Here is a 71,269-nt window from a genome sequence, read left to right as displayed (position 1 = left end):
AATGCCCACATGGTGTGTGTCTAATAAACTTCTCCCTGAAAAACATATCTGTTGCGTGGCGGTACAGGTGTACGATGAAGGTGTCAGAAAGAGCACAGGCACAGAGGCGGGCTGAGTGAACTGGGGCAGTAACAAACCCATTACGAATGGGATGGTTGGGCAGACGGCCGGAAAATGTTGCGCCGGCGTGGAGCGGGACGTTAAAAGTCTCCCCGCCCATGGAAAATGCATGGACACAGAGGTGTCTCTGTCGGATGGGAGATTAGGGGCAATAACTAACCCATTATGAAAGAGATGGGATGGCAGAAGGCCGGAAAAAATGTTGCAAAAGATGGTGACCTATGCCCGAGCAGGGCGAACCCAGAGGAAACTCTGGTGGAGGCCCGCAGCGGTCCTGTCGTTGTACCGCTAGTAACGAGCTTTATAGGCAAACGTGATGCCCACAGGGTATGTGTCTGATAAACTTCTCCCTGAAAAAGAGATCTGTTGCGTGGCGGTACAGGTGTCCGATGAAGGTGTCAGGAAGTTCACGGACACAAAGGCGTCTCTGTGGGCTGAGTGAACTGGGGCAGTAACAAACCCATTACGAATGGGATGGTTTGGCAGACGGCCGGAAAATGTTGCGCCGGCGTGGAGCGGGACGTTAAAAATCTCCCCGCCCATGGAAAATGCATGGACACAGAGCTGTCTCTGTGCGATGGGAGATTTGGGGCAATAACTAACCCATTATGAATGGGATGGGATGGCAGATGGCCGGAAAATGTTGCAAAAGATGGTGAACTATGCCCGAGCAGGGCAAACCCAGAGGAAACTCTGGTGGAGGCCCGCAGCGGTCCTGTCGTTGTACCGCTGGTAACGAGCTTTATCGGCCAACGTGGTGTCCACAGGGTGTGTGTCTAATAAACTTCTCCCTGAAAAAGAGATCTGTTGCGTGGCGGTACAGGTGTCCGATGAAGGTGTCAGAAAGTGCACGGACACAGAGGCGTGCTGGTAATGAGCTTGATCGGCCAATGTGATGCCCACAGGGTGTGTGTCTAATAACCTTCTCCCTGAAAAAGAGATCTGTTGCGTAGCGGTACAGTTGTCTGATGAAGGTGTCAGAAAGTGCACGGACACAGAGGCGTCTCTGTGGGCTGAGTGAACTGGGGCAATAACTAACCCATTATGAATGAGATGGGATGGCAGAAGGCCGGAAAATGTTGCAAAAGATGGTGAACTATGCCCGAGTAGGGGCGAACCCAGAGGAAACTCTGGTGGAGGCCCGCAGCGGTCCTGTAGTTGTACCGCTGGTAACAAGCTTGATCGGCCAACGTGATGCCCACAGGGTGTGTGTCTAATCAACCTCTCCCTGAAAAAGAGATCTGTTGCGTGGCGGTACAGGTGTCCGATGAAGGTTTCAGAAAGTGCACGGACACAGAGGCCTCTCTGTGGGCTGAGTGAACTGGGGCAATAACTAACCCATTATGAATGAGATGGGATGGCAGAAGGCTGGAAAATGTTGCAAAAGATGGTGAACTATGCCCGAGTAGGGCGAACCCAGAGGAAACTCTGGTGGAGGCCCGCAGCGGTCCTGTCGTTGTACCGCTGGTAACAAGCTTGATCGGCCAACGTGATGCCCACAGGGTGTGTGTCTAATCAACCTCTCCCTGAAAAAGAGATCTGTTGCGTGGCGGTACAGGTGTCCGATGCAGGTGTCAGAAAGTGCACGGACACAGAGGCGTCTCTGTGGGCTGAGTGAACTGGGGCAGTAACAAACCCATTACGAATGGGATGGTTTGGCAGACGGCCGGAAAATGTTGCGCCGGCGTGGAGCGGGACGTTAAAAGTCTCCCCGCCCATGGAAAATGCATGGACACAGAGGTGTCTCTGTGGGATGGGAGATTTGGGGTAATAACTAACCCATTATGAATGAGATGGGATGGCAGAAGGCCGGAAAATGTTGCAAAAGATGGTGAACTATGCCCGAGCAGGGCGAACCCAGAGGAAACTCTGGTGGAGGCCCGCAGCGGTCCTGTCGTTGTACCGCTGGTAACGAGCTTGATCGGCCAACGTGATGCCCATAGGGTGTGTGTCTAATCAACCTCTGCCTGAAAAAGAGATCTGTTGCGTGGCGGTACAGGTGTCCGATGAAGGTGTCAGAAAGTGCACGGACACAGAGGCGGGCTGAGTGAACTGGGGCAGTAACAAACCCATTACGAATGGGATGGTTTGGCAGACGGCCGGAAAATGTTGCGCCGGCGTGGAGCGGGACGTTAAAAGTCTCCCCGCCCATGGAAAATGCATGGACACAGAGGTGTCTCTGTGGGATGGGAGATTTGGGGTAATAACTAACCCATTATGAATGAGATGGGATGGCAGAAGGCCGGAAAATGTTGCAAAAGATGGTGAACTATTCCCGAGCAGGGCAAACCCAGAGGAATCTCTGGTTGGGCCCGCAGCGGACCTGTCGTTGTACCGCTGGTAACGAGCTTTATCGGCCAACGTGATGTCCACAGGGTGTGTGTCCAATAAACTTCTCCCTGAAAAAGAGATCTGTTGCGTGGCGGTACAGGTGTCCGATGAAGGTGTCAGAAAGTGCACGGACACAGAGGCGGGCTGAGTGAACTGGGGCAGTAACAAACCCATTACGAATGGGATGGTTTGGCAGACGGCCGGAAAATGTTGCGCCGGCGTGGAGCGGAACGTTAAAAGTCTCCCCGCCCATGGAAAATGCATGGACACAGAGGTGTCTCTGTGGGCTGAGTGAACTGGGGCAATAACTAACCCATTATGAATGAGAGGGGATGGCAGAAGGCTGGAAAATGTTGCAAAAGATGGTGAACTATGCCCGAGTAGGGCGAACCCAGAGGAAACTCTGGTGGAGTCCCGCAGTGGTCCTGTCGTTGTACCGCTGGTAACAAGCTTGATCGGCCAACGTGATGCCCACAGGGTGTGCGTCTAATCAACCTCTCCCTGAAAAAGAGATCTGTTGCGTGGCGGTACAGGTGTCCGATGAAGGTGTCAGAAAGTGCACGGACACAGAGGCGTCTCTGTGGGCTGAGTGAACTGGGGCAATAACAAACCCATTACGAATGGGATGGTTTGGCTGACGGCCGGAAAATGTTGCGCCGGCGTGGAGCGGGACGTTAAGTCTCCCCGCCCATGGAAAATGCATGGACACAGAGGCGTCTCTGTGGGATGGGAGATTTGGGGCAAGAACTAACCCATTATGAATGAGATGGGATGGCAGAAGGCCAGAAAATGTTGCAAAAGATGGTGAACTATGCCCGAGCAGGGCGAACCCAGAGGAAACTCTGGTGGAGGCCCACAGCGGTCCTGTCGTTGTACCGCTGGTAATGAGCTTTATCGGCAAACGTGATGCCCACAGCGTGTGTGTCTAATAAATCTCTCCCAGAAAAAGAGATCTGTTGCGTGGCGGTACAGGTGTCCGATGAAGGTGTCAGAAAGTGCACGGACACAGAGGCGGGCTGAGTGAACTGGGGCAGTAACAAACCCATTACGAATGGGATGGTTTGGCAGACTGCCGGAAAATGTTGCGCCGGCGTGGAGCGGGACATTAAAAATCTCCCCGCCCATGGAAAATGCATGGACACAGAGGTGTCTCTGTGGGATGGGAGATTTGGGGCATTAACTAACCCATTATGAATGAGATGGGATGGCAGAAGGCCGGAAAATGTTGCAAAAGATGGTGAACTATGCCCGAGTAGGGCGAACCCAGAGGAAACTCTGGTGGAGGCCCGCAGCGGTCCTGTCGTTGTACCGCTGTTAACAAGCTTGATCGGCCAACGTGATGCCCACAGGGTGTGTGTCTAATCAACCTCTCCCTGAAAAAGAGATCTGTTGCGTGGCGGTACAGGTGTCCGATTAAGGTGTCAGAAAGTGCACGGACACAGAGGCGGGCTGAGTGAACTGGGGCAGTAACAAACCCATTACGAATGGGATGGTTTGGCAGACGGCCGGAAAATGTTGCGCCGGCGTGGAGCGGGACGTTAAAAGTCTCCCCGCCCATGGAAAATGCATGGACACAGAGGTGTCTCTGTGGGATGGGAGATTTGGGGTAATAACTAACCCATTATGAATGAGATGGGATGGCAGAAGGCCGGAAAATGTTGCAAAAGATGGTGAACTATTCCCGAGCAGGGCAAACCCAGAGGAATCTCTGGTGGAGGCCCGCAGCGGACCTGTCGTTGTACCGCTGGTAACGAGCTTTATCGGCCAACGTGATGTCCACAGGGTGTGTGTCTAATAAACTTCTCCCTGAAAAAGAGATCTGTTGCGTGGCGGTACAGGTGTCCGATGAAGGTGTCAGAAAGTGCACGGACACAGAGGCGTGCTGAGTGAACTGGGGCAGTAACAAACCCATTACGAATGGGATGGTTTGGCAGACGGCCGGAAAATGTTGCGCCGGCGTGGAGCGGGACGTTAAAAGTCTCCCCGCCCATGGAAAATGCAAGGACACAGAGGTGTCTCTGTGGGATGGGAGATTTGGGGTAATAACTAACCCATTATGAATGAGATGGGATGGCAGAAGGCCGGAAAATGTTGCAAAAGATGGTGAACTATTCCCGAGCAGGGCAAACCCAGAGGAATCTCTGGTTGGGCCCGCAGCGGACCTGTCGTTGTACCGCTGGTAACGAGCTTTATCGGCCAACGTGATGTCCACAGGGTGTGTGTCTAATAAACTTCTCCCTGAAAAAGAGATCTGTTGCGTGGCGGTACAGGTGTCCGATGAAGGTGTCAGAAAGTGCACGGACACAGAGGCGGGCTGAGTGAACTGGGGCAGTAACAAACCCATTACGAATGGGATGGTTTGGCAGACGGCCGGAAAATGTTGCGCCGGCGTGGAGCGGAACGTTAAAAGTCTCCCCGCCCATGGAAAATGCATGGACACAGAGGTGTCTCTGTGGGCTGAGTGAACTGGGGCAATAACTAACCCATTATGAATGAGATGGGATGGCAGAAGGCTGGAAAATGTTGCAAAAGATGGTGAACTATGCCCGAGGAGGGCGAACCCAGAGGAAACTCTGGTGGAGGCCCGCAGTGGTCCTGTCGTTGTACCGCTGGTAACAAGCTTGATCGGCCAACGTGATGCCCACAGGGTGTGCGTCTAATCAACCTCTCCCTGAAAAAGAGATCTGTTGCGTGGCGGTACAGGTGTCCGATGAAGGTGTCAGAAAGTGCACGGACACAGAGGCGTCTCTGTGGGCTGAGTGAACTGGGGCAATAACAAACCCATTACGAATGGGATGGTTTGGCTGACGGCCGGATAATGTTGCGCCGGCGTGGAGCGGGACGTTAAGTCTCCCCGCCCATGGAAAATGCATGGACACAGAGGCGTCTCTGTGGGATGGGAGATTTGGGGCAAGAACTAACCCATTATGAATGAGATGGGATGGCAGAAGGCCAGAAAATGTTGCAAAAGATGGTGAACTATGCCCGAGCAGGGCGAACCCAGAGGAAACTCTGGTGGAGGCCCACAGCGGTCCTGTCGTTGTACCGCTGGTAACGAGCTTTATCGGCAAAAGTGATGCCCACAGCGTGTGTGTCTAATCAATCTCTCCCAGAAAAAGAGATCTGTTGCGTGGCGGTACAGGTGTCCGATGAAGGTGTCAGAAAGTGCACGGACACAGAGGCGGGCTGAGTGAACTGGGGCAGTAACAAACCCATTACGAATGGGATGGTTTGGCAGACGGCCGGAAAATGTTGCGCCGGCGTGGAGCGGGACATTAAAAGTCTCCCCGCCCATGGAAAATGCTTGGACACAGAGGTGTCTCTGTTGGATGGGAGTTTTGGGGCATTAACTAACCCATTAGGAATGAGATGGGATGGCAGAAGGCCGGAAAATGTTGCAAAAGATGGTGAACTATGCCCGAGTAGGGCGAACCCAGAGGAAACTCTGGTGGAGGCCCGCAGCGGTCCTGTCGTTGTACCGCTGGTAACAAGCTTGATCGGCCAACGTGATGCCCACAGGGTGTGTGTCTAATCAACCTCTCCCTGAAAAAGAGATCTGTTGCGTGGCGGTACAGGTGTCCGATGAAGGTGTCAGAAAGTGCACGGACACAGAGGCGGGCTGAGTGAACTGGGGCAGTAACAAACCCATTACGAATGGGATGGTTTGGCAGACGGCCGGAAAATGTTGCGCCGGCGTGGAGCGGGACGTTAAAAGTCTCCCCGCCCATGGAAAATGCATGGACACAGAGGTGTCTCTGTGGGATGGGAGATTTGGGGTAATAACTAACCGATTATGAATGAGATGGGATGGCAGAAGGCCGGAAAATGTTGCAAAAGATGGTGAACTATTCCCGAGCAGGGCAAACCCAGAGGAATCTCTGGTGGAGGCCCGCAGCGGACCTGTCGTTGTACCGCTGGTAACGAGCTTTATCGGCCAACGTGATGTCCACAGGGTGTGTGTCTAATAAACTTCTCCCTGAAAAAGAGATCTGTTGCGTGGCGGTACAGGTGTCCGATGAAGGTGTCAGAAAGTGCACGGACACAGAGGCGTGCTGAGTGAACTGGGGCAGTAACAAACCCATTACGAATGGGATGGTTTGGCAGACGGCCGGAAAATGTTGCGCCGGCGTGGAGCGGGACATTAAAAGTCTCCCCGCCCATGGAAAATGCAAGGACACAGAGGTGTCTCTGTGGGATGGGAGATTTGGGGTAATAACTAACCCATTATGAATGAGATGGGATGGCAGAAGGCCGGAAATTGTTGCAAAAGATGGTGAACTATTCCCGAGCAGGGCAAACCCAGAGGAATCTCTGGTGGAGGCCCGCAGCGGTCCTGTCGTTGTACCGCTGGTAACGAGCTTTATCGGCCAACGTGGTGTCCACAGGGTGTGTGTCGAATAAACTTCTCCCTGAAAAAGAGATCTGTTGCGTGGCGGTACAGGTGTCTGATGAAGGTGTCAGAAAGTGCACGGACACAGAGGCGGGCTGAGTGAACTGGGGCAGTAACAAACCCATTACGAATGGGATGGTTTGGCAGACGGCCGGAAAATGTTGCGCCGGCGTGGAGCGGGACATTAAAAGTCTCCCCGCCCATGGAAAATGCATGGACACAGAGGTGTCTCTGTGGGATGGGAGATTTGGGGCAATAACTAACCCATTATGAATGAGATGGGATGGCAGAAGGCCGGAAAATTTTGCAAAAGATGGTGAACTATGCCCGAGCAGGGCGAACCCAGAGGAAACTCTGGTGGAGGCCCGCAGCGGTCCTGTCGTTGTACCGCTGGTAACGAGCTTGATTGGCCAACGTGATGGCCACAGGGTGTGTGTCTAATAAACTTCTCCCTGAAAAAGATATCTGTTGCGTGGCGGTACAGGTGTACGATGAAGGTGTCAGAAAGAGCACGGACACAGAGGCGTCTCTGTAGGCTGAGTGAACTGGGGCAGTAACAAACCCATTACGAATGGGATGGTTTGGCATACGGCCGGAAAATGTTGCGCCGGCGTGGAGCGGGACGTTAAAAGTCTCCTTGCCCATGGAAAATGCATGGACACAGAGGCGTCTCTGTGGGCTGGGAGATTTGGGGCAATAACTAACCCATTATGAATGGGATGGGATGGCAGAAGGCCGGAAAATTTTGCAAAAGATGGTGAACTATGCCCGAGCAGGGCGAACCCAGAGGAAATTCTGGTGGAGGCCCGCAGTGGTCCTGTCGTTGTACCACTGGTAACGAGCTTGATCGGCCAACGTGATGCCCACAGGGTGTGTTTCTAATAAACTTCTCCCTGAAAAAGAGATCTGTTGCGTGGCGGTACAGGTGTCCGATGAAGGTGTCAGAAAGTGCACGGACACAGAGGCGTCTCTGTGGGCTGAGTGAACTGGGGCAGTAACAAACCCATTACGAATGGGATGGTTTGGCAGACGGCCGGAAAATGTTGCGCCGGCGTGTGGAGCGGGACGTTAAAAGTCTCCCCGACCATGGAAAATGCATGGACACAGAGGTGTCTCTGTAAGATGGGAGATTTGGGGCAATAACTAACCCATTGTGAATGAGATGGGATGGCAGAAGGCCGGAAAATGTTGCAAAAGATGGTGAACTATGCCCGAGCAGGGCGAACCCAGAAGAAACTCTGGTGGAGGCCCGCAGCGGTCCTGTCGTACCGCTGGTAACGAGCTTGATCGGCCAACGTGATGCTTACAGGGTGTGTGTCTAATAACCTTCTCCCTGAAAAAAAGATCTGTTGCGTGACGGTACAGGTGTCCGATGAAGGTGTCAGAAAGTGCACGGACACAGAGGCGTCTCTGTGGGCTGAGTGAACTGGGGCAGTAACAAACCCATTACGAATGGGATGGTTTGGCAGACGGCCGGAAAATGTTGCGCCGGCGTGGAGCGGGACGTTAAAAGTCTCCCCGCCCATGGAAAATGCATGGACACAGAGGTGTCTCTGTGGGATGGGAGATTTGGGGCAATAACTAACCCATTATGAATGAGATGGGATGGCAGAAGGCCGGAAAATTTTGCAAAAGATGGTGAACTATGCCCGAGCAGGGCGAACCCAGAGGAAACTCTGGTGGAGGCCCGCAGCGGTCCTGTCGTTGTACCGCTGGTAACGAGCTTGATTGGCCAACGTGATGGCCACAGGGTGTGTGTCTAATAAACTTCTCCCTGAAAAAGATATCTGTTGCGTGGCGGTACAGGTGTCCGATGAAGGTGTCAGAAAGTGCACGGACACAGAGGCGTCTCTGTGGGCTGAGTGAACTGGGGCAGTAACAAACCCATTACGAATGGGATGGTTTGGCAGACGGCCGGAAAATGTTGCGCCGGCGTGGAGCGGGACGTTAAAAGTCTCCCCGCCCATGGAAAATGCATGGACACAGAGGTGTCTATGTGGGATGGGAGATTTGGGGCAATAACTAACCCATTATGAATGAGATGGGATGGCAGAAGGCCGGAAAATTTTGCAAAAGATGGTGAACTATGCCCGAGCAGGGCGAACCCAGAGGAAACTCTGGTGGAGGCCCGCAGCGGTCCTGTCGTTGTACCGCTGGTAACGAGCTTGATTGGCCAACGTGATGGCCACAGGGTGTGTGTCTAATAAACTTCTCCCTGAAAAAGATATCTGTTGCGTGGCGGTACAGGTGTACGATGAAGGTGTCAGAAAGAGCACGGACACAGAGGCGTCTCTGTAGGCTGAGTGAACTGGGGCAGTAACAAACCCATTACGAATGGGATGGTTTGGCAGACGGCCGGAAAATGTTGCGCCGGCGTGGAGCGGGACGTTAAAAGTCTCCCCGCCCATGGAAAATGCATGGACACAGAGGCGTCTCTGTGGGCTGGGAGATTTGGGGAAATAACGAACCCATTATGAATGGGATGGGATGGCAGAAGGCCGGAAAATGTTGCAAAAGATGGTGACCTATGCCCGAGCAGGGCGAACCCAGAGGAAACTCTGGTGGAGGCCCGCAGCGGTCCTGTCGTTGTACCGCTTGTAACAAGCTTGATCGGCCAACGTGATGCCCACAGGGTGTGTGTCTAATAAACTTCTCCCTGAAAAAGATATCTGTTGCGTGGCGGTACAGGTGTCCGATGAAGGTGTCAGAAAGTGCACGGACACAGAGGCGTCTCTGTGGGCTGAGTGAACTGGGGCAGTAACAAACCCATTACGAATGGGATGGTTTGGCAGACGGCCGGAAAATGTTGCGCCGGCGTGGAGCGGGACGTTAAAAGTCTCCCCGCCCATGGAAAATGCATGGACACAGAGGTGTCTATGTGGGATGGGAGATTTGGGGCAATAACTAACTCATTATGAATGAGATGGGATGGAAGAAGGCCGGAAAATTTTGCAAAAGATGGTGAACTATGCCCGAGCAGGGCGAACCCAGAGGAAACTCTGGTGGAGGCCCGCAGCGGTCCTGTCGTTGTACCGCTGGTAACGAGCTTGATTGGCCAACGTGATGGCCACAGGGTGTGTGTCTAATAAACTTCTCCCTGAAAAAGATATCTGTTGCGTGGCGGTACAGGTGTACGATGAAGGTGTCAGAAAGAGCACGGACACAGAGGCGTCTCTGTAGGCTGAGTGAACTGGGGCAGTAACAAACCCATTACGAATGGGATGGTTTGGCAGACGGCCGGAAAATGTTGCGCCGGCGTGGAGCGGGACGTTAAAAGTCTCCCCGCCCATGGAAAATGCATGGACACAGAGGCGTCTCTGTGGGCTGGGAGATTTGGGGCAATAACTAACCCATTATGAATGGGCTTGGATGGCAGAAGCCTGGAAAATATGGTGCCGGCGTGATGCTGGGCATTTAGTCTCCCTGCCCTCAGAAAGTGCCCAGACGCAGAGTAGTCTCTGCGGGCTGACAGATTTGGGACAGTACTTGTCTATGTTGGCTGCAAGAACTGGGGCGGTTACTAACCCATTACGAATGGGATGGTATGACAGAAGGTCGGAAAACTTTGCAAAAGATGGTGAACTATGCCCGAGCAGGGCGAACCCAGAGGAAACTCTGGTGGAGGCCCGCAGCGGTCCTGTCGTTGTACCGCTTGTAACGAGCTTGATCGGCCAACGTGATGCCCACAGGGTGTGTGTCTAATAAACTTCTCCCTGAAAAAGATATCTGTTGCGTGGCGGTACAGGTGTCCGATGCAGGTGTCAGAAAGTGCACGGACACAGAGGCGTCTCTGTAGGCTGAGTGAACTGGGGCAGTAACAAACCCATTACGAATGGGATGGTTTGGCATACGGCCGGAAAATGTTGCGCCGGCGTGGAGCGGGACGTTAAAAGTCTCCTTGCTCTTGGAAAATGCATGGACACAGAGGCGTCTCTGTGGGCTGGGAGATTTGGGGCAATAACTAACCCATTATGAATGGGATGGGATGGCAGAAGGCCGGAAAATGTTGCAAAAGATGGTGAACTATGCCCGAGCAGGGCGAACCCAGAGGAAATTCTGGTGGAGGCCCGCAGTGGTCCTGTCGTTGTACCACTGGTAACGAGCTTGATCGGCCAACGTGATGCCCACAGGGTGTGTTTCTAATAAACTTCTCCCTGAAAAAGAGATCTGTTGCGTGGCGGTACAGGTGTCCGATGAAGGTGTCAGAAAGTGCACGGACACAGAGGCGTCTCTGTGGGCTGAGTGAACTGGGGCAGTAACAAACCCATTACGAATGGGATGGTTTGGCAGACGGCCGGAAAATGTTGCGCCGGCGTGGAGCGGGACGTTAAAAGTCTCCCCGCCCATGGAAAATGCATGGACACAGAGGTGTCTATGTGGGATGGGAGATTTGGGGCAATAACTAACCCATTATGAATGAGATGGGATGGCAGAAGGCCGGAAAACTTTGCAAAAGATGGTGAACTATGCCCGATCAGGGCGAACCCAGAGGAAACTCTGGTGGAGGCCCGCAGCGGTCCTGTCGTTGTACCGCTGGTAACGAGCTTTATCGGCCAACGTGATGCCCACATGGTGTGTGTCTAATAAACTTCTCCCTGAAAAAGAGATCTGTTGCGTGGCGGTACAGGTGTCCGATGAAGGTGTCAGAAAGTGCAAAGACACAGAGGCGTCTCTGTGGGCTGATTGAACTGGGTCAGTAACAAACCCATTACGAATGGGATGGTTTGGTCGACGGCCGGAAAATGTTGCGCCGGCTTAGAGCGGGACGTTAAAAGTCTCCCTGCCCATGGAAAATGCAAGGACACAGAGACATTTCTGTGGGCTGGGAGATTTGGGGCAATAACTAACCTATTATGATTGGGATGGGATGGCAGAAGGCCGGAAATGTTGCAAAAGACGGTGAACTATGCCCACGCAGGGCGAACCCAGAGGAAACTCTGGTGGAGAGGCCCGCAGCGGTCCTGTCGTTGTACCGCTGGTAACGAGCTTGATCGGCCAACGTGATGCCCACAGGGTGTGTGTCTCATCAACCTCTCCCTGAAAAAGAGATCTGTTGCGTGGCGGTACAGGTGTCCGATGAAGGTGTCAGAAAGTGCACGGACACAGAGGCGGTCTGAGTGAACTGGGGCAGTAACAAACCCATTACTAATGGGATGGTTTGGCAAACGGCCGGAAAATGTTGCGCCGGCGTGGAGCGGGACGTTAAAAGTCTCCCCACCCATGGAAAATGCATGGACACAGAGGTGTCTCTGTGAGATGGGAGATTAGGGGCAATAACTAACCCATTATGAAAGAGATGGGATGGCAGAAGGCCGGAAAATGTTGCAAAAGATGGTGAACTATTCCCGAGCAGGGCAAACCCAGAGGAATCTCTGGTGGAGGCCCGCAGCGGTCCTGTCGTTGTACCGCTGGTAACGAGCTTTATCGGCCAACGTGGTGTCCACAGGGTGTGTGTCGAATAAACTTCTCCCTGAAAAAGAGATCTGTTGCGTGGCGGTACAGGTGTCTGATGAAGGTGTCAGAAAGTGCACGGACACAGAGGCCTCTCTGTGGGCTGAGTGAACCTGGGCAATAACTAACCCATTATGAATGAGATGGGATGGCAGAAGGCTGGAAAATGTTGCAAAAGATGGTGAACTATGCCCGAGTAGGGCGAACCCAGAGGAAACTCTGGTGGAGGCCCGCAGCGGTCCTGTCGTTTTACCGCTGGTAACAAGCTTGATCGGCCAACGTGATGCCCACAGGGTGTGTGTCTAATCAACCTCTCCCTGAAAAAGAGATCTGTTGCGTGGCGGTACAGGTGTCCGATGAAGGTGTCAGAAAGTGCACGGACACAGAGGCGGGCTGAGTGAACTGGGGCAGTAACAAACCCATTACGAATGGGATGGTTTGGCAGACGGCCGGAAAATGTTGCGCCGGCGTGGAGCGGGACGTTAAGTCTCCCCGCCCATGGAAAATGCATGGACACAGAGGTGTCTCTGTGGGATGGGAGATTTGGGGTAATAACTAACCCATTATGAATGAGATGGGATGGCGGAAGGCCGGAAAATCTTGCAAAAGATGGTGAACTATGCCCGAGCAGGGCGAACCCAGAGGAAACTCTGGTGGAGGCCCGCAGCGGTCCTGTCGTTGTACCGCTGGTAACGAGCTTAATCGGCCAACGTGATGCCCACAGGGTGTGTGTCTAATCAACCTCTCCCTGAAAAAGAGATCTGTTGCGTGGCGGTACAGGTGTCCGATGAAGGTGTCAGAAAGTGCACGGACACAGAGGCGGGCTGAGTGAACTGGGGCAGTAACAAACCCATTACGAATGGGATGGTTTGGCAGACGGCCGGAAAATGTTGCGCCGGCGTGGAGCGGGACGTTAAGTCTCCCCGCCCATGGAAAATGCATGGACACAGAGGTGTCTCTGTGGGATGGGAGATTTGGGGCAAGAACTAACCCATTATGAATGAGATGGGATGGCAGAAGGCCGGAAAATGTTGCAAAAGATGGTGAACTATGCCCGAGCAGGGCGAACCCAGAGGAAACTCTGGTGGAGGCCCGCAGCGGTCCTGTCGTTGTACCGCTGGTAACGAGCTTTATCGGCAAACGTGATGCCCACAGGGTGTGTTTCTGATAAACTTCTCCCTGAAAAAGAGATCTGTTGCGTGGCGGTACAGGTGTCTGATGAAGGTGTCAGAAAGTGCACGGACACAGAGGCGTGCTGGTAATGAGCTTGATCGGCCAACGTGATGCCCACAGGGTGTGTGTCTAATAAGCTTCTCCCTGAAAAAGAGATCTGTTGCGTGGCGGTACAGGTGTCTGATGAAGGTGTCAGAAAGTGCACGGACACAGAGGCGTCTCTGTGGGCTGAGTTAACTGGGGCAGTAACAAACCCATTACGAATGGGATGGTTTGGCAGACGGACGGAAAATGTTGCGCCGCCGTGGAGCGGGACGTTAAAAGTCTCCCCGCCCATGGAAAATGCATGGACACACAGGCGTCTCTGTGGACTGGGAGATTTGGGGCAATAACTAACCCATTATGAATGAGATGGGATGGCAGAAGGCCGGAAAATGTTGCAAAAGATGGTGAACTATGCCCGAGCAGGGCGAACCCAGAGGAAATTCTGGTGGAGGATCGCAGTGGTCCTGTCGTTGTACCGCTGGTAACGAGCTTGATCGGCCAACGTGATGCCCACAGGAAGTGTTTCTAATAAACTTCTCCCTGAAAAAGAGATCTGTTGCGTGGCGGTACAGGTGTCCGATGAAGGTGTCACAAAGTGCACGGACACAGAGGCGGGCTGAGTGAACTGGGGCAGTAACAAACCCATTACGAATGGGATGGTTTGGCAGACGGCCGGAAAATGTTGCGCCGGCGTGGAGCGGGACGTTAAGTCTCCCCTGCCCATGGAAAATGCATGGACACATAGGCGTCTCTGTGGGCTGGGAGATTTGGGCCAATAACTAACCCATTATGAATGGGATGGGATGGCAGAAGGCCGGAAAATGTTGCAAAAGATGGTGAACTATGCCCGAGCAGGGCGAACACAGAGGAAACTCTGGTGGAGGCCCGCAGCGGTCCTGTCGTTGTACCGCTGGTAACGAGCTTGACCGGCCAACGTGATGCCCACAGGGTGTGTGTCTAATAAACCTCTCCCTGAAAAAGAGATCTGTTGCATGGCGGTACAGGTGTCCGATGAAGGTGTCAGAAAGTGCACGGACACAGAGGCGTCTTTTTGGGCTGAGTGAACTGGGGCAGTAACAAACCCATTACCAATGGGATGGTTTGGCAGACGGCCCGAAAATGTTGCGCCGGCGTGGAGCTGGACGTTAAAAGTCTCCCCGCCCATGGAAAATGCATGGACACAGAGGTGTCTCTGTGGGATGGGAGATTTGGGGCAATAACTAACCCATTATGAATGGGATGGGATGGCAGAAGGCCGGAAAATGTTGCAAAAGATGGTGACCTATGCCCGAGCAGGGCGCACCCAGAGGAAATTCTGGTGGAGGCCCGCAGCGGTCCTGTCGTTGTACCGCTTGTAACGAGCTTTATCGGCCAACGTGATGCCCACAGGGTGTGTGTCTAATAAACTTCTCCCTGAAAAAGAGATCTGTTGCGTAGCAGTACAGGTCTCCGATGAAGGTGTCAGAAAGTGCACGGACACAGAGGCGTCGTTTTGGGCAGAGTGAACTGGGGCAGTAACAAACCCATTACGAATGGGATGGTTTGGCAGACGGCCGGAAAATGTTGCGCCGGCGTGGAGCGGGACGTTAAGTCTTCCCGCCCATGGAAAATACATGGACACAGAGGCGTCTCTGTGGGCTGGGAGATTTGGGGCAATATACTAACCCATTATGAATGGGATGGGATGGAAGAAGGCCGGAAAATTTTGCAAACGACGGTGAACTATGCCCGCTCAGGGCGAACCCAGAGGAAACTCTGGTGGAGGCCTGCAGCGGTCCTGTCGTACCACTGGTAACGAGCTTGATCGGCCTAACGTGATGCCCACAGGGTGTGTGTCTAATCAACCTCTCCCTGAAAAAGAGATCTGTTGCGTGGCGGTACAGGTGTCCGATGAAGGTGTCAGAAAGTGCAAGGACACAGAGGCGGGCTGAGTGAACTGGGGCAGTAACAAACCCATTACGAATGGGATGGTTTGGCAGACGGTCGGAAAATGTTGCGCCGGCGTGGAGCGGGACGTTAAAAGTCTCTCCGCCCATGAAAAATGCATGGACACAGAGTTGTCTCTGTGGGATGGGAGATTTGGGGCAATAACTAACCCATTATGAATTAGATGGGATGGCAGAAGGCCGGAAAATGTTGCAAAAGATGGTGACCTATGCCCGAGCAGGGCGAACCCAGAGGAAATTCTGGTGGAGGCCCGCAGTGGTCCTGTCGTTGTACCGCTGGTAACGAGCTTGATCGGCCAACGTGATGCCCACAGGGTGTGTTTCTAATAAACTTCTCCCTGAAAAAGAGATCTGTTGCGTGGCGGTACAGGTGTCCGATGAAGGTGTCAGAAAATGCACGGACACAGAGGCGGGCTGAGTGAACTGGGGCAGTAACAAACCCATTACGAATGGGATGGTTTGGCAGACGGCCGGAAAATGTTGCGCCGGCGTGGAGCGGGACGTTAAGTCTCCCCTGCCCATGGAAAATGCATGGACACATAGGCGTCTCTGTGGGCTGGGAGATTTGGGCCAATAACTAACCCATTATGAATGGGAAGGGATGGCAGAAGGCCGGAAAATGTTGCAAAAGATGGTGAACTATGCCCGAGCAGGGCGAACCCAGAGGAAACTCTAATGGAGGCCCGCAGCGGTCCTGTCGTTTTACCGCTGGTAACGAGCTTGATCGGCCAATGTGATGCCCACGGGGTGTGCGTCTAATAAACCTCTCCCTGAAAAAGAGATCTGTTGCGTGGCGGTACAGGGGTCCGATAAAGGTGTCCGAAAGTGCACGGACACAGAGGCGTCTCTGTGGGCTGAGTGAACTGGGGCAGTAACAATCCCAGTACGAATGGGATGGTTTGGCAGACGGCCGGAAAATGTTGCGCCGGCGTTGAGCGGGACGTTAAAAGTCTCCCCGCCCGTGGAAAATGCATGGACACAGAGGCGTCTCTGTGGGCTGGGAGATTTGGGGCAATAACTAACCCATTATGAATGGGCTTGGATGGCAGAAGCCTGGAAAATATGGTGCCGGCGTGATGCTGGGCATTTAGTCTCCCTGCCCTCAGAAAGTGCCCAGACGCAGAGTAGTCTCTGCGGGCTGACAGATTTGGGACAGTACTTGTCTATGTTGGCTGCAAGAACTGGGGCGGTTACTAACCCATTACGAATGGGATGGTATGACAGAAGGTCGGAAAACTTTGCAAAAGATGGTGAACTATGCCCGAGCAGGGCGAACCCAGAGGAAACTCTGGTGGAGGCCCGCAGCGGTCCTGTCGTTGTACCGCTTGTAACGAGCTTGATCGGCCAACGTGATGCCCACAGGGTGTGTGTCTAATAAACTTCTCCCTGAAAAAGATATCTGTTGCGTGGCGGTACAGGTGTCCGATGCAGGTGTCAGAAAGTGCACGGACACAGAGGCGTCTCTGTAGGCTGAGTGAACTGGGGCAGTAACAAACCCATTACGAATGGGATGGTTTGGCATACGGCCGGAAAATGTTGCGCCGGCGTGGAGCGGGACGTTAAAAGTCTCCTTGCTCTTGGAAAATGCATGGACACAGAGGCGTCTCTGTGGGCTGGGAGATTTGGGGCAATAACTAACCCATTATGAATGGGATGGGATGGCAGAAGGCCGGAAAATGTTGCAAAAGATGGTGAACTATGCCCGAGCAGGGCGAACCCAGAGGAAATTCTGGTGGAGGCCCGCAGTGGTCCTGTCGTTGTACCACTGGTAACGAGCTTGATCGGCCAACGTGATGCCCACAGGGTGTGTTTCTAATAAACTTCTCCCTGAAAAAGAGATCTGTTGCGTGGCGGTACAGGTGTCCGATGAAGGTGTCAGAAAGTGCACGGACACAGAGGCGTCTCTGTGGGCTGAGTGAACTGGGGCAGTAACAAACCCATTACGAATGGGATGGTTTGGCAGACGGCCGGAAAATGTTGCGCCGGCGTGGAGCGGGACGTTAAAAGTCTCCCCGCCCATGGAAAATGCATGGACACAGAGGTGTCTATGTGGGATGGGAGATTTGGGGCAATAACTAACCCATTATGAATGAGATGGGATGGCAGAAGGCCGGAAAACTTTGCAAAAGATGGTGAACTATGCCCGATCAGGGCGAACCCAGAGGAAACTCTGGTGGAGGCCCGCAGCGGTCCTGTCGTTGTACCGCTGGTAACGAGCTTTATCGGCCAACGTGATGCCCACATGGTGTGTGTCTAATAAACTTCTCCCTGAAAAAGAGATCTGTTGCGTGGCGGTACAGGTGTCCGATGAAGGTGTCAGAAAGTGCAAAGACACAGAGGCGTCTCTGTGGGCTGATTGAACTGGGTCAGTAACAAACCCATTACGAATGGGATGGTTTGGTCGACGGCCGGAAAATGTTGCGCCGGCTTAGAGCGGGACGTTAAAAGTCTCCCTGCCCATGGAAAATGCAAGGACACAGAGACATTTCTGTGGGCTGGGAGATTTGGGGCAATAACTAACCTATTATGATTGGGATGGGATGGCAGAAGGCCGGAAATGTTGCAAAAGACGGTGAACTATGCCCACGCAGGGCGAACCCAGAGGAAACTCTGGTGGAGAGGCCCGCAGCGGTCCTGTCGTTGTACCGCTGGTAACGAGCTTGATCGGCCAACGTGATGCCCACAGGGTGTGTGTCTAATCAACCTCTCCCTGAAAAAGAGATCTGTTGCGTGGCGGTACAGGTGTCCGATGAAGGTGTCAGAAAGTGCACGGACACAGAGGCGGTCTGAGTGAACTGGGGCAGTAACAAACCCATTACTAATGGGATGGTTTGGCAAACGGCCGGAAAATGTTGCGCCGGCGTGGAGCGGGACGTTAAAAGTCTCCCCACCCATGGAAAATGCATGGACACAGAGGTGTCTCTGTGAGATGGGAGATTAGGGGCAATAACTAACCCATTATGAAAGAGATGGGATGGCAGAAGGCCGGAAAATGTTGCAAAAGATGGTGAACTATTCCCGAGCAGGGCAAACCCAGAGGAATCTCTGGTGGAGGCCCGCAGCGGTCCTGTCGTTGTACCGCTGGTAACGAGCTTTATCGGCCAACGTGGTGTCCACAGGGTGTGTGTCGAATAAACTTCTCCCTGAAAAAGAGATCTGTTGCGTGGCGGTACAGGTGTCTGATGAAGGTGTCAGAAAGTGCACGGACACAGAGGCCTCTCTGTGGGCTGAGTGAACCTGGGCAATAACTAACCCATTATGAATGAGATGGGATGGCAGAAGGCTGGAAAATGTTGCAAAAGATGGTGAACTATGCCCGAGTAGGGCGAACCCAGAGGAAACTCTGGTGGAGGCCCGCAGCGGTCCTGTCGTTTTACCGCTGGTAACAAGCTTGATCGGCCAACGTGATGCCCACAGGGTGTGTGTCTAATCAACCTCTCCCTGAAAAAGAGATCTGTTGCGTGGCGGTACAGGTGTCCGATGAAGGTGTCAGAAAGTGCACGGACACAGAGGCGGGCTGAGTGAACTGGGGCAGTAACAAACCCATTACGAATGGGATGGTTTGGCAGACGGCCGGAAAATGTTGCGCCGGCGTGGAGCGGGACGTTAAGTCTCCCCGCCCATGGAAAATGCATGGACACAGAGGTGTCTCTGTGGGATGGGAGATTTGGGGTAATAACTAACCCATTATGAATGAGATGGGATGGCGGAAGGCCGGAAAATCTTGCAAAAGATGGTGAACTATGCCCGAGCAGGGCGAACCCAGAGGAAACTCTGGTGGAGGCCCGCAGCGGTCCTGTCGTTGTACCGCTGGTAACGAGCTTAATCGGCCAACGTGATGCCCACAGGGTGTGTGTCTAATCAACCTCTCCCTGAAAAAGAGATCTGTTGCGTGGCGGTACAGGTGTCCGATGAAGGTGTCAGAAAGTGCACGGACACAGAGGCGGGCTGAGTGAACTGGGGCAGTAACAAACCCATTACGAATGGGATGGTTTGGCAGACGGCCGGAAAATGTTGCGCCGGCGTGGAGCGGGACGTTAAGTCTCCCCGCCCATGGAAAATGCATGGACACAGAGGTGTCTCTGTGGGATGGGAGATTTGGGGCAAGAACTAACCCATTATGAATGAGATGGGATGGCAGAAGGCCGGAAAATGTTGCAAAAGATGGTGAACTATGCCCGAGCAGGGCGAACCCAGAGGAAACTCTGGTGGAGGCCCGCAGCGGTCCTGTCGTTGTACCGCTGGTAACGAGCTTTATCGGCAAACGTGATGCCCACAGGGTGTGTTTCTGATAAACTTCTCCCTGAAAAAGAGATCTGTTGCGTGGCGGTACAGGTGTCTGATGAAGGTGTCAGAAAGTGCACGGACACAGAGGCGTGCTGGTAATGAGCTTGATCGGCCAACGTGATGCCCACAGGGTGTGTGTCTAATAAGCTTCTCCCTGAAAAAGAGATCTGTTGCGTGGCGGTACAGGTGTCTGATGAAGGTGTCAGAAAGTGCACGGACACAGAGGCGTCTCTGTGGGCTGAGTTAACTGGGGCAGTAACAAACCCATTACGAATGGGATGGTTTGGCAGACGGACGGAAAATGTTGCGCCGCCGTGGAGCGGGACGTTAAAAGTCTCCCCGCCCATGGAAAATGCATGGACACACAGGCGTCTCTGTGGACTGGGAGATTTGGGGCAATAACTAACCCATTATGAATGAGATGGGATGGCAGAAGGCCGGAAAATGTTGCAAAAGATGGTGAACTATGCCCGAGCAGGGCGAACCCAGAGGAAACTCTGGTGGAGGCCCGCAGCGGTCCTGTCGTTGTACCGCTGGTAACGAGCTTGACCGGCCAACGTGATGCCCACAGGGTGTGTGTCTAATAAACCTCTCCCTGAAAAAGAGATCTGTTGCATGGCGGTACAGGTGTCCGATGAAGGTGTCAGAAAGTGCACGGACACAGAGGCGTCTTTTTGGGCTGAGTGAACTGGGGCAGTAACAAACCCATTACCAATGGGATGGTTTGGCAGACGGCCCGAAAATGTTGCGCCGGCGTGGAGCTGGACGTTAAAAGTCTCCCCGCCCATGGAAAATGCATGGACACAGAGGTGTCTCTGTGGGATGGGAGATTTGGGGCAATAACTAACCCATTATGAATGGGATGGGATGGCAGAAGGCCGGAAAATGTTGCAAAAGATGGTGACCTATGCCCGAGCAGGGCGCACCCAGAGGAAATTCTGGTGGAGGCCCGCAGCGGTCCTGTCGTTGTACCGCTTGTAACGAGCTTTATCGGCCAACGTGATGCCCACAGGGTGTGTGTCTAATAAACTTCTCCCTGAAAAAGAGATCTGTTGCGTAGCAGTACAGGTCTCCGATGAAGGTGTCAGAAAGTGCACGGACACAGAGGCGTCGTTTTGGGCAGAGTGAACTGGGGCAGTAACAAACCCATTACGAATGGGATGGTTTGGCAGACGGCCGGAAAATGTTGCGCCGGCGTGGAGCGGGACGTTAAGTCTTCCCGCCCATGGAAAATACATGGACACAGAGGCGTCTCTGTGGGCTGGGAGATTTGGGGCAATATACTAACCCATTATGAATGGGATGGGATGGAAGAAGGCCGGAAAATTTTGCAAACGACGGTGAACTATGCCCGCTCAGGGCGAACCCAGAGGAAACTCTGGTGGAGGCCTGCAGCGGTCCTGTCGTACCACTGGTAACGAGCTTGATCGGCCTAACGTGATGCCCACAGGGTGTGTGTCTAATCAACCTCTCCCTGAAAAAGAGATCTGTTGCGTGGCGGTACAGGTGTCCGATGAAGGTGTCAGAAAGTGCAAGGACACAGAGGCGGGCTGAGTGAACTGGGGCAGTAACAAACCCATTACGAATGGGATGGTTTGGCAGACGGTCGGAAAATGTTGCGCCGGCGTGGAGCGGGACGTTAAAAGTCTCTCCGCCCATGAAAAATGCATGGACACAGAGTTGTCTCTGTGGGATGGGAGATTTGGGGCAATAACTAACCCATTATGAATTAGATGGGATGGCAGAAGGCCGGAAAATGTTGCAAAAGATGGTGACCTATGCCCGAGCAGGGCGAACCCAGAGGAAATTCTGGTGGAGGCCCGCAGTGGTCCTGTCGTTGTACCGCTGGTAACGAGCTTGATCGGCCAACGTGATGCCCACAGGGTGTGTTTCTAATAAACTTCTCCCTGAAAAAGAGATCTGTTGCGTGGCGGTACAGGTGTCCGATGAAGGTGTCAGAAAATGCACGGACACAGAGGCGGGCTGAGTGAACTGGGGCAGTAACAAACCCATTACGAATGGGATGGTTTGGCAGACGGCCGGAAAATGTTGCGCCGGCGTGGAGCGGGACGTTAAGTCTCCCCTGCCCATGGAAAATGCATGGACACATAGGCGTCTCTGTGGGCTGGGAGATTTGGGCCAATAACTAACCCATTATGAATGGGAAGGGATGGCAGAAGGCTGGAAAATGTTGCAAAAGATGGTGAACTATGCCCGAGCAGGGCGAACCCAGAGGAAACTCTAATGGAGGCCCGCAGCGGTCCTGTCGTTTTACCGCTGGTAACGAGCTTGATCGGCCAATGTGATGCCCACGGGGTGTGCGTCTAATAAACCTCTCCCTGAAAAAGAGATCTGTTGCGTGGCGGTACAGGGGTCCGATAAAGGTGTCCGAAAGTGCACGGACACAGAGGCGTCTCTGTGGGCTGAGTGAACTGGGGCAGTAACAATCCCAGTACGAATGGGATGGTTTGGCAGACGGCCGGAAAATGTTGCGCCGGCGTTGAGCGGGACGTTAAAAGTCTCCCCGCCCGTGGAAAATGCATGGACACAGAGGCGTCTCTGTGGGCTGGGAGATTTGGGCCAATAACTAACCCATTATGAATGGGATGGGATGGCAGAAGGCCGGAAAATGTTGCAAAAGATGGTGAACTATGCCCGAGCAGGGCGAACCCAGAGGAAATTCTGGTGGAGGATCGCAGTGGTCCTGTCGTTGTACTGCTGGTAACGAGCTTGATCGGCCAACGTGATGCCCACAGGGTGTGTTTCTAATAAACTTCTCCCTGAAAAAGAGATCTGTTGCGTGGCGGTACAGGTGTCCGATGAAGGTGTCAGAAAGTGCACGGACACAGAGGCGGGCTGAGTGAACTGGGGCAGTAACAAACCCATTACGAATGGGATGGTTTGGCAGACGGCCGGAAAATGCTGCGCCGGCGTGGAGCGGGACGTTAAGTCTCCCCTTCCCATGGAAAATGCATGGACACATAGGCGTCTCTGTGGGCTGGGAGATTTGGGCCAATAACTAACCCATTATGAATAGGATGGGATGGCAGAAGGCCGGAAAATGTTGCAAAAGATGGTGAACTATGCCCGAGCAGGGCGAACACAGAGGAAACTCTGGTGGAGGCCCGCAGCGGTCCTGTCGTTGTACCGCTGGAAACGAGCTTGACCGGCCAACGTGATGCCCACAGGGTGTGTGTCTAATAAACCTCTCCCTGAAAAAGAGATCTGTTGCATGGCGGTACAGGTGTCCGATGAAGGTGTCAGAAAGTGCACGGACACAGAGGCGTCGTTTTGGGCTGAGTGAACTGGGGCAGTAACAAACCCATTACGAATGGGATGGTTTGGCAGACGGCCGGAAAATGTTGCGCCGGCGTGGAGCGGGACGTTAAGTCTTCCCGCCCATGGAAAATACATGGACACAGAGGCGTCTCTGTGGGCTGGGAGATTTGGGGCAATATACTAACCCATTATGAATGGGATGGGATGGAAGAAGGCCGGAAAATTTTGCAAACGACGGTGAACTATGCCCGCTCAGGGCGAACCCAGAGGAAACTCTGGTGGAGGCCTGCAGCGGTCCTGTCGTACCGCTGGTAACGAGCTTGATCGGCCTAACGTGATGCCCACAGGGTGTGTGTCTAATCAACCTCTCCCTGAAAAAGAGATCTGTTGCGTGGCGGTACAGGTGTCCGATGAAGGTGTCAGAAAGTGCAAGGACACAGAGGCGGGCTGAGTGAACTGGGGCAGTAACAAACCCATTACGAATGGGATGGTTTGGCAGACGGCCGGAAAATGTTGCGCCGGCGTTGAGCGGGACGTTAAAAGTCTCCCCGCCCGTGGAAAATGCATGGACACAGAGGCGTCTCTGTGGGCTGGGAGATTTGGGGCAATAACTAACCCATTATGAATGGGATGGGATGGCAGAAGGCCGGAAAATGTTGCAAAAGATGGTGAACTATGCCCGAGCAGGGCGAACCCAGAGGAAATTCTGGTGGAGGATCGCAGTGGTCCTGTCGTTGTACTGCTGGTAACGAGCTTGATCGGCCAACGTGATGCCCACAGGGTGTGTTTCTAATAAACTTCTCCCTGAAAAAGAGATCTGTTGCGTGGCGGTACAGGTGTCCGATGAAGGTGTCAGAAAGTGCACGGACACAGAGGCGGGCTGAGTGAACTGGGGCAGTAACAAACCCATTACGAATGGGATGGTTTGGCAGACGGCCGGAAAATGCTGCGCCGGCGTGGAGCGGGACGTTAAGTCTCCCCTTCCCATGGAAAATGCATGGACACATAGGCGTCTCTGTGGGCTGGGAGATTTGGGCCAATAACTAACCCATTATGAATGGGATGGGATGGCAGAAGGCCGGAAAATGTTGCAAAAGATGGTGAACTATGCCCGAGCAGGGCGAACCCAGAGGAAACTCTGGTGGAGGCCCGCAGTGGTCCTGTCGTTGTACCGCTGGTAACGAGCTTGATCGGCCAACGTGATGCCCACAGGGTGTGTTTCTAATAAACTTCTCCCTGAAAAAGAGATCTGTTGCGTGGCGGTACAGGTGTCCGATGAAGGTGTCAGAAAATGCACGGACACAGAGGCGGGCTGAGTGAACTGGGGCAGTAACAAACCCATTACGAATGGGATGGTTTGGCAGACGGCCGGAAAATGTTGCGCCGGCGTGGAGCGGGACGTTAAGTCTCCCCTGCCCATGGAAAATGCATGGACACATAGGCGTCTCTGTGGGCTGGGAGATTTGGGCCAATAACTAACCCATTATGAATGGGAAGGGATGGCAGAAGGCCGGAAAATGTTGCAAAAGATGGTGAACTATGCCCGAGCAGGGCGAACCCAGAGGAAACTCTAATGGAGGCCCGCAGCGGTCCTGTCGTTTTACCGCTGGTAACGAGCTTGATCGGCCAATGTGATGCCCACGGGGTGTGCGTCTAATAAACCTCTCCCTGAAAAAGAGATCTGTTGCGTGGCGGTACAGGTGTCCGATGAAGGTGTCAGAAAGTGCACAGACACAGAGGCGTCTCTGTGGGCTGAGTGAACTGGGGCAATAACAAACCCATTACGAATGGGATGGTTTGGCAGACGGCCGGAAAATGTTGCGCCGGCGTGGAGCGGGGACGTTAAAAATCTCCCCGCCCATGGAAAATGCATGGACTTAGAGGCGTCTCTGTCGGCTGGGAGATTTGGGGCAATAACTAACCCATTATGAATGAGATGGGATGGCAGAAGGCCGGAAAATGTTGCAAAAGATGGTGAACTATGCCCGAGCAGGGCGAACCCAGAGGAAACTCTGGTGGAGGCCCGCAGCGGTCCTGTCGTTGTACCGCTGGTAACGAGCTTTATCGGCCAACGTGATGCCCACATGGTGTGTGTCTAATAAACTTCTCCCTGAAAAAGAGATCTGTTGCGTGGCGGTACAGGTGTCCGATGAAGGTGTCAGAAAGTGCAAAGACACAGAGGCGTCTCTGTGGGCTGATTGAACTGGGTCAGTAACAAACCCATTACGAATGGGATGGTTTGGTCGACGGCCGGAAAATGTTGCGCCGGCTTGGAGCGGGACGTTAAAAGTCTCCCTGCCCATGGAAAATGCAAGGACACAGACACATTTCTGTGGGCTGGGAGATTTGGGGCAATAACTAACCTATTATGATTGGGATGGGATGGCAGAAGGCCGGAAAATGTTGCAAAAGACGGTGAACTATGCCCACGCAGGGCGAACCCAGAGGAAACTCTGGTGGAGAGGCCCGCAGCGGTCCTGTCGTTGTACCGCTGGTAACGAGCTTGATCGGCCAACGTGATGCCCACAGGGTGTGTTTCTAATAAACTTCTCCCTGAAAAAGAGATCTGTTGCGTGGCGGTACAGGTGTCCGATGAAGGTGTCAGAAAATGCACGGACACAGAGGCGGGCTGAGTGAACTGGGGCAGTAACAAACCCATTACGAATGGGATGGTTTGGCAGACGGCCGGAAAATGTTGCGCCGGCGTGGAGCGGGACGTTAAGTCTCCCCTGCCCATGGAAAATGCATGGACACATAGGCGTCTCTGTGGGCTGGGAGATTTGGGCCAATAACTAACCCATTATGAATGGGAAGGGATGGCAGAAGGCCGGAAAATGTTGCAAAAGATGGTGAACTATGCCCGAGCAGGGCGAACCCAGAGGAAACTCTAATGGAGGCCCGCAGCGGTCCTGTCGTTTTACCGCTGGTAACGAGCTTGATCGGCCAATGTGATGCCCACGGGGTGTGCGTCTAATAAACCTCTCCCTGAAAAAGAGATCTGTTGCGTGGCGGTACAGGGGTCCGATAAAGGTGTCCGAAAGTGCACGGACACAGAGGCGTCTCTGTGGGCTGAGTGAACTGGGGCAGTAACAATCCCAATACGAATGGGATGGTTTGGCAGACGGCCGGAAAATGTTGCGCCGGCGTTGAGCGGGACGTTAAAAGTCTCCCCGCCCGTGGAAAATGCATGGACACAGAGGCGTCTCTGTGGGCTGGGAGATTTGGGGCAATAACTAACCCATTATGAATGGGATGGGATGGCAGAAGGCCGGAAAATGTTGCAAAAGATGGTGAACTATGCCCGAGCAGGGCGAACCCAGAGGAAATTCTGGTGGAGGATCGCAGTGGTCCTGTCGTTGTACTGCTGGTAACGAGCTTGATCGGCCAACGTGATGCCCACAGGGTGTGTTTCTAATAAACTTCTCCCTGAAAAAGAGATCTGTTGCGTGGCGGTACAGGTGTCCGATGAAGGTGTCAGAAAGTGCACGGACACAGAGGCGGGCTGAGTGAACTGGGGCAGTAACAAACCCATTACGAATGGGATGGTTTGGCAGACGGCCGGAAAATGCTGCGCCGGCGTGGAGCGTTACGTTAAGTCTCCCCTTCCCATGGAAAATGCATGGACACATAGGCGTCTCTGTGGGCTGGGAGATTTGGGCCAATAACTAACCCATTATGAATGGGATGGGATGGCAGAAGGCCGGAAAATGTTGCAAAAGATGGTGAACTATGCCCGAGCAGGGCGAACCCAGAGGAAACTCTGGTGGAGGCCCGCAGTGGTCCTGTCGTTGTACCGCTGGTAACGAGCTTGATCGGCCAACGTGATGCCCACAGGGTGTGTTTCTAATAAACTTCTCCCTGAAAAAGAGATCTGTTGCGTGGCGGTACAGGTGTCCGATGAAGGTGTCAGAAAATGCACGGACACAGAGGCGGGCTGAGTGAACTGGGGCAGTAACAAACCCATTACGAATGGGATGGTTTGGCAGACGGCCGGAAAATGTTGCGCCGGCGTGGAGCGGGACGTTAAGTCTCCCCTGCCCATGGAAAATGCATGGACACATAGGCGTCTCTGTGGGCTGGGAGATTTGGGCCAATAACTAACCCATTATGAATGGGAAGGGATGGCAGAAGGCCGGAAAATGTTGCAAAATATGGTGAACTATGCCCGAGCAGGGCGAACCCAGAGGAAACTCTAATGGAGGCCCGCAGCGGTCCTGTCGTTTTACCGCTGGTAACGAGCTTGATCGGCCAATGTGATGCCCACGGGGTGTGCGTCTAATAAACCTCTCCCTGAAAAAGAGATCTGTTGCGTGGCGGTACAGGTGTCCGATGAAGGTGTCAGAAAGTGCACAGACACAGAGGCGTCTCTGTGGGCTGAGTGAACTGGGGCAATAACAAACCCATTACGAATGGGATGGTTTGGCAGACGGCCGGAAAATGTTGCGCCGGCGTGGAGCGGGGACGTTAAAAATCTCCCCGCCCATGGAAAATGCATGGACTTAGAGGCGTCTCTGTCGGCTGGGAGATTTGGGGCAATAACTAACCCATTATGAATGAGATGGGATGGCAGAAGGCCGGAAAATGTTGCAAAAGATGGTGAACTATGCCCGAGCAGGGCGAACCCAGAGGAAACTCTGGTGGAGGCCCGCAGCGGTTCTGTCGTTGTACCGCTGGTAACGAGCTTTATCGGCCAACGTGATGCCCACATGGTGTGTGTCTAATAAACTTCTCCCTGAAAAAGAGATCTGTTGCGTGGCGGTACAGGTGTCCGATGAAGGTGTCAGAAAGTGCAAAGACACAGAGGCGTCTCTGTGGGCTGATTGAACTGGGTCAGTAACAAACCCATTACGAATGGGATGGTTTGGTCGACGGCCGGAAAATGTTGCGCCGGCTTGGAGCGGGACGTTAAAAGTCTCCCTGCCCATGGAAAATGCAAGGACACAGAGACATTTCTGTGGGCTGGGAGATTTGGGGCAATAACTAACCTATTATGATTGGGATGGGATGGCAGAAGGCCGGAAAATGTTGCAAAAGACGGTGAACTATGCCCACGCAGGGCGAACCCAGAGGAAACTCTGGTGGAGAGGCCCGCAGCGGTCCTGTCGTTGTACCGCTGGTAACGAGCTTGATCGGCCAACGTGATGCCCACAGGGTGTGTGTCTCATCAACCTCTCCCTGAAAAAGAGATCTGTTGCGTGGCGGTACAGGTGTCCGATGAAGGTGTCAGAAAGTGCACGGACACAGAGGCGGTCTGAGTGAACTGGGGCAGTAACAAACCCATTACTAATGGGATGGTTTGGCAGACGGCCGGAAAATGTTGCGCCGGCGTGGAGCGGGACGTTAAAAGTCTCCCCACCCATGGAAAATGCATGGACACAGAGGTGTCTCTGTGAGATGGGAGATTAGGGGCAATAACTAACCTATTATGAAAGAGATGGGATGGCAGAAGGCCTGAAAATGTTGCAAAAGATGGTGAACTATTCCCGAGCAGGGCAAACCCAGAGGAATCTCTGGTGGAGGCCCGCAGCGGTCCTGTCGTTGTACCGCTGGTAACGAGCTTTATCGGCCAACGTGGTGTCCACAGGGTGTGTGTCGAATAAACTTCTCCCTGAAAAAGAGATCTGTTGCGTGGCGGTACAGGTGTCTGATGAAGGTGTCAGAAAGTGCACGGACACAGAGGCCTCTCTGTGGGCTGAGTTAACTGGGGCAATAACTAACCCATTATGAATGAGATGGGATGGCAGAAGGCTGGAAAATGTTGCAAAAGATGGTGAACTATGCCCGAGTAGGGCGAACCCAGAGGAAACTCTGGTGGAGGCCCGCAGCGGTCCTGTCGTTGTACTGCTGGTAACAAGCTTGATCGGCCAACGTGATGCCCACAGGGTGTGTGTCTAATCAACCTCTCCCTGAAAAAGAGATCTGTTGCGTGGCGGTACAGGTGTCCGATGAAGGTGTCAGAAAGTGCACGGACACAGAGGCGGGCTGAGTGAACTGGGGCAGTAACAAACCCATTACGAATGGGATGGTTTGGCAGACGGCCGGAAAATGTTGCGCCGGCGTGGAGCGGGACGTTAAAAGTCTCCCCGCCCATGGAAAATGCATGGACACAGAGGTGTCTCTGTGGGATGGGAGATTTGGGGTAATAACTAACCCATTATGAATGAGATGGGATGGCGGAAGGCCGGAAAATCTTGCAAAAGATGGTGAACTATGCCCGAGCAGGGCGAACCCAGAGGAAACTCTGGTGGAGGCCCGCAGCGGTCCTGTCGTTGTACCGCTGGTAACGAGCTTAATCGGCCAACGTGATGCCCACTGGGTGTGTGTCTAATCAACCTCTCCCTGAAAAAGAGATCTGTTGCGTGGCGGTACAGGTGTCCGATGAAGGTGTCAGAAAGTGCACGGACACAGAGGCGGGCTGAGTGAACTGGGGCAGTAACAAACCCATTACGAATGGGATGGTTTGGCAGAAGGCCGGAAAATGTTGCGCCGGCGTGGAGCGGGACGTTAAGTCTCCCCGCCCATGGAAAATGCATGGACACAGAGGTGTCTCTGTGGGATGGGAGATTTGGGGCAAGAACTAACCCATTATGAATGAGATGGGATGGCAGAAGGCCGGAAACTGTTGCAAAAGATGGTGAACTATGCCCGAGCAGGGCGAACCCAGAGGAAACTCTGGTGGAGGCCCGCAGCGGTCCTGTCGTTGTACCGCTGGTAACGAGCTTTATCGGCAAACGTGATGCCCACAGGGTGTGTGTCTGATAAACTTCTCCCTGAAAAAGAGATCTGTTGCGTGGCGGTACAGGTGTCCGATGAAGGTGTCAGAAAGTTCACGGACACAAAGGCGTCTCTGTGGGCTGAGTGAACTGGGGCAGTAACAAACCCATTACGAATGGGATGGTTTGGCAGACGGCCGGAAAATGTTGCGCCGGCGTGGAGCGGGACGTTAAAAATCTCCCCGCCCATGGAAAATGCATGGACACAGAGGTGTCTCTGTGCGATGGGAGATTTGGGGCAATAACTAACCCATTATGAATGGGATGGGATGGCAGAAGGCCGGAAAATGTTGCAAAAGATGGTGAACTATGCCCGAGCAGGGCAAACCCAGAGGAAACTCTGGTGGAGGCCCGCAGCGGTCCTGTCGTTGTACCGCTGGTAACGAGCTTTATCGGCCAACGTGGTGTCCACAGGGTGTGTGTCTAATAAACTTCTCCCTGAAAAAGAGATCTGTTGCGTGGCGGTACAGGTGTCCGATGAAGGTGTCAGAAAGTGCACGGACACAGAGGCGTGCTGGTAATGAGCTTGATCGGCCAACGTGATGCCCACAGGGTGTGTGTCTAATAACCTTCTCCCTGAAAAAGAGATCTGTTGCGTGGCGGTACAGTTGTCTGATGAAGGTGTCAGAAAGTGCACGGACACAGAGGCGTCTCTGTGGGCTGAGTGAACTGGGGCAATAACTAACCCATTATGAATGAGATGGGATGGCAGAAGGCCGGAAAATGTTGCAAAAGATGGTGAACTATGCCCGAGTAGGGGCGAACCCAGAGGAAACTCTGGTGGAGGCCCGCAGCGGTCCTGTAGTTGTACCGCTGGTAACAAGCTTGATCGGCCAACGTGATGCCCACAGGGTGTGTGTCTAATCAACCTCTCCCTGAAAAAGAGATCTGTTGCGTGGCGGTACAGGTGTCCGATGAAGGTGTCAGAAAGTGCACGGACACAGAGGCGGGCTGAGTGAACTGGGGCAGTAACAAACCCATTACTAATGGGATGGTTTGGCAAACGGCCGGAAAATGTTCCGCCGGCGTGGAGCGGGACATTAAAAGTCTCCCCGCCCATGGAAAATGCATGGACACAGAGGTGTCTCTGTGGGATGAGAGATTTGGGGCAATAACTAACCCATTATGAATGAGATGGGATGGCAGAAGGCCGAAAAATGTTGCAAAAGATGGTGAACTATGCCCGAGCAGGGCGAACCCAGAGGAAATTCTGGTGGAGGCCCGCAGTGGTCCTGTCGTTGTACCGCTGGTAACGAGCTTGATCGGACAACGTGATGCCCACAGGGTGTGTGTCTAATAAACTTCTCCCTGAAAAATAGATTTGTTGCGTTGCGGTACAGGTGTCCGATGAAGGTGTCAGAGCACGGACACAGAGGCGTCTCTGTGGGCTGAGTGAACTGGGGCAGTAACAAACCCATTACGAATGGGATGGTTTGGCAGACGGCCGGAAATTGTTGCGCCGGCGTGGAGGGGGACGTTAAAGGTCTCCCCGCCCATGGAAAATGCATGGACACAGAGGCGTCTCTGTCGGCTGGGAGATTTGGGGCAATAACTAACCCATTATGAATGGGATGGGATGGCAGAAGGCTGGAAAATGTTGCAAAAGATGGTGAACTATGCCCGAGCAGGGCGAACCCAGAGGAAACTCTGGTGGAGGCCCGCAGCGGTCCTGTCGTTGTACCGCTGGTAACGAGCTTGATCGGCCAACGTGATGCCCACAGGGTGTGTGTCTAATCAACCTCTCCCTGAAAAAGAGATCTGTTGCGTGGCGGTACAGGTTTCCGATGAAGGTGTCAGTGCACGGACACAGAGGCGTCTCTGTGGGCTAAGTGAACTGGGGCAGTAACAAACCCATTACGAATGGGATGGTTTGGCAGACGGCCGGAAAATGTTGCGCCGGCGTGGAGCGGGACGTTAAAAGTCTCCCCGCCCATGGAAAATGCATGGACACAGAGGCGTTTCTGTGGGCTGGGAGATTTGGGGCAATAACTAACCCATTATGAATGGGATGGGATGGCAGAAGGCTGGAAAATGTTGCAAAAGATGGTGAAATATGCCCGAGCAGGGCGAACCCAGAGGAAATTCTGGTGGAGGCCCGCAGCGGTCCTGTCGTTGTACCGCTGGTAACGAGCTTGATCGGACAACGTGATGCCCACAGGGTGTGTGTCTAATAAACTTCTCCCTGAAAAAGAGATCTGTTGCGTGGCGGTACAGGTGTCCGATGAAGGTGTCAGAAAGTGCACGGACACAGAGGCGTCTCTGTGGGCTGAGTGAACTGGGGCAGTAACAAACCCATTACGAATGGGATGGTTTGGCAGACGGCCGGAAAATGTTGCGCCGGCTTGGAGCGGGACGTTAAAAGTCTCCCCGCCCATGGAAAATGCATGGACACAGAGGCGTCTCTGTGGGCTGGGAGATTTGGGGCAAGAACTTACCCATTATGAATGGGATGGGATGGCAGAAGGCCGGAAAATGTTGCAAAAGATGGTGACCTATGCCCGAGCAGGGCGAACCCAGAGGAAATTCTGGTGGAGGCCCGCAGTGGTCCTGTCGTTGTACCGCTGGTAACGAGCTTGATCTGACAACGTGATGCCCACAGGGTGTGTGTCTAATAAACTTCTCCCTGAAAAAGAGATCTGTTGCGTGGCGGTACAGGTGTCCGATGAAGGTGTCATAAAGAGCACGGACACAGAGGCGTCTCTGTAGGCTGAGTGAACTGGGGCAGTAACAAACCCATTACGAATGGGATGGTTTGGCATACGGCCGGAAAATGTTGCGCCGGCGTGGAGCGGGACGTTAAAAGTCTCCTTGCACATGGAAAATGCATGGACACAGAGGCGGGCTGAGTGAACTGGGGCAGTAACAAACCCATTATGAATGGGATGGTTTGGCAGATGGCCGGAAAATGTTGCAATAAATGGTGAACTATGCCCGAGCAGGGCGAACCCAGAGGAAACTCTGGTGGGGGCCCCCAGCGGTCCTGTCGTTGTACCGCTGGTAACGAGCTTGATCGGCCAACGTGATGCCCACAGGGTGTGTGTCTAATCAACTTCTCCCTGAAAAAGAGATCTGTTGCGTGGCGGTACAGGGGTCCGATGAAGGTGTCAGAAAGTGCACGGACACAGAGGCGGGCTGAGTGAACTGGGGCAGTAACAAACCCATTATGAATGGGATGGTTTGGCAGATGGCCGGAAAATGTTGCAAAAGATGGTGAACTATGCCCGAGCAGGGCGAACCCAGAGGAAACTCTGGTGGAGGCCCGCAGCGGTCCTGTCGTTGTATCGCTGGTAACGAGCTTGACCGGCCAACATGATTCCCACAGGCTGTGTGTCTAATAAACCTCTCCCTGAAAAAGAGATGTGTTGCGTGGCGGTACAGGTGTCCGATGAAGGTGTCAGAAAGTGCACAGACACAGAGGCGTCTCTGTGGGCTGAGTGAACTGGGGCAGTAACAAACCCATTACGAATGGTATGGTTTGGCAGACGGCCGGAAAATGTTGCGCCGGCTTTTGAGCGGGACGTTAAAAGCCTCCCCGCCCATGGAAAATGCATGGACACAGAGGCGTCTCTGTGGGCTGGGAGATTTGGGGCAATAACTAACCTATTATGAATGGGATGGGATGGCAGAAGGCCGGAAAATGTTGCAAAAGACGGTGAACTATACCCGCGCAGGGCGAACCCAGAGGAAACTCTGGTGGAGGCCCGCAGCGGTCCTGTCGTTGTACCGCTGGTTACGAGCTTGATCGGCCAACGTGATGCCCACAGCGTGTGTGTCTAATCAACCTCTCCCTGAAAAAGATATCTGTTGCGTTGCGGTACAGGTGTCCGATGAAGGTGTCAGAATGTGCACAGACACAGAGGTGTCTCTGTGGGCTGAGTGAACTGGGGCAGTAACAAACCCATTACGAATGGGATGGTTTGGCAGACGGCCGGAAAATGTTGCGCCGGCGTTTAGCGGGACGTTAAAAGTCTCCCCGCCCATGGAAAATGCATGGACACAGAGGCGTCTCTGTGGGCTGGGAGATTTGGGGCAATAACTAACCCATTATGAATCGGATGGGATGGCAGAAGGCCGGAAAATATGGCGCCGGCGTGGTGCTGGGCGTTTAGTCTCCCTGCCCTCAGAAAGTGCCCAGACGCAGAGTAGTCTCTGTGGGCTGACAGATTTGGGACAGTTTCTCGGATAAGGAGGTGTCTATGTGGTCTGCAAGAACTGGGGCGGTTACTAATCCATTACGAATGGAATGGTATGACAGAAGGTCGGAAAATGTTGCAAAAGATGGTGAACATACCCGAGCAGGGCGAACACAGAGGAAACTCTGGTGGAGGCCCGCAGCGGTCCTGTCGTTGTACCCCTGGTAACGAGCTTGATCGGCCAACGTGATGCCCACAGGGTGTGTGTCTAATAAACCTCTCCCTGAAAAAGAGATCTGTTGCGTGGCGGTACAGTTGTCCGATGTAGGTGTCAGAAAGTGCACGGACACAGAGGCGTCTCTGTGGGCTGAGTGAACTGGGGCAGTAACAAACCCATTACGAATGGGATGGTTTGGCAGACGGCCGGAAAATATGGCGCCGGCGTGGTGATGGGCGTTAAAAGTCTCCCCGCCCATGGAAAATGCATGGACACAGAGGCGTCTCTGTGTACTGGGAGATTTGGGGCAATAACTAACCCATTATGAATGGGATTGGATGGCAGAAGCCTGGAAAATATGGTGCCGGCTTGATGCTGGGCATTTAGTCTCCCTGCCCTCAGAAAGTGCCCAGACGCAGAGTAGTCTCTGCGGGCTGACAGATTTGGGACAGTACTTGTCTATGTTGGCTGCAAGAACTGGGGCGGTTACTTAACCCATTACGAATGGGATGGTATGACAGAAGGTCGGAAAACTTTGCAAAAGATGGTGAACTATGCCCGAGCAGGGCGTACCCAGAGTAAACTCTGGTGGAGGCCCGCAGCGGTCCTGTTTTTGTACTGCTGGTAACGAGCTTGATCGGCCAACGTGATGCCCACAGGGTGTGTGTCTAATAAACCTCTCCCTGAAAAAGAGATCTGTTGCGTTGCAGTACAGGTGTCAGATGAAGGTGTCAGAAAGTGCACGGACACAGAGGCGTCTCTGTGGGCTGAGTGAACTGGGGCAGTAACGAACCCATTACGAATGGGATGGTTTGGCAGACGGCCGGAAAATGTTGCGCCGGCATGGAGCGGGACGTTAAAAGTCTCCCCGCCCATGGAAAATGCACGGACACAGAGGCGTCTCTGTGGGCTGAGTGAACTGGGGCAGTAACAAACCCATTACGAATGGGATGGTATGGCAGAAGGCCAAAAAATGTTGCACTGGCAGGGAGCTGGAGGTTTGTCTTCCGGCCCGCCGAAAGCGCCGGGATACAGAGGCATCTCTGGGCCAAGAGAACAGGGTGTTAAACCATTGCGAATGGAATGGATCAGCAGACGGACGGAAAATGTAATGTTGGCGTGGGGCTAGGCGGGGGCCGGGTGTTTAAAGTTTCCCCGCCAAAAAGTGCCCATATACCGAGGTATCTCTATTGGCTGAGCGACTGGGGCGGTACCAAACCCATTACAAATGGGATGAGATGGCAGAAGGCCTAAAAATGTTGCGCTGTGGTGTGGCTGGGCATTAAGTCTCCCCACCTGCGTAATATGCCCAGATACAGAGGCCAACGCAGCGTCCAAGAGAACAGTCTCTGATTTAACCGCTCCCTGAACAAGACATCTGTTGCGTTATTGTACAGGAGTCCAATAAAAGTGCCTGCAAATGCCCAGAAAGAGGCGTTCCTCTGGGCTCAGAGAACTAGGCCTGTAACTAATCCAATATGAATGGCAGAAGGCCAGAATATGTTGAGAAAGATGGTAAACTATGCCTGGGCAGGAAAAAGCAAAGGAAAACATGGTGAAGGCCCGCAGCGGTCCTGCCATGTCACACTGGTCAAGATTTTGCTGGGCCAAAACAGCTCCCAAGAGAATTGTCTCCCTGAACGTGACATCTGTTGCGTGACTGTACAGTAGTGTGATAAAGTTTCCAGCAAGTGCCCAAATACAGAGTATCTCTGGGATGATAGAATTTGAGTAAATAACCCATTACAAATGGAATGGAAAGGCAAAATGCTGGAAAATGTCGGAGGGCAATGACGGCCTCCCCCAGGGCCGTTAGTCCCGGGACGACTTTCTACCCCCCAACAGGCTGACGCTACGTCAAAAAAAGCCAGAGGAAAACCTGATGGGACTTCTGCTGTGGTCCTAACGTGTCCCGCTGTTAATGAGTTTGCTGGGCCAACGCAGCGCCTAAGAGAATTGTCTCTGATTAACTGCTCCCTGAACAAGACATCTGTTGCGTGACTGTACAGGAGTCTGATAAAGGTGCCAGCAAGAACCCAAATACAGAGGAGTATCTCTGGGCTGATAGAATTGGATCGGTAACTAACCCATTACAAAAGAGCTGAAAAGGCAGAAAGCTGGAAAATGTTGCAAAGGATGGTGAACTATGCCCGGTAGGCAGAAGCCAGAGAGAAACCTGGTGGAGGCCCGCAGCGGTTGAAGAATAATAAATTTATTTGTCCTCTTTGCGTGTTCCAAAAATTTGAAGACAGATTTAATGTAAGAAAAAACACCTTTGCAAGATGATTTATTAAAAAAAACAGAGCTCTCTGGACATAGTGACAGACTCCAAACATCACGTAACAGGTGGAATTTCAGAGTGCCGAATGTGTCTCTTCCGCGTGTAAAATGGCTTCTTATAGTTAAACAGACCGCCTCTCTTTCATTTGTAGACAAAATATACTCTCTGGGTACTTTTCCGTGAGCGATGGCGCAAACAGAGTCAGGGTCAGGGGTGTGTGTGTTCGAGAAACATACTCTCTGGGTACTTTTCCGTGAGCGATGCGGCAAACAGAGTCAGGGTCAGGGGTGTGTGTGTTCGAGACAGATTCTGTTCTCAAGGACCAAATGTATGTTTTCGCACAGAACACTGAGAAGGAATTTTTTAGACCAAACAATATGTTCCAGCTTAAGGTCAAATTATACTTCAACACTACCTCACATCTACAAAACATTTCGACAAGGTTAATATAAAGAATTAAAATGTTAATAATGTATAACAATGGTTAATATATGAAATAAAGAATTTAAATGTTAATAATATCTAACAGTCCGCCCTTTGGGCTTATTTAAATAAAGCCCAATAACTAAACATTTTTACACAAAGATTCCAGCAGGATCTGCATCATCGCAATGGCAGGTGCAACAGTAGAATAAAAACATTATTTTTTAGCAGGAGAGGAGGTCAGTCATATGTCAAAACAATGTGATTCATTAAAAGATTTTTTCAGTAAAATAAGCATATGAAGACAATGTGTTGTGATTATGTTCAAAATTGTGGTGCGGGATCCCAGAAATAGCAAATTGGCATGACAGTCAGTATGAGAAAGAGTGTCATTATGTACGCAATTGGAGATGCGATTGAAGACTTGTCGTTTGGGCTAGGGAAGTTTTTGTTGAATGTGAAGGACGTTTGTCAGTTCCGTCTTCGTTCTTGCGTTTATTTGGGTTTTTTTTTTCAAACAGAGTCCTTCAGCTCTGCGATTGGCTGGCAACATGTTCAGGTTGCACCCTGCCTACTGCCCGAAGCCAGTTGGGATAGGCTCCAGTACCCTCACAATCCTTGTGAGGACAAGCGGTCAAGGAAATGGATGGATGGATCCTTCAGCTCTTTTAGAACCCACATCAACTGCCAGAGATGCAGGGATTGATCACCGGGGTTTGTTTTCCCAAGGTGTGACTCTTTGTGGAATGCCCCGAAAAATAGAAATGGAACATATTCACCTTATTTTTGCCGTCTCTGCCAAAACTTACTCCTTCTCCATGGTCAAAAGTCCAATCCCCAATTGTCCTCCTGTAAATTTCATTCATTCTCACGGGCTATCTATAATTATCACATTAAGACTAACTTTTAATTTTATATTTATTTAATTCAACATAGACTGTTTGTGTCCTTCGCGACGATATACCCTGACCGACCAATAATTCCCCCATCTGAAAAAAATCGACTTAGAGAATTTTCAGACTGATTCTAGAACTATAGCAGTAAATCAATTTTTGCTTTAAAAAGAGGGGAAAACTTAACATTTAACCAGTAAATTCGACAATGCGCCCCTAGCAATTTATTTAAATTTCAAAAGAGAATTTGGGAAAATATTCGAAGACCAAATTTAACAAGCGTCAAATAACGGAAAATATAATTAAGATTGAAATAAATTTTATCCTGTCATTCATATAAGTGAATTTTTAATTTCCGCAACCACGCAAAATTTACCAGTATTATCTTTTGTACTATAGAAATAGAAATATTGTAGCAATTATCATTAATACATAAAGTTACCCTTAGTTTTAACATGTCATTATTAAGCTTGCTAGTCCCCCTTTTGTTGATGTTTGTCCAAAAAGCTGACTGTTTTAAAATAGGCAGAGATAAATAAATCAGATCAAATCAGAATAGGCATCAAAAGTTTTAAAATATAATAAATCTGTGTGTATAGAGTGTTGTCAATCAGTTCGTTATATTTACGAAATGTTTTACTGTAAATGTTATCACCTTTTATCAGTCAGAAATATAGAGTGCAGTGTAAACAGTCAGTATCACATCATATGGTCTGGTATCACTAACTCAAGGAAACATTGTTGTTGGGGGCGGAGTCACCAGCGTAGTGGAGCAGGACAGTTTTTTTCACAGGACAGTTCGGGACGCAGGAATGCTTTAAGGAAGCTTGTGCGGAGCGTTGTGTGCATTGGAGCAGTTTTTCATTTATCACATTTGTATGTGACGGCAGAGTCATTGTGGAAACTTTCCACCAGGTGGCGCCAGGAACCTCTGCTGTCCATCAGTTGGTGGCAGGCACAGCAGGTGGAGTGCTGGTCAGGGGATGGCCGCACCACGCCCCTCTGCTGGTGGTAGCAGCTGTGGTCTCTTTGCTTGCATCGGTCCAGTTGACCTTATTTTGAAATAATGACCCCGACAAATGACCCTCACTCGACTGAAACATCAAAATCTGCCCCAACAGTATTAGGTTATAAAATGTCCCGTCGTTCAATATTAAATACATTTTATATCATTATTTAACGGTAATATCTAACCCGGAAGGTTTAGTTCCGTCTAGCGGAAGTACTATTAGGTCAAGCCATTCAGTCCTTCAGAATATTTAACATTATTACTTTATTAAAGTTATATAAATGGTTATAACTTCACAGAAATACCTAAAGCTAGCATTTTAGCATTATTTATCATTTCATACACAATACACGATTGTGCCTCGCTTTTGTTTCACTCGAAGAAATTACCGGTTCTATCTCGTATTTTACGTCGAACGCCTGGCGATGCATGTTTTAACGTTTTCCACCAATAAAATTAACTTACCGTAGATTATAACGGCGCCAAAAGATTTATTCCACCGCAATCGTGCATCCATTTTTATTTAGTCTTTCAATTCACGGGTCTGTTTTAGTGGGCAAAACTCCGATAGCATCTGCGCATGCGTTCCCATTTGTTTCATAGCGTCATCCCGTGGTTTAACGGAAGCTCATTTGGGTCAAACCATTCCGCCTCGCACTCGAACAGAGCCTCTATAATTTCTATTAATCACCGACTCCCGCATTTTATAACCCATTATGTATAACAATGGTTAATATATGAAATAAAGAATTTAAATGTTAATAATATCTAACACGGTCCAGACGTGTCCTGGCGGTAACAAGTTTGCTGGGCCAACGCAGCGCCCTAGATAATTGTCTTTGATTAAACGCTCCCCGAAAAAGACACCTGTTGCATGATGGTGCAGGAGTCAGATAAAGTTGCCTCCAAGTGCCCAGTTACAGAGGAGTCTCTGTGGGCTAATAGAACTTGGGCGGTCACTAATCCAATACGAATGGCATGGAAAGGCAGAATGCTGGAAAATGTTGCGAAAGATGGTGAACTATGCGTGGGCAGGAAGAAGCCAGAGGAAAACCTGGTGGAGGCCCGCAGCGACCCTGACGTGTCCCGCTGGTATTGAGTTTGCTGGGCCAATGCAGCGCCCAAGAGAATTGTCTTTGATTAACTGCTTCCTGAACAAGAATCTGTTGCGTGACTGTACTGGAGTCCGATAAAGGTGCCTGCAAGTGCCCAAATACAGAGGAGTATCTCTGCGCTGATAGAATTGGGGCGGTAACTAACCCATTACAAAAGGGATGGAAAGGCAGAATGCTGGAAAATATGGGAGGGCAATGACAGCCTTACCCAGGGCTTTTAGTCCCGGGACTGCTGTCTCCCCCCCAGCGGGCTGATGCTATGTAAAAAGAAAAGCCAAAGGACAACCTGGTGGACGCCCACAGTGGTCCTGACGTGTCCCGCTGGTAACGAGTTTGCTGGGCCAACGCAGCACCCAAGAGAATTGTCTCTGATTAAATTGAACGATCTTCCCTTTTTTTTTTTATGAATTTATGCAAGTGAATGAGTTAAGGATGTTTGTTACTAAATGTATGAAATGGCAGAAGGCCACAAAATGTTGCGAAAGATGGTGAAATATGCCCGGTAGACAGAAGCCAGAGGAAAACCTGGTGGAGGCCCGCAGCAGTCCTGACGTATCTCACTGGTAACGAGTATACTGGGCCAACGCAGCACCCAAGAGAATTGTCTCTGATTAACCGCTCCCTGAACAGGACATCTGTTGCATGACTGTACAGGAGTCCGATAAAGGTGCAAGCAAGTGCCTAAATACAGAGGAGTCTCTGTGGGCTGATAGAACTGGGGCGGTAACTAGCCTATTACAAATGGGGTGGGGGAAAAGAGAGAGCAATGATGACATGTGAATCGGTAAGATTACGAATGAACAGCACTGACTCTCTCTCTCTCTCAAAAAAAGGTAACGATTTTGCTGGGACAATGCCAAATATGTTGCGCTTGCGCGTGGCTGGGGTTTAGGTCTACCGCGTACAGTAGTGTCTCTGTGGGCTGAGAGAACATAGGTCGTAACTAACCCATTACGAATGGGGTGGATTGGTAAAAGGCCAGAAAATATTGAGCCGGAGTGGGGCTAGCCGTTTAAAGACTCCTCACCCGTGGAAAGTGCCCGGCTACAGAGGCCTGTGGGTTGAGAGCCCCGTGGCGGTACCTAACTCATTCCAAATTGGATAAGATGGCAGAAGGCTGGAAAATGTTGCGCTGGCACGGGGCCGGGCGTTAAAAGTTTTCCCGCCCACCAATAGTGCCCGGATACAGAGGCGTCTCTGTGGTCTGAGAGAACTCTTTTTTTTTTTTTTTTATCTAAGGAGAGAACCTAACTCATGAAGAATGTGATGGGGATGGCACAGAGCCAGAAAATGTTGCCCTGGCGCGGGGCCGGGTGTTTAATGTCTTCACGCCCGCCAAAAGTGCCTGGATACAGAGGCGTCTCTGTGGGTTCAGAGATCTGGGACAGTACTTAACCCATTACAAATGGGATGCTATGGCAGAAGGCCGTAAAATGTTGCGCTGGCGCGGAAAGTGCCTATATACAGAGGTTGGTATCTAACCCATTACGAATGTAATGGGATTGGATGGCAGAAGGCTAGAAAATGTTGCACTGGCGCATGGCCGAGCGTTAGCTTCCCCCACCCGCGGAAAGTGCCCCGATACAGAGGTGTCTCTGTGGGCTGAGAGAAAAGGCGCGGTAATTAACCCATTACAAATGGGTTGGGTTGGCAGACGGCCGGAAAATGTTGTGCTGGCGCGTGGCCTCGTGCTAGGTTTCCCCACCCGTGGAGAGTGCCCGGATACAGAAGTGTCTCTGTGGGCTGAGAGAACTAGGGCGGTACCTAACCCGTTACAAATGGGTTGGGATGGCAGAAGGCCGGAAAATGTTGTGCTGGCGCATGGCCTTGTGCTAGGTTTCCCCACCCGTGGAAAGTGCCCGGGATATAGAGGAGTCTCTGTGGTTTGAGAGAAAAGGAACAGTAATTAACCCATTACAAATGGGATGGATTGGCAAAAAGCCGGAAAATGTTGCTCTGCGAAAAGTGCGCGGATACAGAGACATATCTGTGGTCCGAGAGAACTGGGGCAAGTGCAACTTTGCAAACAGACCAAACCAAATTGTACAAATTGGTGCATCTAATTAGATTCAGCAATTAGGTTAAATTTTGGTCCCATGTTTGCCCATGTTTGTTCCGGTTCCCTTTTTAAAGAAGGATGCAGAGAACGGGGACCGGAGGGTGTGCTCCAACTTTAGAGGGATCACACTCCTCAGCCTCCCTGGTAAAGTCTATTCAGGGGTGCTGGAGAGGAGGGTCTGTCGTCTCTGGTATTCAGGAGGAGCATTGTGGTTTTCGTCCCGGTCGTGGAATAGTGGACCAGCGCTATACCCGTGGGTGAAATTAGTTACTATGGGAAATGTTGCTTTCAAAAGCTTAATTTGTCCCTTTTCTCCCCATTCCGCATTACAGCAACAACAGTTTTGTTAGCCAGCAAAACTTTACTTTACCTCATTGGGACATCTGTCGGTTCGACAACAGAATATGGCCTTCAATCAATCCGCCTATCTATACAATCATGCATTTAATCGATGTGAATTATAAAAGGATTGTTGCTATCTGTAGGCTGCCTGGGTCCCAATCACCCACAAATAGCAGGGACGCACTATTGTGGTGATAATTATAACTAAATTTTTACGCAGGTAACTTGTAACTCTAACGGAATAAATTTTAAAAGTAACCCTCCCAACCCTGACTACTGATTCCTTGAAATAAGGCTAAGTATCGGTACTCCACCAGCTGTAGGTGAGCTTTGCCACAAAGGAGTGTGATCGATGGTCTGAAGTTGAACTAGGGGCTAATTTCCTAAGCAACCTCTGGGGCACCACGTTGACTTTGGTTGTTTGTAGAAGCAAAATAAACGCTAAAAATCCTATTGTCAAGTATTCATAATCTTAAATTGCTACTTTAGTTAATCATGGAGTTCTTTGCTTTCATAAGAGAATTACTAATCTACTCAGTAAACACAAATGATTCGCCAGAAATTTAATTTCTAGACAACAAATTAATTTAGTAAATACACATAAATCAGTCACAACCCAACCTATTAATGAAACGGAATAAAAATGTGAATCAAAGATAAAAAGAAAACTTGCAACCTAATTAACTAAGATAAAAGAAGGTAGATGAAAAAGGTAGATGGGGGATAAAGATGGAAGCGTTTGACCTGTCAATTATTTTATGTTTGAATAAAAGCGTTGCACCAGTAGTATATGGTCAGATTGCAATTCAGGCGCTACTCACCAACTGCTTCAGTCGCACAGGAGAGAGAGAGACTCGAACGTCGATCCTCGGTTGACTGCTGGAATGCTGCCTGGGAGTCTCTGGCTGCTGGTCGGTGATGCACGCGCGGCCTGAGGTCTGCAGGTCCTTGTGTGAGCGCTATGGGGGCCTCGGACACGCACACCCTGGGGGATGCGCAGGATGCCTGCGAGTCCTTGCTTGAAGCGTGCCTTGGGACGCGCGCTGTGGCTCAAAGGAAGAAGCCGCATATTCACCCTCAGCGACCACGCCTCTCGTGATGATCAGGAAAAGTTCATGGGGCCAGACATGAGGTGGAGAGAGGGCGGAGGAGTTGCAGGAATGGGAGAGTCCTTGAGCAGTTCATAGGGCGAAGGAGAGTTCGGGAAAAGAGAGCCTTTGAGCAGTTCATGGGGAAGAGAGTTCAGGAAGAGAGCATCAGGAAAAGAGAAGTTCCTTCGCGCGCTTGTTTTAAAGCTGTCAGCAGGGGGGCCGGGCATGCAGTCGCAGGGGAGAATGAAGCAGACTTGGTCGACTTAGACCAAGCTTTTGGGATAGTATTTGATAATTTTTGGATCAGAATTGACAAGCCAGATGCTTTATTTATCATTCTGAACACATTTCAAACATTACAGCGATCGTAAAGTTATAGAATCCGCTAAGCTTACTAATTAGCTAAACTTAGTTGGCTACAGAAATTACACACATCATTCATTTGAGATAGACATACAGGTTGTGTACAAAGATAAACAACAGGAGTTATTTGATGTCAGTCAAGTACATAGAGTCCATGTATGTCCCAAATTATGTAGACTTCAGATTAATTAGGAGCGGCAGGATTTTTGAGAATAACCATACAACTTCCAAGGGGCATTGTTTCCCCAAAAAACGCATGGCTAATTCCTGTGGATAGGCCAGACCATAAAAGAGGGTCTGGGGACTGCTTATCAGACAGGATTTCAGGTCTGTCGGAGCTGTGGTATGCGTTTCCTGGGGGTTATAAAACGAAGTCCAGTCCCTGCTGGTGGGAAACTCAAAGAGTCCTTTTGAACTAAAAACACAAAGTTAAGACACACACACACATTCCCCAGGGGGAAATGTTAAAAAAGACACATAAAATGGAAAAATTGAGGGTGACGGGCAATATTCGTTACATGACACTCAAAAGGGACCAAGCCAGACATCGCCGATTCGCACCACTCAGATCCTGGGATCATGTTCCATGCAAGCACGACCACAGAAGGAGCCTCTTCATCCAAAGCACCTTCAGGAGACTGAGCTGAAGCAGCAAGTTGCGCTGAACACAGCATGTCTCAGCCCAACGCTGCAAACCTTTTCAGGCAGTTTGGACCAACCAACATGCGATGCAACTGATCAAGTCAGAGACAATCTCTCAATACTTTTTCATCTGACTTCATCCTCTATCATAAATTCAGGGTAAGATTAAGATGTGTTAACTACTTTCAACTGTTTTTGTTCAGGATTCTGTGGCAGTCCATGATATACGGCCCTTTTCAGAGTTCAGAGTGCCTTTAAGTCTGTGTGTATAAAATCCATGGAGACCGACCAGTGGTTCCCCTATTGTCACATGTTTAACAAGATCTGGATTTTGCAGGATGCAATGGTGTGTGCGTGTGCGTCATCTCTACATCCCATTTATACAGTGTCCCCCTGCAAGCGGAGTCTTTGTGTGGAGCACAAAAAAACAATTTAACAGCCTCTATTGTTGACTTGTGCATGTGGGTTCCTCTCTGGTCGCATAAACACATGTGGCCGCAACCTGACAAGAACTAAAGTGAACGACGCAGGAAAACAAGCTTTGTATCAGGAGAAATGTTTGTCACCATCCTGTTTGGAGGTTTGAGCTATTCACATTGACAAATTTTACACTCGTCACACTTTGCCATTGTGTGGAAGTTTTATTTGAGATTCTGTGTGTTTTCTAAAATTATGCTTGAAATGTAATTTCAATGTGTACATCAATCTGGTAACAATTTATGATAACTATTTGTTTTAACTACTAATAGATCATTAGTAAACTGTTAATGAATCATTAATGATGTGTTTAAGTTAATTAAGGATTTATAATGATGCCTGTAGATAGTTAATATATATTAAACTGTTCGGTAATGAGTTATAGTTACTGATTTAAAACTATACCTACAAAACGAGTAATGGATCATAAACAAACTATTAGTAAATTACTAGTGATTTGTCAAGTATCAGTTAATACTTTAAATATGTTATAGGAGCATTATTCTTAAATTTCAACTAATCTTCATTAACTGTCAGTAAATAATTCATTGATTGACAGTTTATTAATGATCTATTAACTAGCTATAACAGATAGTTATAAAGTGTTACTGTCAATTCTAATCCTCAATTTTCTTGATAGAAAGCCGAATGGAACTGTTTAACATCAACTGCAAACTGATACACTTTGTCCACAATTTAAAGGAACGTTGTGGTGTGGACTTGAAAGGTATCCACTAATGTGCTCATCAGTTGTGCAAGTTGTGTGCTTTTTTTTCTCCTTCTTCTTATAGCTGTCACTTTTAAACACACTAACTCACTTTATTTCCTTTTTGGGCTGAGTAAAATACAGTAGTGGGGCTTTTTGACAAGGATCGAGAAAAGAAGAGAAATTTATGTATTATTTTTTCTGTTTATCGAAAATGCTGCATACCATTAGGATGGTGAAATGTGTTAAAAGTAACAGCATACAGGAAACAGACTAAACATTTTTTTGTCACAGCTTCATCCAACTTTGAAAAATATGTGTCGTAACAAGGCACTGTCGTATCCTACAGACTGTGTGGACCTAATGAACCCCAACGGGACAGTAGTGAACTTAGAAAGCAAGCAGCTCAGTGTTGATCTGGCCAGCAGCCTGCTGGCGGAGAGGCAGCACTATGTCCTCCTTCAAGTTTCTCGTGAGTTCTCCTCCTCCTCCTTTTCCTCTCTGAAGACAGACAACCTCGCATCAGAATCAGGAATCTCTGCAGCAAAAATACCAAATTGTTAAACTGGTATCACTCTAGCAGTATTAATAAATTCCTACATTGATTTTAGAGGCGGTGACAAGACACTAACACAAAATTAAAATGTAGAGGAGACTAGTTGTATCACAGGTAAGTTGTCACATTGCAATTTTCTTCTCCACCAGAGGGCACATCAAAAAAAGTTTTCGTCATATATGGTCAGGGGTTGTGTACTGTCTGAGAAGAGAATAGCACATTGTGAGCTGAGATGAATACAAGATATCTATTTGCGCAAAACAAAGTAAACATTTTCAATGTCATATTTTGAAACAGGCAACGTACTTAGACAAATTCAAGCAGCAAATCATGTGGACCTGTTAGAGGAGAGATTCAGGCATCTTGTCATGCCTCAGTCACTGCTCTGTTTTAAGATATCTTTAAAGTATTAGCCAACATGGTAGTTTGGGGCAACTTGTCCCATTCATTTTGGGGTTTGTTGTCACATATGCAAAGACTGGGCCAATGAAAAATGCACCTCTGGCAACACGGTTTATGTATGCCAGAATTGTTCTCAAGAGTGAGGAAATTAATTTTGTTTCATTGTTTAAAAATGGATTTTCCAGTTGTTGGAACTACAGTATGCCCACATGTCAGGACTCTGGTTTCATGATGAACCATCCATCCATTACCCGAAATGGTTTATTATTATTATTTTTTTATTTAGTTTAATCTCAAATTTCCAGTTTAAGGGAAGCAAAACAGGCATTTGAGGCTGAGAGCAATGATCTACATGCTAGCAGTTCCTAAGGACTTTAATCTATTTCACAATATTTTGTTAGTTTGCTCATTGATTATGGTAAAATTTCAAGATCAATGGTAAACAATATCTCTGGCGGTAAAATAAACAAACATAAAAACAAGAGAACAAGAATAATTGTGTCCTTGTTTTATTAGTTGCAAAATCCAGTGTGACATCTTACCCCATATAGTGTGACAACTTACCCATTGGTGGGGCAACATGTCACGTGTTCACTCTATTTGATGGCTTATAACGCTGCACTGACAAAGTATGAAAATGACATGAATACAAAAATATAGCTAAGACTTTGGTCTTTCATCTGGTATACATTTTGTTTATATATCATGTATTGATTCCAATAAATATATAAAAATATAAAAAGTGATACAACTAGCCCCAATCTCCCCTACATGTGCTTTCTCTTTAGGAAATGATACCGATGGAGAACGGAAATATGTTTCCCTCTTATACAATGTCAGCCAGAGTCATCCAGAATTAAAAGGTGACTTCAACGAGCAAGTGATCCCCCCCCCCCCCCATCCAAAGGAACAATCCAACTGTAAAGTGAAATTGTCATCTGTCTTTGTAATTGATTGATCTGCAGAGCCCCTGAGGAAAGTGTGCAACCCTGGCCAAGAGCGAGACAAGAAGGGCGCCTCTGTGCGGAGAGGACACGTACGCAGGAGGGGTCCTGCCGGCCACAGCTGCAGCAAAAATGCCTGTCAACAATGAGCACTGCCAACATTCAGCCACCATCTGTTTCTGATGCTTATCCTGCACAGGGTCATGGGTGAATTACTGTCGGGTCTATCATCACTGCCAGGAGGTGTGATTTGCCATCCAATCGCAAATTGTCGGAACATCATCCACACTCACATTCACAGTCATACCCGAGCTTTTGATGCAACTCCTTGCTGAGATGCCTAACAAGTAAGACTTCCCCGATTATGTTGCAACACTGCTGTCAGTTTACGCTAAATATTCAGAAATTGGTGACTTCATGTTTATGCTGTAGCCTTAACTGAAGACAGAGTAAACATAAGAAAACTATCACTGTAAAAACAGTGGCATAATTAATGTTAGTGAAAGTTTGAAGAAGTTCAGCTTTAACCGCAGTATTTGCAAAAGTTGCACAGTAATCTGTGACTCAATATTTATCATTCATTTTCTACACTATTTCCCTTCTTGAGGGTCATGGGTGAGCTAGAGCTTATCCCAGCTAGCTTCAGGTAAGAGGCGCGTACATCAGTGTCTGCAATTTATACACAAGTACAACTTCCATCCATTTTCTTAACTACTTATTCCTCACAAGGGTTGCGGGGGTGCTGGAGCCTATCCCAGTTGGCTTCGGGCAGAACACTCTAGAAAGAGAATTGCTGAACCAATTGAACCAAAAACCAACCAACCAATAAAAAGATTACAAATTGAATTGTTGACCAACTTTTAAAAAAAAAACTATTCAAATGGTAACACACGTTTGAATTAAATTCATCCCAAGTGAATATATTAAATTGAATGTTAATCCAAAGTGAATATACTAAGTTTAAAGGTGCATTGTGCAGTTTATAAAGGTAATGTTAAAGCTTTTTCTACATCATGCATGCTCCACCAATGCCCAGATGAGTACGAAGAGCCCTGACTGTTTTACTCTGACTGCACCGATCAGCTTTTATCTTCCCTTTATAGTAGAGTGTGCGGGACCCTCACACTCCACAGTTTCTTTGGGGAGGGGAGGGGCGGAGTTTTTCTTACCTCATTTGAAGTCATGTCTTCAATTGTCAACTGTGGCTGTCACTTTAAGATCGCGCACGTACTCGCACGCACACCATGGACGAGCCTGACACAGATGCTGCAGTTACGCTTTGGGCCAGAGGTGGCAGTCGCTGGTTAGGACCGATATATCCCGCCATTTCTTTTTTTGTTTACTTCAGGGTCAGTGAAAGAAATTGATACTATCCAAACAAACCTTGGCACTCGCCCAAAAAAAAGAAGCCGGAAGTTTTCTGCTGACGAAGAAAATGTTATTCAATGTTTGAAGCAATTTAGTAGTTTTTGTGAATTGTTTTTTTTTTATTATTCATTATAATAAATATTTTCCCCTACTGTGTTATTTTAATTTTATTTGTTTCTACTGTGTGTATTTTTTGTGAATATTTTGTGTAATATTTTTGTATTTTTTCCAATATTTTTGTAGCATAGAATATTACATGTTTTTGTCTGGATTTGGTTCCCATAAATGTGTCTAATGTTTTTTTTGTCTAACATATTTGTATTTTTGACTGATTTGTTTTTTTTTGTAAAATTTTGATAGAATAGTTTTGAATTATTTGTCTTGTTTTTGTATTTACTGTACATACTTCTAATATGTGTGTATTTATCATCTAATAGTTGTTATTATTACTAATATTTGTAATAACTGTTTTAAAATAAAATTAATAGTAAAATTATTATTAAATGTAATTTAAATTTAAATTAATGTAAATGTTGGGCAAGCCCCCTCTTTGTCCATTTTTAGAACTAGTCTCAAAAAACACATTTTTATTCTTTCTCTTTTGATTCAGCATGAGACTTAACTTGAACAACCGGGCCCAAAACAAGATAACAGTGTCGTTAAAGTTAACCGTCGGTTAAATCTACTTAACCAGTGGTTAAAGCTATAACTGAGTTTGAACAACCGGGCCCTTGTGTATTTGAACTATCTCATTGCATGCATGTTTTTATTAAATTTTAACATTATTCTCAAAGTACTGTCTTTTGTGTAGTAAAGTGTTAACATTGTTTCCCTTGACAGCATTTTTTGGACAGTAAAAAGTATGCGTATTTTTTGTGTAATATTTTTGATAGAATTGCTTTTATTTGTCTTGTTTTTCTTTTTACATACTTCTAATATGTGTGAATTTTTTCATATAATACTTTTAATGAATACTAATATTTGTAATTACTGTTTTAAATTACAACAAATAAAAAAGTATTATTATATTAAATTTAAATGTAACGTAAATAATTAGCCGCTATTCACAGTGTTGTCTGTTTGATTATTGAGGTGAAAGCAAACAAGAAGCATTACAGGTAACCTCTCTTTGGAATCACCTCCCACTAAATGTTGGGCAATCCTGTCCATTTTTAGAACTTGTCTTAAAAAACACATTTTTATTCTTTCTCTTTTGACTCAGCATGAGACTTAGCATTGTATTACTGCTAAGCGGTAGCGTGTGTGTAACTCTTCAAAATAATCACCAATGTCAAAGCCAATACCTCGATAGACTCTCTTTTTCTTGCCCTCAACGGGCATCATGAAGGAAGCATTAGCCACGAACACAGAGTTAACCACACTGTTAAAAAGTTAGCGGCGGTCCCTAGGTTAACAGCCGGTTAAAGTTAACAGAGTTTTCAACAACAAGATAACAGTGCCATTAATGTTAACGGTCGGTTAAATCTACGTAACCAGTGGTTAAAGACATAACCGAGTTTTGAACAACCAGGCCCTGGTGTTTAAACTTTACATGAGCAATTCTGTTTTGTTTTGTTTCAATCATTTGATTGTTACTGCTCATGACCTTTCCAAGTCAGTTAATGAGCAACTTTAGCAAACAGCAGTGGCAAGAGGTGTGTCAGTGTGACGTAGCGCTGACGAAGATACAAAAACTAGAAGAAACACAGTTTTTGCAGTGCTGCGTCCCCAAAACCTGAAGGATCTGCAAACATGTCTGCAGGCCAGTTTCAATCGCTGGAGTCAACTCTGGAGACGTACATTCCAGAAGCGGAGCTGAAAGAGGTCAAACGCATCTTGTTTGGCAAGGAGACCAAGTGAGTTGAAATAGTTTGCTGCTCTCATTTACTTTTGCAATCTTTTGCCTCTTCTGTTTGTGGTCAGTTACTGATTCGGAAGAGTGAAGAGGACTTTGCTTCGTTTGATCATTGTGCCACATGGTGATCTTTACCCTTTTGTGCTAGACTAAACAGCTTGTTTTGCACAAGGCAAACACGAATGTTCTGCACAGTGTATTTGTATAGTGAAGCTTAGCTGTTAGCACTATTGCTAATCATCCCAGTATACTCTATTTCAGTATTGGCTCAGGTTGTCTGTAAACACTTGTAACTGATGTTGCATTGGCAATCTGATATCATCTGACTTAATAGCAGAGTTGGATAGAGTAGCCAAATTTTTTTACTCGGGTAAGAGTAGAGTTACTTCAAAATAACATTACTCAAGTAAAAGTAATGCCTTGGTCAGACTACAAGAAAATAGCCCGATTTTGGCCCGACTGACGTGTCGTGGACAAACGGTGCATGTCGTGAACGATTTTGAGGTGTCTTGACGTGCGTGACACGCCTGTTGTCTGGGACGATTCACGACCATCACGACGAAATTCACAACGATTTTTTGCTCGTCTTGTAGCACAAAAAAAAAAACATGACGTTAAACTGTTGGAAGAGATGTGATAGACGTGTTTTGAGTCCAGGCCATTAACAAAATCTAGTGTCCCGCTCCGCCCGGACTCGAGCTGTAGCTTGCCGGCAGCTAGCTCCATCGCAGAAGCGACCCTCCAGCCGCGTCTCGCTTCTCCTGGCGGTCAAAAGGCGGCTTCCCCGTGTCCCCGCCGCCTATGCAGCCTCATGGGATGAGTTTGACGGCAATAGCAAAAAGCTAATATCGCATTTGGCTCAGGCGCTCTGGACCATTCTTCAGATATAATAAACAAGGAAAGAGGTGTTTTCCTGACAAATGCTACTTTAGACATAGGAGCGTCGTAAAGGTAATGAGTGATTATAGCTACAAATTATTTTTGTTATAACTGCATTTAGTAGGATTCAAATCTATGGCAAATTGCACATGTTTAAACAGATTTAAAAGTTGTAAAACAGAATATAATCTATTGGAAGATTTTTGTGGTATATTTTTAATGTTCAATATAGATGTCATAATATTAAAATTGGAGGCCCTGCAAAAGTCCTTGGTGACAAGTCGCACTTCTCTCCAAAGAATGTGTGCGAGCACGTGTGTGTGTGTGTGCGTGCGTGCGTGTGTGGGCAGTGGATGGGGGGAAAAAAAAATTGCAGCGGCACAGGCGAACAGGCCAGGGGCTGCAGCGGCATGACGTGCGCTGCCGGAAACGGGAACTGGTGGCGGGCGCAGCACATGCGCCGCCGAAACTGGAACGGGTGGCGGCCGCAGCACGTGCGCCGCCGAAACGGGAACTGGTGGCGGCCGCAGCACGTGCGCCGCCGAAACGGGAACTGGTGGCGGCCGCAGCACGTGCGCCGCCGAAACGGGAACTGGTGGCGGCCGCAGCACGTGCGCCGCCGAAACGGGAACAGGTGGCTCTTTGCTTGTTGTATTTCCACGCCGAACTTTTGTAATTTTTTTTTTTTTACACCATTACACTACATTGAATACCCCAATATTTGGAAAATGCAGTGACTAAACTACCTTATTATATAGAGTCCTAACTAATGTGGCTATTTTGTCACAGTTAATGACGTCAGGAAAAATGGACCTTTGAATACAAATACAGGACAGTATATACATTTTCAACACTAACTATGGCACACCATAATACAGAAACAAACGTATTGGTAAAGTATTTTTTTTTTATTAAGCGAACAGAAGGCAAACAGATCTTAGCAATGGCAAAACTTGCACTGCATAAATAGGATTGTGTTTTATCGGTCATAAACATACCAGTAGGTAATAGTTGAATGTTAATGTGACTGCATCCTGCAACATTATGTACTATGTTCACAATGATCATTAGTCATATATCCCTTATAAAATAAAATAAAATAAAAAATCCCAAAAAAAACTTTAAGCTGACTGCATGTGCATGGTTTCAAGGATGTCGTGATTGTTTCGAATTCTGCAAAAACATTTAAACCTTCTAGTGCCATGCAGACGCTATAATACAGGAGTCACGTATGCGTTTTTGTTGTTGTTATTGTCTATCATCTATAAATGTAAATACAGTGCTGTATTTGATCTTGTGAATGCAATGAAATAATTCTCGTTTGTCATGTATTCATGTATAGTACATGGAATTTGTCCTCGGCATTTGACTCATCAGAGCAAACACACCGTTAGTGGCACCTACTGGAGCAGGGGGCTACTTAACTGCTGAGGGAGTCTCTTGAGGTAAGTGACTAGATTAGAAAGGCAATTTCAGTGACAAATTTCCACCACAGCAAAGACTATTAGTTGAGTACGATGGCGTATTAGGACCATGCATAAATATTTTTTTAGAGGGGGTGGAACAATCCGAGAAATAAATCTCACACATTTATAAGAAATATACCCGCAGATTTGTCACATTAAAAAGTTGCAATTTGCAAGAAAAAAAATTGCATACATTGACGAGAAATAAACTTGCAGATTTGTGATGAGAAAAAAAATCAGAAACTGACGAGAAATACATGTAGCGTAGCCAGCTATAGTCTGGACAAGGTGCTGGCTTTTGTCCACCAGGAGCTATAAAACATGATGATTTTTTGGTGGTTAATGAAGCACTCTTTATAAAATGAAAAGGCAGAACGGAGACGGATTTCTTCTTAAACTTTACTGGTCACACACTTCCTGACTCTCTATCAGCCGACTAACACTAACCAATTATAGAAGCTAGCAGACTTTAGGTAAATGCAAGTGAATGACTGAAAACAGCAGATTCAACATAACAATTTTGCTACTTGTACAAAAATATGAATGTCTAAGTAATCATTTGGAAACATAAATGCAAAGGTAAATTATACATTTTAACAAATTACCTTAAATGCTTGATCTTCAGGGAGTGAACCTTCGCAAAGCGAGTCGTTTTACCCAACGCTTCAAAGTGTGAATGGTTAATATTATATGGTTGATATCTGCTAAAGCAATTACTATCTTTTTATTTGAAAACCCGACATAAAAGTATTGGTACAAACATCCGAGTACGCTACATATATTTTATCTCACAAATTTGCCACTTTATAATGTCACAAATCTGCGAGTTTATTTCTTGTAATTTGTGAGCTTTTTTCTCACAACTTTGACACTTTATAATGCTGCAAATATTTGAGTTTTTTCTCATAAATTTGTCCGTTTTTTCTCGGTATTTCTCAGGGCTTAACGTAAATGAGAATACCCCAAACGATCTGTTAGAAAACCTTCTGCTCCTGTGAGAATTATTTTAAATGGCGTATTATGCTACAAAATACAAAATAATAACTAAATAAGAGATTAGTTGTGTTCACTGAGAAATGACTGAAAAGCATACTTGCTGGGTATACTCATTGATGTTAACACTAACTACAAAAATATAGAAATCCTTCAGAACTAAACAAATTTGTTACTTTTCATCAGCTTGTTGATTGTTGTACGACTTATTGAGCTGAATGTCCTTCATTAAGCCGGCAAACCGCTCTTCCTATGAGAACATGGGGAAAAATATATATATAAAAAAATAAAAACATCAGCTAACTCATGTTTGTACCGCACGCACACACACATCTAGTTACTGATTCCTTACCAGTACGTTCATCCGTTCAGCTGCTGCAATTGCGATGTTCATCTTACGTTCATCATCCTCCCTCTCCTCCTCAATCATACCCAACCTGTCACAGACACAGACAGCCAAAATCGTACAAATTACCTAATAAGTCATTTTTGTCAACAGTATTGAGTAAATGCAATTCCAACATGGCCAACCATCTAAGTGTTGATGTAGTGTAATGATGACACTATCCTTTCCGGACTATAAATTGTTACTTTTTTCTTTAAGACTGTAAATGTGATGGTCCATTTTCATTCATTGTCATATTGTCTGACCTTTTGTTTTGTTTTAGTTTTTTTCGTTTCCCCAGCCGCCAAGCTCCAGCCCTGAGTAGCATGCTGGAGCTTTTCTTGTTTTAGTTTGGGCTGGTGAATGCCGGTAGCTTTGCTGTTTCTTTGTTAATCTAGATTTTTGCCTTTCATTAAATTAGGGGGACAACGTTGAATCCAACAACCGTTGATTAGGGTTGGTCCCGTGTTGGCTCCACTTATTTATTTTTTTGGTCGGGGTCTCCAGTCTTTTTTGTTTGTTCATTTAAACTTATTTTTGTTTGGGTTGAACAAAGCTTGTGCTTTTTGACCTAACTCCTTTTTGTCTGGCGTCCTTTTTATGTTGTGGTCTCTACAGTAGCCAAAGCAGTTGTAACATACCTGAAGGTGGCGCCAGCAAGCTGCTCCTCTCGCACTTCCAGCAGATTCCGGAGTTCATTCATTTCAGCCTGCAATATTGCATTCTGGTCTTGACTTTGGTTAATGAAGTCCTCCAGTCGCTTTGCCATTTCCAGCTCACGCTCAGTCACCTGGTCTATTCCCAGGCGAAGCTCGGACAGTTCTTGGGCATGCTGGTTTTATGGAATGCAAAGACATAATCTGAGATATGTTACTGAGAATCCATAAATGGTTGCCTTATTTATATGACAGCTTTCTGAGTCAGCTTTGACATACCCTATCCAGTAAGCGGAGTTCCTCCTGCTCTGACTGCATTTTTTTTTCGGGCTCCCTTTTTTGTATATCTTTAATCCATGGAACTGGTGCACATTGTTTGATTGCTTGACTCTGATAAAGAGAAAATAAAACAATATATTATATTATACATGGTTAAAAGTCTCTTAATGGTAGCCAGTTCAGACCGTACCCTGTGTTTTGGCCAAAATAAGATTAAGTACAGATAGAATCCAGTTGGGGCTCAGTTACTCTTTTAATAAGTGAGGAGTTTGGTCTTTGACCTGCTCCATGTGTAAAGTGCCCTGAGACAACTTCTGTTGTGATTTGGCGCTAAAATTGAATTAGGTGTTCATGTCTTTTAGAATTAATATAGAGCAGTGATTAAATTATTGTGTATCAATATATATAATTTTTTGTTATTATTATATTGTATTTTATATATATACATACAGTATATATATATATATATATATATATATATATATATATATATATATATATATATATATATATATATATATAGATACACAATTATTTAATCAATGCTCTATATTAATTCTAAAAGACATGAACACCTAATTCAATTTTAGCGCCAAATCACAACAGAAGTTGTCTCACAGAAGCTAGAGCCCAGAGGTGGTAGTTGTAAAAAACTGTACAATGCAGCTTTACGCAAACGTTAGTTATTTTTATTTTTTATTTTTATTTTTTTAACACTCACAGTTTTTGGTGATGAGATAAGGGGCTGGTTTGTTTCCAAATCTTTTTCATGGTTATTTGTGGGCAGCGCTTCAGAACTTGTCTGCCTCTTCATTTTTTTTTCAGGACGTCGATGTGGAGCACTTTGAGTTCTGGTGACCGGCTTCCTCCTCCGAGCTTTGACATCTCTGTGAAATGAACAAACTTACGTGTCAATATTTCAATCTTTAAATATTTAGGATTTAGAACTGCCAGAATGGAATTTGTTAAAGCTCCCTTCATGTGATGTCTATTTTTTCACTGCTAACTTATTACTCATTCGAGTGATTAACATAATCGAAACTGTTAATGACAATGTTCTACAGTATATGACTGCTCAAAAAGGGTGTCGCTCAACTGGAAAGCTCTTGGAGCATCATGTACTTTAGTTGCGCTTTGTAACAACGGCAATACGAGGGAGCAATGTAATATTGTCTTTTTTTAATCTGTTTGTGTTAAATTTCCAATACATACGGTAGCTACGATTGATTCCTTTAAAAAATATCCCTAATGGAGTATATGCCACGGAGGAGGCGGGACTTCCAACTTCCTGTTTTTTACACATCAGCTTTGTTTCCATTTGCTGTTTGCGACGTGTGGGCCGCCTTTGTGTCCTTCGGTTGCGCGTTCCCGTAGACGGGTGCGAGTGTTGTAGTGTGTCTGTCTCAGTTGTCCGAAGCATTTCAGAGAGTTGAAACGCCCTTGAGACTGTTGGGGGGCGCAGGGGTGGGGGTGCGAGTGTGGGAACACGGCCATCAGTGGCCGGAAACAATGCTGATGTGTGAAACCCGGAAGTCGGAAGTCCATGGCATCTACCCCATTAAGCTGTAGGGCTAAAAAATCAGAAAACATTGCTGGCAGGCTATGAAAATAAAAGCGAGAAAGGAAGTATTAAAGAACATCCCACTGGGTTGTGTAAAATACATATTATGTCATGATATTTTTCAACCATAATGCCAAGGAGGCCTTGCATGTTCTAAAGGATCTTCATAGATTGATGAAAAGATTCAATAGCAGAAAAAGCTCTGAAGTTAGACAGTAGACCACATACCCATCTCTGAGGCTCTTGGAGTCCTGAGGAAGCTGCTGGAGGGATGATTGATGAGGGCTAAATTTGCTCAAGTCTTTTGGAGGGACGTACATTGGTTTGGCTTGTTTCCTTGGGCTGTGAGAAAGAACGGACTTTTACTGAAGTACGACAACAACAAACGAGAGATCTTACTGTCAACATACTTGTTAATTGTGATCTGATGTATCTCAGGGCCCAGTGACTCTGTTATCTGGTTCAGAATCAAAGGCAAAGGGTGCAACCTCTCTATTGTTCCCTAAAGTATATACAGTAAAAACTCTGTCAGCGTGTGTGGAAATGAAAACTATGCAGCTGCAAAAGCACACACACAACAACCAAATGAAAAGTAACCAGTAACAAGAATACAAAGATAACACTCTCAAAGGGCCATCCTTGAAAGAAAAAGATTTACCTGTACATACAAATATTGTCCCCTCTGTTCCTCACCATGCAAAGCAATATTTACACATATTTTTCATAAACAATATATTTGCACATTTAGAAAAAAAATTTATGTATAATTTTTTGCCCGGACTAAATTATTTTTGAATTGCAAAATGGTTGTTTGTGCATTGTAGTATATTTATTCTTATGCCGAGACTTGATTCTATTTGTTTTTAAGTTTTATATTACATTTTTGAAATGTTATTCTTGCCTGTGTAAGAAGCAAAGCAACAATTCAATTCCTTAGCGTAACCACAATGTTTCCGCTCACAATAAAACATCTTGAGTATATTATTAGAGGGGCAGAGGCCTTGTTTTTGTCACCTTTTTCCTTTTTTGTGTGTTTTTTATACTTGGCCAATAAATCTGGTTCTGATTCTTATGGAGAAAAAAAAATCCAAGCCTAGCAAAATATATATTAAGAAAAAAAAAGTTGGTGGAAAATGTTTTGATGCAGGTTAAACTTTTGGTCATAATTCCAAGAGGTAAGTTTGGCATTTCTGTTTTCAGCATGAAACACAATGATGGTGAACATCACAACATATAAGCAATATTACCAAACCAACTTTTGCTTTACTTGTATTTACTGGTGTCCCCCCCTCGGCAAAGAACATTTAACCCCAAACCCTACGAGATATGCACAAACAATTGCAGGACATAAAATTTGGTTATAAAAGTGACAAACTCAAATTTCCTTCGTACCTGATCCTTCAGACAGATTATGTCTACCAGCAGGCCGTGAAGCACAGCCAGTCGCAGAGGTAGGTCAACATAACCATCAAAAGAGCTCATTGGCGCCTCAGTGTATGGATTGGATACTGTTTGGAGAAAGCCCCTCATTCTGTCCCAATACTGCTGTAAGAAGTCATTCATAAATAGCATGTACTCCTCCTTCTCTCCAAACCTGCAGTAGAGCAATAGAGGTGTAAACTGAAAGAGAATGGTTATTCTCTTTTCTTAAAGGGGAAGTCAAACCCCCCCAAAAAATTTGACCTCACTAGTCTACTAAACATGACATTCTGATTAATATTACATTTCTGGAATATGAGCAGCAAAATCCAGCCGATTTTAATCCATCTAAGGGGGCGGCCATTTTGTCACTTGCTGTTGATGACATCAATGTTCCTCAGGACTCTGGCAACACCAATCACAGCTCACCTGTTTTCTGAAGCTGCGCTGTGATTGGTTGTTACCTGAGACCTGGGCAACATTGATGTCATCTTTAGTCGACAACAAGTGAGCAAAATGGCCGCCCTCTGAGATGGACAAAAACAGCTGGATTTTGCTACTCATATTCCATAATATTAATCAGAATGTCGTATTTAGACTAGTGAGGTCACATATAACATATTATTGTCAAAAAAAACTTTAAGGTAGACTTACACTTAAAAATATATATTAATTTAAGTATTTTGTGGAGGTGTTTTTAAAAGTTATGCATAATTACGACTGGCATAGCAAATAAAGGTGCTCACAGAGTGAAGTTTGCCAAGTTCTGTATGACTTTGGCAGTTAGGGTGAGTGTGCGCAGGGTGTTTGGCTCTGGGTATGGTTGTGTCAATCCAAAAAGAGACGGACTGAGGACAGCGGGACACAAGAAACGAAGGAAGAGGGAAGCAGAGATGAGACGTTGGCCAATCTCTGGTTTTCCTTGATCTTCACACAGTTCCGTCCAACTTGAGAAAATCTTGTTCAACTCTTCAGGAAAGTGTCTAAAAACAATGAAATATTTATTTAAATTGAAAACTATTATGAAGATCCAAAAGTGATTTTTCTTTTCTTTTCTGTGAGCTTCATTATCTTACCCATGGAGGTCAATAATTTTCCGCACCACCTCATCACACACTTGCCTCAAGTGCCTCTGGTTGTTTGATAGTTCAGAGGCATGACATTTGCGGGGATCAACTTCGCAATTGTACCCCGTTACATAGAGACGTATGATGAAGTCTCCTGAAATGTAGGAGAAAGAGAGCCCTGTGAAAAAGTATTCCTAATCAAGGGGGAAGCCAGTTCAATTGAACATATTTACCTAGTGTGTCGATGAGGTATTTTTGTCCAACCAACTTCATATATTCATCAATAGCTTTCGTGGCAAGTGTGTTCTCTCGGAAGATAAGAGCCTCCTTGTCTCCAAGACGTTCAATTTCAGCAGTGCCCAAATCAACAAGAAACTCCTGAAACATTATATGCAGGATTGGGAGGGTTACCTTTAAAATGTAATTTGTGACAGTTACAAGTTACCTGCTAAAAAATGTAGTTAGTAACGTAATCCAAGTACGAAAATATTAAAGTAATGTAACTGGATTACTTTGGATTACTCCAATATTGAGTATGCCCATGAAGACAAAATAAAAATAAATATCACCACACTCAACCATCAGATGAGTATGATTTTGTTTACTGCTTTTCAATTGCATAAGTTTTGTAGCTAAATTTAGAGTCCTGAGGTTAATGCTTTGTCTCAGATTACCCACACCACTGAGAAAAAGATCACAACGATCGCTCCAAACTCAATTCACTTAAATGTGGTGAAAACTCAAGTTTTAAAAGTTATGCTCCAGAAGTCACCACCTGTTTAGGATTAGCCTAAAAAATATGACACTCAGCTTGAAAAACCACAACATGTCATCAATCAGGCCGTGATTTTTGATCAACTACTCAGGGCACTGAATCGATCGCAAAAGGAATGTGTTGGCTGCGATTCATTCAATGCTATGAGAAGTAAATTACGTGAATGAATAAGAATATTCACAGGCATGATTAACACATTAAGGGATCTACTTTTATGGACTGGTGCCCGTGCGCTCGGCGTAAAAAAGTGCGCAACTTAATTTTGGTGCGGAGGCAAGTCTCGTATGGGTGCGCTAGGCCTTGCTGGGTGTTCCAGCAGTTGCAGCTGTCGCCCCTGGCAATTTGGTGTCAAAAAATAGACTCGATTTTAAACTCGCACAAACCAAGTCTATGTAGCGGCGCATGCTAAACACATCTTTAGGTGAGAATTCCAGTAGGACTTGATTGTTTAGATTTTTTTTCTTGTATTAACCATGTATTGTGTGTGTATGTGATTATGTATTTTAATAATGTATTGTGAGGTATAAGCGGTTTGGAAAATGGATGGATTGATGGATTGATGGATAAATGGATGGATGGGTGGATGGATGAATGGATGGGTGGATGGATGGATGGATGGATGAATGGATGGATGGATGGATGGAAACCCTATGTGACTCCTCAAATGTATAATAATGCTGACTTGCAAAAGTCAAGTTGCAGCGACGCATCTAAAGTGGAACCTGTGGTTATAATCTGACCAATATTTTGGGCAAAACAAATCTTTGGTGTTCAAGCCATAGTCATGCATGGTGTGATGCGAGAAAATGGAGCATATGGTATTTCCATCAACCTCAGCAAAATGCATCAAAAAATCAAGTGTGTATTTTTGCTTTTTTGTTTAGTCTTTTGCCGTTTTGTAGATTTGCTTGATATTAACAGTTTTATTACTTATTTATTTATTTATTTACTCTTGATGAATGACTGAAATGCTTGTATAGTAAATTCTTATTTTTTTATGATGCTGGAGCACATTATTTACATTTTCTTTAAAAAAAAAAAAGTCACAAATAAGAGGGGTCAACCAGAGTCCCCCAACTTTAGAGGTTTCAATGTTGAAACCCGTTCCATATGTTTTTACCTTTGCTTTGCCGATACTCTGCAGCACATGCACAAGTGCCCCGGCCAGCTCCTCCCTTCCTTTAACATTCAGAAGTGGCTCCAAGCTTTTGCACATTTCTGCATAATTCACAGTCACATACTCAGCAAACTCCTTATATTTCTCCATAGGTAGAACCTGTAGATTCTGGAAACGGGCTTTGATGCGGAGAGAAGCCTGTGGCCCCAGATTCTCTTTGGTGCACCCTGTTGAGAGCTTGTAAGGAATGATGGGATACCATTTCTCCTGATAGGTCCTCCCTTGGATATCGGCTAAGTGTATGTTCACACTACCCAGTGGCTGCAGACCAAACTCATCTCGGGAGTGGCGCTTTTTCTTGAGATCTTCTTCGCGGAAGAGGTGCAAGGTGATTTGTGAGATGCAGGGAAGATTGTCAAGTTCAAAGAACTCTCCCCAGAATAACTGACATCCCCCTGGAACACCTCCGCTGCCACTCAGGCTTCCTGAAGAGCATTCAACAGCCTGACTGGACACCTTTCCAACAGGGCGAGTGGCGGTACGAGCAAACAGAGTCCCATCCAAGTGTACCTCACAGTAATAACGGCGTTTGGGTGGCAGATCCTTTGCTTCCTTCACCCACAGATTTAGGGAGTTCTCTGTGCGCTCAATGTTATCCTGTAAACAGAATTACAGTACATTAAGTAAGTGACATTTTCGGTAGCATTGCCTTTGATGATCAGTTTGGACCAAATAAATCACCTTATTGGGCTGGGCAGCCCTTCTCAAGTCTTCAATCCAACGATCACGCTCTGCAGCTGAGGAGCAGCCAAAACAGTGTGTGTTCTCAGAGTTTATGACCTACAAATGCAAAATATTAAATATACATGAAGTATAGATCAGAACCAACAGTTTTGCATCATTTTAACTTAAGCATTTTGGCGCTCAATTTAAGATTAGCTATTGAACTGCAGCACCAAGCTTAATTTACCCTGAAGACTTCACTAAAGTCACTTTATTCTGTTGGTTGGGGTAAAAGTAGTCGTTACCAGGAAGGACCTGACCAACCAACATTTTACTCTCAAAATGAAGAATGCATGGGTTGAAAAGGACTGTACCTCAAAACAGTACTTCTCCCCTAAAATAGAGCTGTGGACTGGCCTGACCACAGTACTGGCATCTGCACTTAGATCCAGACTTCCAACCGGGCTCACTGGAATCGACACAGACTCCTTGGATCCATAGAGCCTTGAATAAAAACAGAATGAACGTTTCATCACAATGGAAACATTAAGGTTGTATAGACCTTGACTCGGACAAATATGGAGCAATATAATGTACCTTCAGGTTATTGATTCCAAGTAATCATTTTAGTAAGAGAAACTACTGTTTTGTTGTGATTTTTATTGTTGAGTGATATGTTACAGTAGCTGAGTATGGTAAGAAATATTTGTTGTGCAGTGGTAAGTTTGTGTTTTTTCTCTGTATACCTCAAATTAATCATGAAGAATGCTTTTTTATTTATCATTTATTTAACCAGGAATGTGAAAGGGAGTCCTGGCCAAGAGGCGGATCAAGTTACAGTTGCAACAAATTGAACTTTTTTTTTTTCAATTGCTAAAACACATGCATAGCACAATTATTTAAACAGACATACAGAGAGCAAAACCTCTTCTCAAGTCTCCAAAACTCGAAACACATTTTCTGCTTTACACGCATTTTGCAATTCAAAATGGCACTTTTTAAATGAACTGAACACGGTTCTCTGCATAAGACACAACAATCTGACATAAGGTGTTTGCCATTTCAAAACACTGCCATTCAAATTGACACTACATGAGCTAATTGGTCAACATATGTGCCACATGGCCAAACACCTCAGTGGTTAATTGTTATGCCCTCAATCAGGAAATAAGCACTATAAAAAGACCACAGCTAGGCACCTTTTATTTATTGATTGATTTATTTTTACAACAATTGAAGACGTGGCAGCTGGAATTTTTTTATGCAATTTTCTTTTTCAGTTTACTGTTTCGTGAGCATATATTTGTTCACTCCAATGTAAACATATCTGCTATACATATGTTGCACTGACTTTTTTGCGAAAAAAAGAAAAAAACACGTAAATGTTTCAACTGCGTGTGTGTATCTATTTTTTGTGCATGTGAACAATCTGAAGAATGTTCTACAATTTGAACTATGCTAGTATTATGACAGAGCATATTAAAGATGAGAGTGCTTTTCATTATGCCCAACAGTGTGTAGTTGATTAGACATAAATCTGGTAAATGAATGACGTGTATGCCACTTGATACAAAAATTTGCTTTTGATAAAGGTATCTGTAGTTTTGGTTGCGGGATTTTGCAGTTCGGGTGTGTGGTTTTGTGAATTGTTACGTACTTTGATAAAACCAGCCTAGCTTACTAAAGCTGGACTAAATAGTGTTTTAGCAACCAGAAAAAACTGTAAACACAATTTACGATTATTTAACATAAGAATTATATGAAACCGTTACAAGTTAAGGATTTCAAATGAAATGCTCTCAATTTGGATTTAAAGTTATACAAGGAGATAACGTCTATATAAATGTGTAGTCATTTTGCAACAGGTTCCACGTAGAAGGGGTAGAGATGACAAAATGTCATTTAAATGCAAACTGTAAGAATGAACACTTCTCTGGGTGATGAAGTTGCAAATGTAAGAGGACAGTAGTCCAATAATGGCCTTGTAAAAGTGTATCAGTGAGCCAACCTCCTGGCAGTCACTGGAGGCCATCCGAATCAAGAGTACAGTTGACAATGAAGGGTCAAAACCCTACATTTACTGAAAAACCTCATAAAAGCATGGGACACCAAATCAGTCTTTGTCCGGCGTTGAGCTGAAGCATTCATATATATTTCAAGTCTCCATAATCAAAGATGGATTTTTTTTTTTAAGTGTTGCTGTTATAAATCATTTCTAACCTTACAAGAAAAATCTAATTTATTTCTGAAACGGAAAAAAATGAATTTTTATAAAAATATGTATGTTTTTAATAAAAGTGTGCATTTTATGACTGAAGTGTGTCATTTTGCAAACAATGTAGAAGTTATACAAATTGAGCGTGGTGTTTGGATAATTGTAGCAATATTTTGAAAAAAAGAGCCCTATTTTCAAAATTATGAAGGGAAAAAAACTGTAAACGGAACGTAGCACTGAATGTTATTGCTAATGTCTGTTACTGCCACACTATTCAATACTGATAAATGACCTGTGAAAAGTGGGTGTGACACCTTGCAAGAATATTGAAATTGTCTTTCAAAACGCAGTGTATTGATCTATATAAATTGTGACAGTAAAAAATATTTAAAAGTTGTTAAATGAAGGTAATGACTTTTATCTCAGCATTTTGCAGCATGTACGGTGTGTGCATGTGAGTGTGTGTGTGTGTGTGTGTGTGTGCGTGCGCGTGAATGGCGCGAGCCAGGATGTGACCTAAAATTTGCATTAAATTTACCTGCTTCCTTTGTTTAGCCCCATGTGGTTGAGTTGAGTGTTGCTATTTGTCTTGGCCTTGTTTTCAAGACGTCGCTTTATAAGCGCCTTCAGGGGGAAACGTAACAACATTTAAAATGCATTTGCAACATGTCGTTAATCATTATGTTTGACATATGCCACACTCACCCGCACGCCACCATCTTCTTTCTTCGGTCGAGGGTTCACGTGGTCAGGACTACATTCTAAAAGGAACACATATGAGACATAAATAAGTGTGAAAAGCTCACTCCTACTGTAAATTACCAACACAACTCATATGTGCTTTTCCACTGGAGAAACGTTGACATTTCAAACATTAGCCAATACAGGATGCGGTTTTAAGCAGAGGTGGCAAAAGTACTCGCACACTGTACCTAAATAGATGCACAGAAACTTGTAAAAAAAATTTGGTAAAAGCATATTGATTCCATTTATTTACTTAAGGAAAAGTACCAAAAAAATTGTACACGCCCTGAAATGTAATTAAGGTAAGTACAAAAGTTTACTGCTACAGTACTTATATACATACACTATTTGTTTTTATAACACAACGACAAAAATAGATTTCTGCATACAAATATATTATCATAGGGCTTAAGCTGAGAAGAAAACAAAGCAAGTGAGCACTGGCTCAGGCTTCAATGCCATCAAAACAAGGTGTTCCCAGAGCTTTGGTAATGTGTTTTTGTTAACTGACAAACAAAAAAATGCAAATAAAATCTCAAATGGATGCTTCTCAGAATATGTTGCCATTTTTAAGGCCGGTAGTGATTCTAAGAAAGAAGAGATAAATAGCTAGATCTGCTTTTTGGGATAATAAAAGAATAGTGATTAAGGGATACACTGAAAGACTAATACACGTCACATACAGCCATCAACAAACACAACAGTTAACAATATTCTGAAGCAAAGTAGAGTAAACAAAAGTAGCTTACAAAAATTACTAAAAGCATGCACTCACCACATTAAAACGTATTAACAGACGAGTAAAGAAATAAGAGTAGTAATCTAAAATAATTAAAAGGAGAAAAACATGATTTTAAAATGATGAGTTCTTAAAAAAAAAACTTTAAATTTGTCTTGTACCTTGTCTTACCATATCCCTATCTCTGTTTATGTTTTATATCTAGGACTAGGGGATTCGAGAGTTTCTAAAAAAACAAAAAAAAAAACGTGTCAGTGGTTGAATGTTATGCTCGTTTAATTTCGGACTTTTCAGAGAATATGACAGGTGGTCAAATAAATTTATGTTCTCAAAATTGTTCAAATACATTTTGATTGTGATCTAGGCATTAAAATTGTTATAAAATTTTTTGATCGAATACAACATAAATATTGATGTTGGAATTATTGATGGGTGGAATGGTAAGCTATTTTAGACTGATATACACAAATACGCGTAAAATTTTACATCTTACTTAAATGACTGTGTCTATCCATCATCCATCCATCCATCCATCCATCTTCTACCGCTTATCCAATGTCGGGTCCCGGGGACAGCAGCTTTAGGAGGGATGCCCTGACTTCCCTCTCCCCAGCCACTTCAACCAGCTCCTCTGATGGGATCCCAAGGCGTTCCCTGGCCAGCCGAGAGACATAGTCTCTCCGGCGTGTCCTGGGTCATCCCCTGGGCCTCTCGCCGGTGGGACATGCCCGGACCACCTCTCCAGGGAGGTGTCTAGGAGGCATCCGAACCAGATGCCCAAGCCACCTCAGCTGGCTCCTCTCAATGTGGAGGAGTTGCGGCTTGACCCTGAGGCCCTCCCGGATGACCGAGCTTCTCACCCTATCTCTAAGGGCGAGCCCGGACACCCTGCAGAGGAAACTCATTTCGGCCGCTTGTATGCGGGATCTTGTTCTTTCGGTCACGACCCACAGCTCGTGACCATAGGTGAGAGTAGGAACGTAGATTGAGTGGTAAATCGAGAGCTTCGCCTTTCGGCTCAGCTCCTTCTTCACCACAATGGACCGATACAGAGTCCGGACCACTGCAGGCGCAGCACCGATCCACCTGTCGATCTCCCGCTCCATCCTGACCTCACTCGTGAACAAGACCCCAAAATACTTGAACTGCTCCACTTGGGGAAGGATCTCAGCCCCGATCTGGAGAGAGCACGCCACCCTTTTCCGACTGAGGACCATGGTCTTGGATTTGGAGGTGCTGATCTTTATCACAACCGCTTCACACTCGGCTGCGAACCGCTCCAGTGAGAGTTGGAGATCATGGCTTGAAGAAGCCAACAGCACCACTTCATTCAGATGCAATGCCGAGGCCACCAAACCGGACCCCCTCAATGCCTTGGCTACGCATAGAAATTCTGTCCATAAAAGTTATGAGCAGAATTGGTGACAAAGGACAGCCATGGCGAAGTCCAACCCTCGCTGGAAATGAATCCGATTTACTGCCGGCAATGCGGACCAAGCTCTGGCACCGGTCGTACAGGGACCGCACAGCCCGTATCAGGGAACTCAGTACCCCGTACTCCCGAAGCACCCCCCACAGGACTCCACGAGGGACCCGGTCGAACGCCTTCTCAAAATTCACAAAACACATGTAGACTAGTTGGGGGAACTCCCACGCACCCTCAAGGACCCTGCAGAGGGGGAAGAGCTGGTCCACTTTTCCACGGCCGGGACGAAAACCACCCTGCTCCTCCTGAATCCAAGATTCGACTTCCCGACTGACCCTCCTCTCCAGCACCCCTGAACAGACCTTACCAGGGAGGCTGAGGAGTGTGATTCCTCTATAGTTGGAACACACCCTTCGGTCCCCCTTCTTAAAGAGGGTGACCAACACTCCGGTCTGACAATCCAGAGGCACTGTCCCCAATGTCCACGTGATGTTGTAGAGGCGTGTCAACCACGGCAGCCCTACAACATCCAGAGCCTTTGGGAACTCCGAGCGGATCTCAACCACCCCCGGGGCCCTGACACCGATGAGCTTTCCAACCACCTCAGCGACTTCGAACCCAGACATAGGAGAGCCCACCTCGGCAAAATTGAGGAGGACTTCGAAGCACTCTGCCCACCAGCTCACGACGGCCCGAGTCGAGGTCAGCAGCACTCCATCTCCACTATACACACTGTTGACGGTGCACTGCTTTCCCCTCCTGAGATGCCGGATGGTGGACCAGAACTTCCTCAAAGCCGTCCGGAAGTTGTTTTCCATGGCCTCACCGAACTCCTCCCATGTCCGAGTTTTTGCCTGAGCGACCGCCCAAGCTACGTTCCGCTTGGCCAGCCGGTACCTCTCAACTGCTTCCGGAGTCCCAAAGGCCAAAAGGGTCCGATAGGACTCCTTCTTCAGCTTGATTGCATCCCTTACTGCTGGTGTCCACCAGCGGGTTTGAGGATTTCCGCCACAACAGGCACTGACCACCTTATGGCCACAGCCAATCCCTCTGCCGGAGGTGGGCATTGAAACTCCTTCTGACAGGGGATTCCGCCAGACGTTCCCAGCAAACCCTCACAATACGTTTGGGTCTGCCAGGTCTGACCGGCATCTTCCCCCACCATCAGAGCCAACACACCACCAGGTGGTGATCAGTTGACAGCTCCGCCCCTCTCTTCATCTGAGAGTCCAAAACATGCAACCGCAAATCCGATGACACGACTACAAAGTCGATCATCGAACTGCAGAAGAAGTCCAATAACAAAACACCACTCGGGTTCTGCTCGAGGGGCAGTTCCTCCCAATCATGCGCTCTCCAGCACACCCTCCAAGGACTCCAAAAAGGGTGGGTACTCTGAACTGCTGTTTGGTGCATATCAGGACCCGTCTCCCCACCCGAAGGCAGAGCGAGGCTACCCTCTCATCTACCGTGGTGAACCCCAACGTACTGTGACTGTGTCTACAAAATTTTATTTGGCAATATTGAATACAGTATTCCCTATACTTGTATTATTATTTAAATATAATACAACAATTATCTTCATTCCTAAAATTAAATGTATTTAATATTTTAACATATATAACATATACAGTATACCTGTACATTACACAAGTAATACTTCATTATTTTTTCCTTAGTTTTAGTTTTGAGTTTGCTTGAGCCTTTAAATATGATTTTAATCACGATAGTTCACACATTGTCTGTAAGATGACAATGTTAGGGAAATATTCCTATGTGCTGCAAAGTGTTAATTATGTACAGTAAAAATTTAACAATGATTACTTTTTATAATACCGTATGTACATCTTATTCCATGTTTGTTTTATTTTTTGAATAATCATGAGATTAGAGTGAGATAAGAGCACAATTTGCACATTTTTATCTCCGCCCCTGATGGAGGTCCAGAAATTTAAAAAACTGAAGCTATTTTGGCCCCACGGCCCACAGCCTATCTATCTTTTTCTTTTTCTTTTTTAATGCGGTGTTGTTATCCGGTTTTCCAAAGTTGAAAAAAAGCAACACACTAAGTACAGTAACAATATATTTGTACTTTGTACCACTTACCCAACGCCCCGCCACACACAATCCAACGTCTGAATCCCATCATTTAGTACGAATGGTCTTGTTTCATCAATATGTCCCCCTGTAACGTTCCCTGCTCTCTTTGGGAGTCCAATGTTGCGAGTACACCAACCAGCAAAAAGCAATGCTAACCCTAGGATGCACTGAACTTGAATGAAAATTGGACTTTACCCTATGCTTTCACTTGGCCAAGAACAACTTGTGATGCTATCTCCACCCCCCCCCCCTCCCCCAAAAAAAAAGAGGAAGTAATTTGACATTCACACGCTTGGATAAACATTCTGTTATTTCCTCTGTGGCTGTCTGCAGGATTCAGACATCTCCTTTAGCTGATGTCTGTACGGTAGCACTTCTGTTTTGGAGGCAAGTGAGTATGAAATTGTCACCTTATTTTTAAAATGAATTATTCATTTATTGACCTGTGTCGATGTCCACAAGATTCTGCATGCTGAGGTTGGACAGGCAGCTGTTAACACGCTTTCGGGTCCACATTGTTGGCTGGGGACATACACAGAAGCAAAACCCTGAAAACATCTGAAAACAAAGTTGTGTGGATGTGTGGATGTTACTTCTTCCTCGGTGCAGATGAGAATCTGTCCGTCTTGAAGAACACAGTTGCTAATGTTCCATAAGGTAACTTCTTGAGGTTGCGCCCACTGGTTTTTAGTGGGTTCTGTGGACACAGCTTCATTCTCACCTTCACCCAAACACAGTTAACAGACAAACAGGCATATAGTTAACCAAAATGCGTTGATGCAACTCAAAAGCCTTAATTCTGATGAGATAACAAAGATGACAGAACATGCAGCTTTTCTAAACCAGCAAAAACTGGACCATAGTTACATGCATATGCTTGCTGGCCTCTGTTTTTTTTTTTTTTAATCTCCTCATCGCTCTAGACCACTTCCATTTTAAAAGTGGAAAGTGATGCTATCTGTCTTTCCAAGACACACGGAGCTGCACACTTCCTGTGAGTTTTCCTCAATGTTAATTTTCACCAATGTGAGGCTTGAAACAGCAATGTATCAGAATACATCATGTAGCCAAAATAATCCATTGATTCATTAATTTGGCTGAGTCTTGTTTTTTTGGTGTGACAGAAAATACCTATTCTTCATTATTTTCTTCTATAGGCAGACATTTCACCTCATTCTTTTCTTCCAGTATTTCTTTTTTTGCACTTTCTTGGATCATTTATTGAACAAAGCCCAAAATTTCATCTTGGGCTTGAATTTTATGGGGCTTGACAGATGATTTTTCTGTAGCTTTTGTGCGGAATTTTATAATTATTTAGCTTTCATCACACATTTGCATATCATCACCCTCTTAAAATAATTGCCTGTTTTTTTTATTAATTATTTTTTTGCTTAAATCATCTCGTCATGATGCAAATGGTTAATTTTGTTTGTGTTTCCTGAAAAATCTAAAAAAAATGACTTAGGCGATTATTTAAAGAAGGTGTTAATATGCTTGATGTTCTGACATTTTACATGATCTGATTGTCTCCATGCATTCAATAGTTAAATGTGTTACTAGTCATCATCTTTAAATGACACTACAACCACAAGTCAACTACCGAGCACACCAAATTCTCTGAAGCACAGACCAAGTAATGTAGCTTGATCATCTGCAGCCAATGATAGCCAAGCAGGGCTTAGCATCATGAATCATTTGTGTCAGGTGTGTGTCTTGACCTCCGCCGAACCCCTGAGACTGAAGCCCCGTCCAGACGGAAGCAAAGCCAGCTTCGTTCCTCAAACAAATCTCGTGCACACAGAAGCATTTCAAGACTTGCGTGAGTCCAAAAGAAGGCGCTGAGGACGTTTAACGGCTGTAATGTATATGCCAAGTCTGGAGTGGCGCTGTAGCGCAGCCACAGGGAGTTAATGGAAAGTGTAGATAAAGAATCAGCGAAGAAGATGGACACTTTTTTTTCCTAACTTTATTGCAAACCTAAAGAACAAAAATGGCTTTGCATGTATCAAAACAACATGGAAAAAGACAAACACATAAGAAGGGACTTATTTTGC

At 47.0% G+C, this 71,269-nt stretch overlaps 2 protein-coding genes and 1 long non-coding RNA gene across 5 annotated transcripts; 2 read left to right on the top strand and 1 right to left on the bottom strand.

Moving 5' to 3' along the window:
• The first annotated feature begins 43,045 nt into the window (after positions 1-43,045).
• LOC144054965 (uncharacterized protein C22orf15-like) lies at positions 43,046-49,073 on the top strand. Of its 2 annotated transcripts, XM_077570444.1 has the most exons (5): positions 43,046-44,943; positions 45,481-45,567; positions 45,896-46,018; positions 47,293-47,367; positions 47,470-49,073. In XM_077570444.1, exons 1-5 carry the CDS (start codon positions 44,919-44,921, stop codon positions 47,595-47,597), a joined length of 438 nt encoding a protein of 145 aa, XP_077426570.1. In that variant the 5' UTR covers positions 43,046-44,918; the 3' UTR covers positions 47,598-49,073. The 2 variants fall into 2 exon arrangements, with proteins under 2 accessions (XP_077426570.1, XP_077426572.1); XM_077570446.1 differs by lacking the exon at positions 45,481-45,567.
• Positions 49,074-50,505: 1,432 nt separating this feature from the next.
• Positions 50,506-57,871, top strand: LOC144054967 (uncharacterized). Of its 2 annotated transcripts, none has more exons than XR_013294743.1 (3): positions 50,506-50,672; positions 52,893-52,995; positions 56,155-57,871. It is a non-coding gene; the product is annotated as an uncharacterized LOC144054967 (long non-coding RNA). The 2 variants fall into 2 exon arrangements; XR_013294744.1 differs by lacking the exon at positions 56,155-57,871 and adding an exon at positions 55,013-55,140.
• rasal3 (RAS protein activator like 3) lies at positions 52,444-69,378 on the bottom strand. Its single transcript, XM_077570447.1, has 17 exons — positions 69,222-69,378; positions 64,912-64,967; positions 64,745-64,830; positions 62,366-62,495; positions 62,010-62,108; positions 61,272-61,925; positions 59,610-59,754; positions 59,386-59,530; positions 59,056-59,292; positions 58,283-58,484; positions 57,301-57,392; positions 57,119-57,232; positions 56,051-56,216; positions 55,330-55,440; positions 55,036-55,226; positions 54,362-54,446; positions 52,444-54,259 (listed from the first exon to the last, which is right to left on the bottom strand). Exons 1-17 carry the CDS (start codon positions 69,262-69,264, stop codon positions 54,182-54,184), a joined length of 2,634 nt encoding a protein of 877 aa, XP_077426573.1. The 5' UTR covers positions 69,265-69,378; the 3' UTR covers positions 52,444-54,181.
• Positions 69,379-71,269: the final 1,891 nt, after the last annotated feature.

The sequence above is a fragment of the Vanacampus margaritifer genome, chromosome 7, assembly GCF_051991255.1.
Source record: "Vanacampus margaritifer isolate UIUO_Vmar chromosome 7, RoL_Vmar_1.0, whole genome shotgun sequence".
Lineage (NCBI taxonomy): Eukaryota > Metazoa > Chordata > Actinopteri > Syngnathiformes > Syngnathidae > Vanacampus > Vanacampus margaritifer.
The sequence above is the reverse complement of the archived record's forward strand: the minus strand, read 5'-3'. Positions and strand labels throughout refer to the sequence as shown.

What these genes read in the sequence shown, in the direction of transcription:
- LOC144054965 (XM_077570444.1), top strand. Translation starts at nt 44,919, where the DNA reads ATGTTTGTCACCATCCTGTTTGGAG. An exon ending in TGTCCTCCTTCAAGTTTCTC is followed by an intron (nt 46,019 to 47,292) that starts GTGAGTTCTCCT and finishes CTTTCTCTTTAG; the next exon opens with GAAATGATACCGATGGAGAA. An exon ending in GAGTCATCCAGAATTAAAAG is followed by an intron (nt 47,368 to 47,469) that starts GTGACTTCAACG and finishes ATTGATCTGCAG; the next exon opens with AGCCCCTGAGGAAAGTGTGC.
- rasal3 (XM_077570447.1), bottom strand. Translation starts at nt 69,264, where the DNA reads ATGATGGGATTCAGACGTTGGATTGTGTGTGGCGGGGCGTTGG. An exon ending in AGAGTATCGGCAAAGCAAAG is followed by an intron (nt 59,755 to 61,271) that starts GTAAAAACATAT and finishes ATAATGTTTCAG; the next exon opens with GAGTTTCTTGTTGATTTGGG. An exon ending in ATACCTCATCGACACACTAG is followed by an intron (nt 59,531 to 59,609) that starts GTAAATATGTTC and finishes CCTACATTTCAG; the next exon opens with GAGACTTCATCATACGTCTC.